Source organism: Solanum lycopersicum, chromosome 8 (genome assembly GCF_036512215.1).
Source record: "Solanum lycopersicum chromosome 8, SLM_r2.1".
NCBI lineage: Eukaryota > Viridiplantae > Streptophyta > Magnoliopsida > Solanales > Solanaceae > Solanum > Solanum lycopersicum.
In genome coordinates, this window is record NC_090807.1 from 6,844,302 (window position 1) to 6,909,001 (window position 64,700).

The 64,700-nt window shown below is 32.2% G+C and overlaps 3 protein-coding genes across 3 annotated transcripts; 2 read left to right on the plus strand and 1 right to left on the minus strand.

Annotated features, from left to right (window-relative positions):
* Positions 1-17,431: 17,431 nt before the first annotated feature.
* LOC101261051 (guanosine nucleotide diphosphate dissociation inhibitor 2) lies at positions 17,432-23,743 on the plus strand. Its single transcript, XM_004244738.4, has 13 exons — positions 17,432-17,694; positions 18,932-18,994; positions 19,075-19,158; positions 19,248-19,355; positions 19,477-19,649; positions 20,263-20,374; positions 20,467-20,547; positions 20,659-20,721; positions 20,807-20,908; positions 21,162-21,286; positions 21,971-22,181; positions 22,267-22,341; positions 23,498-23,743. Exons 1-13 carry the CDS (start codon positions 17,608-17,610, stop codon positions 23,546-23,548), a joined length of 1,335 nt encoding a protein of 444 aa, XP_004244786.1. The 5' UTR covers positions 17,432-17,607; the 3' UTR covers positions 23,549-23,743.
* A 396-nt stretch (positions 23,744-24,139) lies between these two features.
* On the minus strand, positions 24,140-29,034 carry MLO2 (MLO family protein 2). The gene is made up of 14 exons (NM_001348446.1): positions 28,769-29,034; positions 28,134-28,191; positions 27,822-28,042; positions 27,307-27,423; positions 27,128-27,188; positions 26,743-26,837; positions 26,372-26,446; positions 26,205-26,293; positions 25,808-25,857; positions 25,449-25,489; positions 25,144-25,353; positions 24,976-25,043; positions 24,649-24,709; positions 24,140-24,553 (listed from the first exon to the last, which is right to left on the minus strand). Exons 1-14 carry the CDS (start codon positions 28,895-28,897, stop codon positions 24,314-24,316), a joined length of 1,515 nt encoding a protein of 504 aa, NP_001335375.1. The 5' UTR covers positions 28,898-29,034; the 3' UTR covers positions 24,140-24,313.
* Positions 29,035-42,298: 13,264 nt separating this feature from the next.
* Positions 42,299-42,937, plus strand: LOC138337719 (uncharacterized). Its single transcript, XM_069287993.1, has one exon. It carries the CDS (start codon positions 42,299-42,301, stop codon positions 42,935-42,937), a length of 639 nt encoding a protein of 212 aa, XP_069144094.1.
* The last annotated feature ends 21,763 nt before the right edge of the window (positions 42,938-64,700 follow it).

The following is a 64,700-nucleotide window of genomic DNA, read 5'->3' on the forward strand; positions in this document are numbered from 1 at the left end:
AAAAACTCCGAATCGTGCAAACTTGGAAATATTTGAAAGATTATTTCATGGTATTTCCTACGATATCTGGAACCCCACCTAACTTATCCTGATCTTAGAGTTATGGTCGTTTGAAGTTGAGTAAAAATCCAACTTAACATTTCCACATTTTTATATTCTTTCCAAAAATGGATATTTTTGATTGTTTAACTTCTTCCTAGTGATTTTGATTAGATGTTACAGGAAATCATAGTTATTTTGTGGATATTAGATTTAACCTATAATAGACTATGTGTGCTATAATATCGGATTTGATGTAACTCCCACACTAAAAAGGGGATATAATTACCAAGGTAGAACGATATATCATATCATCAAGGTTGTGTGGATAAACTAGAGCTAGGTTATTTAAGCCAGTCTTACGGGGGCATGTCGTTTGGGACTAGAGAGTGTTACGAGAGACTACCATGTTTGAGCCTCCTTCTTAAAGTCATCTTTCTGCTAAGTTAAATCCCAATGGAGTTAGATAAAGTCAGTTATGAATGTATAAGATTAGGAAAGGAATGATCATAATACCAATCAAATAATAAAGTCGTATAAGAGTAGCTTCTTTAAAAACTACGATTTCATAACTTTATTTCATATAAAGAATTACCTTCTTAGGCATAAAAAATCACAATTTTTTTTTAAAATTGTAAGAAAAACTTTCACAATTCATAGATACTTAACTTAAAATCATCCTTAAATCATACATTCATCCTTTCATAAAATATGCACAAAATCTCATATCAATTCATGATCATTGTTCATAGTTCATAGGTAAAAGTCAATGCATAAAACATTGGTCCATATGAAATAAATTATAAACCATGTAAGTAGGTTAAAAATGCAAAATAAGATAGAACAAAATCAATTGAATCATAATAAAAAGGATCCACGATGATTTACATAAAACACTAATTGAATTGAAGATTGAAGTTCTTTTGGGACTCAATGGAAGAAAGGAATCCATTGGTGAATTCCCACGACCTTGATAATCAAAGCACAAAAGGCAATGGATATTAAGGCCTCCTTTGAAAATCTAGTTTTTCACCTGGAAGGTTAAGAGAGATTAGGGAATTTTAAGTGAATGGAAGAAATTAGGTTTAGTTTGTAAGAGTAAAAAAGTTTATACGGATGTTATAGGTCCAACAAAATAGTTTAGGTTTCGGTGGGTTGAAAATGACCAAAACACCTTCAATTTAGGAGTTACCGAAGTTACCTACGGTTTCGGCCTGTGGTCCATAGACATTCCTACGCCACATACTAATCAAGCGTCGAATAACTTACTGGGGCATAAAATTTTGGGCAATTCTTACGAGTCAGTCTTACGACCTGTCAGCTGCTTTACAGTCCGTAGACCCTACCCTTTGTCCTCAAATTTGAGTCCAAAATTTTACCAAGTCTTAATCAACTCTACGGGTACTTCTATGGCATGTAAATCATCCTATGACCTCAATCGTAGACCCAACTTTGAAAACTCAAATTTTCCTAAATATCAACTTAGTTCCTAAGAATGCTATCAATGACACATAGATGCTCTTACGAACTGTAGATGGGTCTCATGGGTTTGAAGAAATACCCAAACATATGAAAGCTTTCGTTTCCAATTTGACTTTCCAACTTTGGTGTTACAAGAATATTAATGGTTGGATTGAGTACCACAACGATACATAATACTAATGGTTGGCTCAAATTCCACGCCTAGTATGTACATATAAGTGTTTTCTTGGATACCATGCAGTACATTAACAGTTTGTTTATGAGTTCCATGAGAGACTATGTTTATTTATTATGTTATATTTGTGACATGTTAGTCCATGAGTGGCCGGGTTTGTGTTTAAATATTTAGATGGTTGTTGTATATACCATATTTACATGTTAAATGCTTTGGATGAATTGTGAGGGTCCTTATTAAATGAAAAAGGTGAGATGGACTCGATAATAAATTGTGTATGATCATGTGGACATGCTTAATTTGAAGGTTAAGGTTGGGGTTGAGTATTTCCCTATTTAAGTATTAGAGTAGGTATTCGCACGGTTTGGTGATTTATGTTCACTAATAAAAATAAATTCTAGAAACTAGATCAGAATATCTCAAACTAAGTTAATGCTTAAATTTTAGAAAGAATTCATTGTTGATAACTCATTGACCTTCTCAATTATTCTCCCCTGATTGAATGAATTTCAAAGAGAATAATGCCAAAATTATGGGAATAAAGTAAAGATATATGATAAATGAGTAAATATCACATAGTTGCATGTTAAAATAATATAAAATCAATCACTTAAATACTTAAGTAGTGGTCAATTACATTGTTCACCTTAATATCTTACCTAGTGGCATATAACAATTTATATGAAGTTTCATTAGGTTGGTCATTAATTTATTAACTATTTTCTAGCTCTCTATGATGCAACCTATGTGATAAATGAACATTGATATAGAGTTATTTGTTTTTTTTATTTAAGTAAGTCTTAAATGAGGCAAACTCATTTAAACATATTCGTGGTTCTCTTTGCTAGAAGTGGACTATCTTAAAAATTCTCTATCATGTATATACCTGTGAAATGAACAGATAAGTTGGAAAAATAATTAGTTAGTGTGTTGCCTTCCTAAGAGTGTGTTTTAACTTAATTGGGTGATCGTCCCTTACTATGTTTACAACTTCAACCTCCTGCATAACACTCTAGAGAACTTTCTATCTTCTTTTCTATATGTTGAGTATAACAAGTTAGTCATAGAAGTGTAACCTATTTCTCTACAAAACTAAACCACTTCTCTAATTGTTACTGCTTCAGTAATAAGATTTTTAAAATCAATAATTCTACTTCCTTACACCCCTAATATATTTCTCTCACTATATTTGACCCAAATAGCAGCAGCACTAGGACCAAGGTTATTCTTGGATGCATTATCTCTGTGGTATATAAACCATCCAACAGAAGAGGGATTCCTCTCACAGTAATATGTCATTAACTTGACTTTCATTCTTCCGAAAATCGTAACATATGAAGCCATTTAATATATAAGTTTTACAATAAAGGGAAGTTTAAGAAAATAAAGTTATGATTGGAATAACTTATCTCATGAATTAGCTTCTCATAGGGGAATTATCCACCATGAAGATAAGTGTTTCCTATCTTCCATATATACCATAATATCATAACATGTACTATAACTATAATAGTCCTAACATTTAGGCAGATTCATTGTCAAAAGGGACCTTCACATGAGAAAATATTGAAATTGTAAAATTTTCTTTTTTAGGGGGCCTCTATTTCACTTTTTAAGATTTCTTTTTGGTGGGAATTATTTAATTTTAGATAATCATAAATATAGGGGACAATAAATTATTTTTGAGATTATTTTTTAACTACTAATCTTGTATATGTCAATTTCATTCACCCTAAATCAGAAAAAAAATATTTAATATGCATTAAAATCTTAGTGCATTTGGATGAGCGAGGGTGGGTGGCGGGGCCCATGCCTCCTTAGAGTTCATCTTTATAACAAATAAATCATCTTCAATGTTATTCATTCAATAACAATTTTCTACCTACTCAAATATCTTTTTAATCAGCTATTTTCTTTATTTTTATATGTTATAAGTCTTCATAAGTCATCCCCTCCCCCCTCTACTCTCATACAAACCATCATTAGCTTTTATTTAAAAACACATTTTTTACTTCTTGAGATTTTCTTGCTCCAGGCTCCATTATTTATAACTACTAAATACAATTTTATATAAATCTAATATGAGTGGTAATAAGTGGGATGTAAGCACCGTTATAAGAAGTTTCAAAATTAATAAATTTAAAAGTGTTGTCACTCCTAGATTAGACTTGATCTCTGAATTATCAAAATTATCATTGAAGTTCTCTTGACATACTTTACATAAGACATGACTAATTTGAATTACTTTCTTGAATTGATTCCTATTGATTTTATAGTTTCGTATCGGAAAACCTTAAATGATCAATATTTTGTGATCATCAACACCACAAACCCTATTCATGTGATTGTAAATCAAGTTAACATGAATCAAAATGATAAGCAAAAAATTTTATAATTCGTTCATCAACTTTACTATTATGTAAAATATACTCATTAAAAAATTAATATGACTAGGCAAAAGTTTAACTGTTTCTATGCAATCACAAGTATAATTGTTGTAGAAGATCAAGTCATTCTTGTGGCTCTACAACAATTGATGGTACATACACTAGCCCAGCAACTGGTGGTAAAAGGGGAAGAAAGGTTTGTTGGCTAAGATGAGCTTGCTTAAAGGATCGTAGCATCTGTTTATTATCATTTTGATTCATAATAGATATATCAACAATTACAGGAATGAGAGTTGGAGGATTGATAATTTCTCAAGATTGATAATTTAGAAAATATTAAGGAAAATAATCCAAGTTAGTCATGTCATTCGAGAGAATTTTAATGATTATTTTCATTATTCAGAGACTCCAAGCCTGATCTAGAATCTACAACACTTTTTGCTTATTAATTTTGAAGCTTCCTACGACCGCTTATATATCACAATTGTTATCACCCATATCAGATAAAAATAAAATTACATCTAGTTACTACAAAATAAATGAAGTACAAAGCAAGAAAATATTCAAAATAAAAAATTTTCATACAAATAAAGAAGTTAATTATGTTTTGAGTGAGGGGAGCGGGAGAAGAGGGATGACTTATAAAGAACAATAACATAAAAGAACAAAAAAATAAAGGAACTCAAAAAGGTAACCTACCCACCCTCACTCATCCACACTCACTTAGAATTTAATGTATATTAATTTTTTTTTGTTGTCTTACGGTTTGATAAAATATGTTAAAAGGGGTGGTTGATACGAATTAAAATACTTTTTTTTGTTACTCAAAACTTTTGATAAATTCTTTTTATGTAGATTGAAAAAATGACTTCTCTGCTAATAAAACAAATCTTCATAACGAACGTATATTATCTTTTTCCTACCCTTCAATACATCCAACCATCTGTCCTTACCACCCTACACCTTACCTTCACCCTCTAGCATCCTGTGTCTTCCATCTCCATCACCCCACACCTTACCTTCCACCCTCTACCCTCATAGTGTTTTTCTAGAAAACATTTTCCTGCTCACCAAACACAACAAAAGGTCATGTTTTTTTCTAAATGGATTATTGACTTAATTATTATTATGTATTAGTAATCACGATGGTGATAATCAAACTTGTATATATGAATTTTGTATGACATATGGTGTAAGGTTTGAGTCTCTTACATCTTCATGGAAAATTTAGCTAAGCAAAAGGCATCAACTATAAAGAGATTCATTGATACTACAGTAAATGTGGAGAGAAAAGAGATCCTAGATGGGTTTAGGCCATGATCACGTGTCGTAATTAGAAAAAAGTTGATGTTGCTACAAAATCAAATGCTACTACAAACTTGACTCATGGATTTATCAATTCGTTGTAGCCTTGTCTTTTGGCTTCCTCCAAACCCTTACCAGTTTTGAGTTTAACTCCCTTTTCTAAGTGCGTCAATCATTGTTTTGCAGCCTACATTTCACTTGAAGATGTTCAAAATTCTGAGAAATACGCTCGCATTATGATTCATTCTCCTCGATACGGAGTTATTCATAGGTATATATTTACATGATCTTGATCCTTGCTGTTTTGATACTATATATCTCGTTCTCTGTCTATTCTGATAGTCATAAATATATATACCTGGTACATGGACTGTGATTTGGATCCAACATCCTCCTGAAACTCCATTGTCATCTTCGATCATGTCTATCTCAGTTTCCTCTGTAGGAACAAGATCTCAAATCGAAACGTTAACATTGGCATCTTCAATCAGGTATATCTTAGTTTCCTCTGTGGTAACAAGATCTAAAATTGGAACGTTAATATTGGCTTCAGAATGTTAGAAGATGCCAATACTAATGTTCTGATACATGATTGAAGATGCCAATGTTAATGTTTCGATTTTAGATCTTGTTCCTACAGAGGAAAATAAGATAGACATGATCAAAGATAACAATAGAGTCTCAAGAGGATGTTGGATCCAACAGACAGTCCATATACATGGATATATATTCATGACTATTAGAAAAAGACATATTTCGAGATATATAGTGTTAGAATAGACTGAGATTGATTTCATGTAAATATATATACCTATGAATAACTCGGTATCTAAGAGAATGAATCACAACGCGAATTGAGTTCTCAAATTTTTTATCATCTTTAAGTGAAATATAGGCAGAAAAACCATGAATGACGCACTTAGCAAAGGGGTAAACTAATACCTGGTAAGGGTTTAGAGGAAGCCAAAAAACAAGGATGCAAAGAAGTAATAAATCCATGAGTCAATCTTGTAGTAGCATTTGATCTTGTAGCAGCAACAACTTCTTTCTCAATTACGACACGTGATTGTACCCTAAACCCATCCAGGATCACTTTTGTACCAACATTCACGGTAGTATAAATGAATCTTTTCATAGTTGCTGCCATTTGCTAAGCTGAATTTTGCATCAAGGTGTATGAGAGTCAAACCTTAGGCAATCTGTCACAAAAAAAATATATATAAGTTTAATTATCATCATGATTATAGATACTATAAATAATTAAACCAATAATGCATGAATAAAACCACTTGATATTTTGTTGTGTTTAGTACGAAGGAAAATGTTTTCTAGAGAAAACTCTATGACTGCTTATAGAGGGTGGAAGGTGAGGTGTGGGTTGATCGAGATTAAAGTTACACGGGTGCTTGAGGGTTAAGGTAAGGTGTAGGGTGGTGAAAATTGATGGTCATATATGTTGGAGGGTAGGAAAAGATAATAAAGTCTGTAATGAAGCTTTGTTTTATTAGCAGAAGTCATTTTTTTCATTATTGAAAAAAAATATTTATCAAAAGTTTTGAGAAACAAAAAAATTGAATAATATTTTCATTAGTATCAACTGCACTTGATAAAATAGTTCCCTCCAACCATTTTGGATCCATCTTTTCCCCATTAAATCATAATGAAATAAAATTATTGACTCGTATTTCCTCCGAACATAGCCTACACACTAATATTTCTCTCTATTCATCCTCTCCTTTCAAGAAAAAACATGTCTTCACTATTACGATTCGAAATATCAAGTCATGATGACACCTACAATATTCCACCAAGAGGGTCAGTCAACCATATCCCAGAATGTATAAACCTTGAATTCTTATCCCTTAGGAATTTCTAAATTTGTATCCTCCCAAATCAATTGAGAACCAAATTTTTGTGGGATTTTGAAATCTATATATTTTAAATGGGGAATTTCCATAACTTGGCTAGGTTTAGGACACTTTATCCTAAACCTAATAGTTGTGAAAATTATTAACTGCTTAGCATTTGTCTTTTCTTTGTTATTTTTTAGTTGAAGCTCACAGGTGGAATTGTATTGTTTCTGAATAATCTGTGAGTTCAAAGAACTTTTTTTTAGAAGACGACTTAAACAAAGTTTTTGGCTCTTAATATCATGTAATAATTTAGTATTCTACTTTGTATTTTCATCTTAAACGTTGTTTTGAGACTTAAAATATGTTTAGATTTATGGTTAATTTTAGTGTTTAGCAAAGGAGAATAAGAGTTGATTGAACAAGAACAGTGAAAAGTGATTTCTATTGATAAATGAGAATTAATAAATACATTGCAACTTAACTAAGCTGATGTAAAGTAATGCTAAATAATAGGAAAAAATAGAAATCTGCAAATGGGATTTGGCTATTTGAACCGTCAATGTTACTATAATTGTATGAACATATCGATAATTTCTCACATCGAGTTTAAACAGGTAGCACACGAGTCTGTTTGGGTCGTTCGGGTAACCATGCATCTAGGAAAGTATAAACACAATGTGGGTTGTAAAAGTCATCATAATCTCAAGAGAAAATTTCGCAAATAGTCACTATAATGAACTTAATTAGGCTCCTTAGCTACAACTTTTATATTTACTGTAACACCCCAAAAATTTCTAAGTTCAACCCAAACCATTCTTGAATTTCATATAAGGTCGTATTGAGTGACTCTTAATTTTTATAAGATAAAGATAAAGGCATTTAATCTTTTTAATGATTTCTAAGTTTGATGTATAGTATATATAATGGTGTATCTACACGATAACACATTTAGAAATCACCAATGTAAGTATGAAGTGTAAACCTTTTCAGGGAGATATGGTTAGGCCAAGTATCTGTGGACTTATAAATAGAGATGTGTTCATGGATGAAACAAATAAAAAATGAGAACTAGAAATAGTTCAAGGGTTAATTGTGTGACTGATGTTGTCTAGGTATACATAAAAGTTTGACGGTTCAAAGATATCAAATCTAACGATTGACCAAGTATATCTAACATATGTTTACTATGGAAAGTTCAAAAGGAAACTCATTTATCCAGATGCAACCAATCCTTACTTACGAATCACATAATTTTCCATGCTTATGTTTTTACAATAATCATTCCCTATTCATATGGGGGATTGTTGGGTTTTGAAAGTGTGAACACTCTCCTGAAGGTTTGTGACTTTGCAGAATGGTTGTGACCTTCATGAAAGATTGTGTCTTTTCTAAAGGTTTGTGACCGTTTTATAGGTTACACCTTTTCCAAAATGTTTTACTTTTTTGAAAGGTTGTCTTTTTTCTAAAGAGTTGTGACCTCTGAAATGAATTCTCCCCTTCTTCTGCATACATTTTTTACAAAATAAAATCGATCGATCATGTCCGTGTGTGCGATCCAATGTTGTCATTTTATGTTCGTTAAAATTATCGAAGTTTTAGATACCGCTACTTCTTTAATAGTGAATTTTATTTATCTTGAGAGGATTAAATTTTTTAAGGACATACAAAGATGTGGACTCAGATAGTTCTTTGATTTTTCATTTCATCTTTTATTATATCTTTTTCTAATTTATATATAGGATTCAACCTAAATAAACAACATTTATAGGGGATAAATTGATTTTTTTCCTAAAATTGAGGATACATACAAAAAAGAATTGAAATTCAGTTAAGGAATAGATATTACTCGTTAGATTACAATTTGAAATAAGTGATGTCAAATTTGATTTTTTCTCCTGCTTTGTTGATATTTGCAGTACTCATGAATTATTTTTTTGTGAACTCTAAAAGAAAGAAAATAAAAATATTCTATGATTAAGTCATAAGAATGAATTTCATCATCACATTGAAATTAACATATAATGTAAAAGATTTTTTCTAATAAGTGATAGAATGCGTGCGTTCACTATCAGTCAATGGAGCAAGTCCCTTGACAGAACCTTAAGGATATTACAAAGTAAATAACAATAATAAAATAACAAAAGTAGTTTACGTGGAAACCTCCTTGCTCAAGGGAGTAAAACCACGACCCATTGCACATGATTTCAACTGTTTCACTAAGCAAACGTGAACCAAGTTACACCTAATGTGAGAAAAAGTTATTAATCTCACGACCAAGTAAACTACCTATTACTTGAATAGCCTAAACAGATATGATACGCTCAAATTTACTTATCTAAAAGACGTATAAGCGGTCGTAACAAGTAAAGAACCCAACTATGAGGTTGGGGTCGATCCCACGAGGAAAATTATTTAGACTTAACTTTAACCTACAATTACTTCTATTTAATCAAGTCCTTTCCGAAAATAGGTAATAAAAGGGGGGTTTTAAATAACAAAAGAAATTAAATGTTTCTAAGTAAGCAAGTAGCAAGTATGAATATTTGATATTTATCAATTGATGACAGTAACTAGGGCATAAGTGTTCCCACAGGTTCATAACACAGTAATTCTAGCTATAACAATCATTTCCTAGTATCTTGCACGAAAAGTGATAAGTTAAGCATCATAATCGATGTATGGCTTAGTTGTTACTTCGCACCAATCGACACTAGCCTATTAGATAGTGTATACTAAATCTACGTTTATAATTCTTTTCTTATTATCTACCTTCTTGGTCCGGCAAGTAGCAACAAGGCGAGACTTCTAAATGAAAGAATTATCAATACATGCAAGACACTATTCTAGAATTGTTATTTTAGCTAGTTTTTATCTTGTTATTTAACCATGGTTCCTACAACACTAGTTTTAGAATTAGTTACCCATGTTCATAATTACACAATTCATATTGATTAGACAAGAATTCATGTACTTACATTGATGAGATTGAAGTAAATCTAGAAAATCACTTGTATTAGGGAGAATAATGCAATAAACAATTACGGAAAAATGAAGTATTTTCCAAAACCCAATATTCAACAATTAATATTACAAATCAGAAACATAACTAAGAGTCTAACCCTAAAAACGAGGTTTTTACCAATATTTATAATAAAGAAGTCTTAACATAAAAAGGAAATCTATTTAAGGAAAATCTGCTCAAAAACTCGTCTGAGTCGACGACCAGACTGACGGACTGTTGAGGCCATGACTGACCATCGAGGCCTCTCGTTGTTCCACACTTAGAATCTTTTTTAGTTGTTTTCTTATCCAACTCACTGTTACCATTGACGGACCAGGATGACGGTCCGTTGAGTGAAGGACGATCCGTCGATGGCTTCTATTTCTCCACACTTAGAATCATTTCAAAATCGGTACTGGGGCTACTTTCTGTTAGCAATGACGGATGAGCAAGATGGTTCATCATGGAGATGATGGTCCGTCGATAGCTTTCATAGCACCACACTTGGTCAGAATTCCCCGATCTTCCTTCAGCAACATTTTTCTTCAGACGAAGGTTGCCACCTACGGACCGTCTAGAGGTCGACGGACCGTCGATAGCTCCGTAGGTCATCACTACTGCCATTTCAGCACAGTCCTTCAGCGTTTTCATTCTACATAGTTTTCCTACAAACAAAGAGATAAATACATATAAACAACTACAAAAAGGCCTTAGACACACACTAAACTTAAGAAAAAATCATTGAAAGTACCGTGAAACCACGGCACATCAACACCCTGAACTTAAATTATTTGTTTGTCCTCAAGCGACATGACTCACCACAAAACCTTTGTACAAGAGTATCCTTATTTTAACTTTCGCAATCATCTGGCTATCAATCCCGATTATTTTCGTCATGTTTATGCATGTTATCACCATTTGGCTCTTTTATGTGGATAAGAACATGACAAAGACTCACCACACACCACACCTATCCTCTTTGATCTCGCACGAAAGTACCAATTTTCCGATATTGCAACTAGTTTTCTCACTTCAAAACGACATGCTCATTTTTCACATAATGATTTCAGTTTGAATATAAGGATTATTTTTTTCAATACTCACTCTCATAACAAATTCACATGTCATTTATACTTGTTCCCATAGGCTTGCCCTTTTTTTCACTACTTTAAGTTCACCATAATCGACTCTTAGGATCATGATACGACTTTCTTAGATTGTAACTTAGGCTCAGGGTCATGTAGGGTACATTTGGATGTATTTTAGTGACTTATTGCCTTCCTTGACATAACGGCTAAGCGTCCTACCTTTTCATTATTTTACTCCGCTCTATTTCTTAATTTTTTTTATATTCTTTCGCCTTACTTTTCTCCTTTCTTTCTCCTTTTGTGTAAGTGATTTTTTTTAAATTTTCACTTTGCTTTCAAATTTTTTTGAATCACTTTTGTTTTGTTTTTTCTCTTTCTTTATTCTTTAATCCCACTTTCCGGAGCATTCCTCAACTTGCCACCCTCAACTCATGGTTTTATCATGAGTCAAGGTACACAATACCCAAGGTTGGGTCAGGGCCACGACAAGGTTGTTTTCTGCATTAGCCACCCTCAACTTATGCTTTTGGCATAAGATGAGGTGCACATGTCCAAGGAGGGACCAGGGCCAACACATTGTTCCCAGAAAAGATCAGTTGGGGTGAAAAAGAAAGGTCTATTTTAAGCTCAAATCAATTAGATCAAGAAGGGATTAATTTCATTCGATTTTCTATTATCTAGGCTAAAGATTGGATATCTTGAATTAGTGCCTATGATCCTTTCCTAATTGTTTATCACATCTTACTTTTAGCAGGACTAACCAGGAAAATTTTAGCTTTGTACCAATGGTGGACTATTCAAATTTTACTCACACTCACTTGACATCTCATTACTCTACCAGATTATCAGACACATAGTTCGAGTTTCAGATTTAGGATCATGTCGTGGCGTATCTCTATATCATGCTTAGAGCCACACATTTATCAGTTACTATGCCTAGTTACGCAACATTTTCTTTAAATTAAGATATCATTTTGTTTAGTCATCATGCTTCAGATTCCATTTCTATACTATGTACAAAAGATACCGACATGCCGGTACAACAATAAAATAACCAGTCTATTGGGAAAAAAGAACACAAGTAAGAACACCCCAAGAGATGATTGTGAGTTGAGCTAATCAGACTTTACCCTAGCACTCACTTTCCAATTATCCCACCCCAAACAAAAAGACATGCAATTGTCGCCAATGCATAAAAGTATATAAAATGGGGTGGTAGGTGAAGCAAACCTGAGGCGCAAAGCACCGACGATCAACATGCTGACGAGTCCGATTTCCCAGAACCCGCTCCCTTTGTAGTAGGGACACCATTAGTGGTGTCCTGAGCAATAACAACACCATCAGTAGTGCTCCTCTCAGCCTCAACAATTCTGGAGCTAGACTCCCCAGCAGCCACTTTTGGAACCCTCAACTGGCGGGACTCCTCAGCAATCACTGAGGCTCTCCTCGCAGCCTTCAACTCATTGCGCTCTTTCTTCCGTGCTCGAGACTCATCCTCATCTCTAACTCGATGCCTCTAGGAATGATCTCGTGGGGGAGGTGGTGGCACATCAGTGATAGAGAATAAGGAAACCAACACCGTGTCCTCAGTAAGCTCTATAGAAGGGGCCTCAAACTATGGCACCCGAGCCTCCACTATGGTATCGAAGTCTTCTCTCAGACTCTCCACAGCAGCCTAGAGAGTCGTCAAATCCACTCTAGGGGATTGACGGGCGAGAACCCGCAAATCAAATGCATTCAAGCGCTGGTGGACCTTCATGATCTGCTGCTCAGTATGTTGGGCCATCTTCCTCTCTAGCCACTCCTCCACCTCAGCAATGGACCTCTGCATCCAAGGCTTGATGTGATGCAAAAGTGTGGACATTTGGGCCTCTAATTTCTTGACCCTAGCAAGTGGGACCATAGGAGGCATAGAACTCTCGCACCATTTCTTTGCTATAACGGCCCACATTTCGAGCAGATGGCCGGCATAGTGGGAAGACTCCTAGTGAGAACCCGCCGCTCGAGTTTCAGGGTCCAGGTCATGACCTTCTTGTCGTTGGGAACCTTGGCATCAACATATACTTTATCTTAGTTTTTCAGTATCTAAAACCATCATTTGTTCCTCAGGAACTGACATCTGAATCACCATCACCCCCTTATCTTCATTTAGACGATCAAGATTGTTGTTCATAGAGTCTTTTTTAGTGGTTAACTCTATAAAAGAGCCAATCAATACATTTGTTAGGTTCCTCAACTTTCGAACAAAGTATTTAAGTTTTGCTTAATGTCAAAGAGTAATACCTTTTCTTCATCGTCTGATTTCGCCATGAAGACAAACAACCCATCAAACACGTTTGCGTCACTTAAACAAACTACCATGGATGCATCGTCAAGGCATTATGATTCTCTTGATTCACTTGAAGAGTCCCCCATACAAAAAGAAATTTCTTCACGACTTGGATAGCTCCATCTTTTCTTGCATTTTTATCAAGTACCAGGTTCCTCATTCTGTCCTTTCCACTCTAGGTCTATGATACTCTTTGTTTTCAGCTTTAGCCATCTAACAGTCTCTCGCCTTTTCGCACTTGTGATAGATGTCACTTGCAGTTGCAGTTTCAGGAAGATTTCCCCCTTTATTGAACCCTTCATGTTTTCTCACAATTTTATGAAATCTCTTGGTGAGATAGGTCATGACATCCTCTTCACTAGATGTTTCACTAGATGAAATTTTGAGGACCAGAGACTTGTCCTTTTGGCTTCTTTCTTTGAGCTGTCTTGGTTTATGTTCATATCATGGGTTTTAAGATTTCCAATGAGAGCATCCATTGTCAAGACTTTCAGATCCTTAGCCTCAGTAATAGCATCCATTTTGCTTGCCTAAGACTTGGGAAGGATTCGAAGCATTTTTCTCACCTGTTTGCTGGTGCTTATAGGTTCACCCAAACTTCGTAGCTCATTGGTTATGGAGGGGAGTTTTGTATGCATATCATGAATAGATTCTCCCTCCTTCATAGTGAAATTCTCATATTATGTGGTCAACATGTCCACCTTTGATTCCTTCACCTACTTTGTGCCCTCATGTACAGTCCTCAGGTAGTCCCAGATTTTTTTTTTGATTCGCATGCAGAAATGCGGTTGTATTCTTCAGCACCAATTCCACATATTAGCAAATTCGTTACTTTGTAGCTTTTCTCAAATTTATTTATGTTCGCTTCGTTTTATATGTCGAGTCTTTAGAACAACTTTTGTTATTTCACCATACTTCACTTCAATAGTTGGAATGAAGGGTCTATCCAACACTATGTGCCATAGTTCACTGTCTTCAACCATCAAATAATCGTGCATCCTTGTTTTCCACCAACTATAGAACTGGCCATTGAAACGTGGTGGTCGTGTTTAGGTTCAATGGTGCAGCCATTTTTTGACAGGAGTATCTCTCTTAGTGTTAACCAACTAGAGATCAACCCGCTCTAGTATCAATTGATCGAATGCACGTGTTCACTATCAGTCGACGGACCAGGTACCTTGACGAAAACCGACAAATATTACAAAGTAACAATAATAACATAACACAAGTAGTTCACGTGGAAACCTCCTTGCTCAAGGGAGTAAAACCACGGCCTGTTGCATAAGATTTTCGACTGTTTCACTAATCTTCCTGAAGAAAAAGTGAACCCACTTACACCCAATTTAAGAAAAAGTTATTAATGTCATGACCAAGTAATCTACCTATTACTTGAAGAGCCTAAATAGATACAACACTTCCCACTACGCTATTACCCCTAGATGACTTAGATTTTCCTAAGCGAATACAACACTGCGCACTTAAAACCTAACTCTAGATGATTTAGATTATTCCTGGGCAGATACAACACTGCCCACTAAATCAGTTACCTTTAACTATTTTAGAATATATTACCAAACAACTGTCTGAGTCCTTTATTGATATAGATCAAATTTACAATATATGTTCTGAAGAAGAAATCCTAATACCACTAAGCTTGAAGCTCTATCTGGTTCGAATTTGATTTTGAGGATGAATCTTCACTTTGTGATTAGACTTTGCAAGAGTTCTTGAGATCTTTTTCAAGTTGTAAAATCTAAGAATATAACTATTGGACATTAGGTTAATGAAGAATAGTCACAATATTCGAGACCGCTCCGTTGGTCGAGGTCTCTGCCTTTTCTGCCACAGTTGGAGACTGCACCAACCAAATGTACTTTTTCAGCCTAGCAGTGGAGAGTGTGTCGCACTATTGACCAGGTCCTTTTATAAGATCCCTGGGTTTTTCAAACCATCAATGAGATACTGTGCACCAACCGTTTGTACTTTTTCTAGCCTGGCAGTGAAGATAATATATCACACTATGGATCTGGTCCCTTTACAAGGTTCCTGTGTTTGTCAAATCATCAAAACTACAAATAACAATAAGGATAAAGAACCAACTTAAATTAAAAATAAAGGATGATTTTAACATTTTCAATTCCAAAATCTAATGAAAATGAATCCATTTTATTATGATTATTAAAATATCCTACGAAAGACCTTCGACGAAATTACATAAGTAAATATTCACATAATAGCAAATGAACCACTATCACATAAAACTAAAAGAAGGAGAAAAACTAAAGGCATAATAATGCATAAACTTGACCCTTAACTTGGCTTCAATACATAACTATGCCCTCCAACTTTGAGTGTGTACAAATAAACACTTAAACTTATATAAAATCGACCAAGTAGACACATGTGTCCTATATGACATAATACATGTGAGACACCACGTAGGACAAAATTGTCATGCAGGGCGAATGTGTCTATTTGTTCAATTTTATACAAATTTAAGGGGTCGTTTGGTACAAATATACATAATGCAGGGATAACTAACACATAAATTAGTAATGCAAAGAATACTAACACATGCTTTAGTAATGCAGGGTTTAGTAATGCAAGGATTAGTTCTTATCAAGTGTTTCGTTTATTGTTTCCCACGGAATCTTATGTTTAGTTTAAACTAGAAAAAGTTTCTTTCCTATTATACCCTTGAGTTATTATGAGATTTTATATTTCTTTTAACTAGTCAAATTAAATACTAAAATATCTATTAAAAATCATTATTATTTTGAGGTGGTATATGTCACTATAGACATCATTGATAGCACAATATATTTCTAATTTGGTAAAATATACCTTAAACTTAGCATAGATTGCTACTAAAATAGTTCAAATACACGAAATTTGTATATTTGTTTGTTGAAAACAAACCGTTCAAGTGATAAATCGAAGAACTACATTTTAAAAAAATAAAAAAAATCAACTCAATATAACAAATCAAACACGGAGAAAAAAATGTTAGTTTGTAAAATCATCAAATTACATTGAACGGATTTGGAGAATTTAAAAGAATATTTACAAATATCCTCATATAAATAATAATAAAAAAGAACATTAAAGAACAAAAAAAATATGAAAAAAATATTTGAGGATAGTTTAGTCATTTAGGGGTCTTATCCCCTCCCTTTTCTAGGGATAAAATAAGACCTTGTATGAGGTATAATTAATCCATGGATTAGGCTAAAAAAGTAACTAAACAATGTTTTTGTTGGACGAAAATTTAATCCATGTATTATTTAGATTAATACCTCCTAGCAAACGGATCCTAAGTGTCTACTTGTGTACACCCAAAATTAAGGATCATAGTTACCGGCTGATGCCAAATTAAAGGTCATGTTTATCTAGCTAGACTGGTTGGAGAAAATCGAAAAAGCTAACTTTTTGAAATGAAGACAGACACACGAAGAAGTCACAAGAAAAAAATTTAACTATTACAATATTCAAATTATTTGTATGATCAGACTCTTGAGTTCGGATCATTCATAATTTAAACTTCAACTATATAATAAAAAAATTAAACATTTGCGCAAAAAATATCCAATAGAATAAAATTAAAGAAGCAAGCAAGAACTCATCAATAGATAACACACGCGAGAGGTTAGAAGAAAAAACAACCGGTAAGAATATACATGAAAATTAAAAAAAAATTAACCTAAATAATTTTATATGCCAAAAAAGTTTCACCATATTATATAAAATTTAAAGTAAAAAAAAATTAAAAAAAATTGAGAATTATTTTCCTTGATCTATCATCATGCATTCTTTTTCTTTATTAGACTTTTTGAATATAATATACAAAGTTCTTACCCACTTCTCTGATATTTAGCTTGACCAATACAGAACCCTAATCATCCAATTCTACCCTCTCTTTTTTTTCAATTTCTCTGAGTTGATCCAACAATGGATGAAGAATATGATGTGATTGTGCTTGGTACAGGTCTCAAGGAATGCATCCTTAGCGGTCTTCTATCTGTTGATGGTCTTAAGGTATTCAATTTTTCACCAGATCGCTATTTGTTTTTGTTCGATCTTATTTCATTTTGTTTTCTTCTTATAATTGGATCTGATCTGATAACGCTGAAATTTTTTTGATGCGAAATTTGATTGATTTGACCTTTTCTTTTGGAATGATCGATCTTCATTTGTTTTGAGTACATTTGATGACACCATTATTGTAAAAAAGCTACCTTGGCATAACTAGTTGATGAGTTACTAAATTTGAGTTATCAGGGAAGTGTAACTTGGACGTATATACTTATTTGGGTGTGATTATGTGCAAGGTTTTTTTTTTTTCGTTTTAGAACAGATTGTGTATTTAACTGAATTGGGTCGTTGTGGGATTTAATCCTTTGAGTTTATTAATCTATAAAACCAAATGCAAGAGAGTAATCAACTTTACATGGGAATTGGTACGATAGAATTTTGATGCAAAATTTGATTGATATATATCTAATTTGACCCTCTTTTTTTTTTTCAATGATCGATCTTCATTTACCGGTGATTTCTTTGCGTACATTGGGTAACACCATCCTTCTAAAAAAGCTACCTTGGTTTAATTAGTTCATTACTAAATTTGAGTTATCAGGCGAGTGTAACTTGGAGATATACTTATTTGGATGTATGTGCATGAGCTTTTCGTCGTAGAACCTATGGTGTATTTACTAAATTGGTTCATTATGGGATTTAATATTTTGAGTTTATTTATCTACAAAAGCGTAATGCAAGAGAGTAATCAATTTTATATGGGGATGATATGATAGAATTTTGATGCAAAGTTTGATTGATATACATTTGATTTGACCGTTTTTTAAATGATGGATCTTCATTGTTAAGGTATATTAGTTGTCTTCATTTATCGGTGATTTATCTGAGTACATTTGATAACACCATCACTATAAAAGATATGTTGGCCTAGCTAGTTCATGTTCATGAGCACTAAAGTTGAGTTATCAGGCGAGCGTAACTTGGAGGTATACTTATTTGATGTGATTATGTGCACTAGCTTTCCGTCGTAAAACCTATGGCGTATAACTAAATTGGGTCATTATGGGTTTTAATGCTTTCCGTTTATGTATCGGTTCAGTTTTAGAGAAAGAAACATAAAGGGAAATAATATTTTGGGGGTAGAAAGGAAACAGATATCATTTGAAACATGGTTTACATTCTTTTTTTATATTATTTTAGTTGTCTGGTGATTGTTTTATGCTTATTTCGTGTGAAATAGGTTCTGCACATGGACAGAAATGACTACTATGGAGGAGAATCAACTTCCCTCAATCTTGTCCAGGTAATTTCCTTAAATCTTGGGCATGATTCATTTGTGCTATTTGTTTCTCCTATTTGTCTGATAGAGTTAATATGTTTCAGCTTTGGAAGAGGTTTAAAGGAAGTGATAAACCTCCAGCTGAACTGGGTTCTAGTAGAGATTACAATGTTGACATGATTCCTAAGGTTTTTCCCTTTTTTCTTTGTATATCTGTTCACAGAAACAAAACCTTCCATTGTTTGTGTTCTTCTAAATCTTTTCTTTTTGGGAGCAGTTTATTATGGCAAATGGTGCTCTTGTGCGGGTGCTAATTCATACCGATGTCACAAAATATTTATACTTTAAAGCTGTTGATGGAAGCTTTGTGTATAACAAAGGAAAGGTATGGTTGTTTTTCATGTATGTGGTCTTTACATGTTTGGTACAATTACGTCGTTTGGAGTGTTAAATTGCTTTTTGTATAGCTTTTTTCTAACCTGAAATATTGTTATACCTGATAATAGGTGCACAAGGTGCCAGCTACTGACATGGAGGCTCTTAAATCTCCTCTGATGGGCATTTTTGAGAAGCGACGTGCTCGAAAGTTTTTTATTTATGTTCAAGATTATAAAGAAAGTGATCCTAAAACGCATGAAGGGATGGATCTAACAAAAGTTACCACAAGAGAGCTTATTGCGTACACTCTTGATCTCTTGCTTCTTTTTTTTTGTAATGTTCAGTTTTACATAGACTAATTTGAAAACATTTTCATGTAAGATAGTCCCAGTCTAGTTTCCTTGTGTGCCTATATCATAGAGCATCTTGAAAAGAACACGTCAGTAATTTATTGAGAGGCGCTAGAAATGTTGCTTGTTGTCATCACATTTCTATACTGCCAAGTTAATCTTTCTTTTTTGCTGAACACTATGCTTGCCTCAAATAATTTTTGTATTAGAAAATAGAAACTTGTGTTTTACTGCTTTATCCCTCTTTATAGCAAAAAGAATCAATTTTCTTGAAGGATCACAAACTGGTGAAGTGTAATGTTTCTACTGACTATGTAAATATAAACTTTTCAGCTTTATCTGTCTCCATTAACAGTTTAAGACAATGAGGATGATCCCTACTGTTAAGCTTTTCAGAGAAGAAGGTTATATTATGAAGTGTGAATTTGTGATTTGGTAACTGTTGATTTGTGATTACTTTACATGATTGTCGGGATTAGTAGATAGTTTTTTTTTCTTTCGGTAGTTCATTATTAATTCATACAAAGTCTATTCTTGCTAATGGTTATGTGGTAATTTTTACAGAAAATATGGTCTTGATGACAACACTGTTGACTTCATTGGTCATGCATTGGCACTGCATAGGGATGATCGCTACCTAGATGAACCAGCACTGGATACTGTGAAGAGAATGAAGGTGAAATACAGTAGTTTGCTTTTGAATTTCCTGCTTATCTTGCTTAAGGTTTGTGTGGATGTGTGAAGTTTTTATTATCTATAATATGACAGCTATATGCTGAGTCTCTTGCTCGTTTCCAAGGAGGATCACCATATATTTATCCTTTGTATGGATTAGGAGAGCTCCCCCAGGTATTAGCCTTGAGTCATTTTGTCGTTTACCCTTATGCCGATGTTTTGTACTTTCCAAGTTCTGTTTCATTTAATATAAGTATCGCTGTTAACATCTGTTTGCTAATTTAGGCATTTGCTCGATTGAGTGCTGTCTATGGTGGGACCTACATGTTGAATAAACCTGAATGCAAGGTAGTATTTCCGCTCTGTACCTTTTTGCAAAAGGAAATATTTATGTAATTTTGAGTCCTCTGAAGATGCCATCTTCAAATCCCAGGTAGAGTTTGATGCAGAAGGAAAGGTCTGTGGTGTTACTTCAGAAGGGGAAACTGCAAAGTGCAAGAAAGTTGTATGTGATCCTTCCTACTTGCCCTCCAAGGTAAATGTTTTTCTACCTGTTGAGATAACTGCTCTGTTGCCAATAATTTGAATAGGCTTCTGGATCTATAATACCCGGCATGATCTTTGAGTATAAGTAAGGGTAGATCATGGATACATGATATACCTGTTTCCTAGAAATCTATATTTCACTTGTTTATAAGTGGAAGTAGTCAAACTACTTGTTATGAGGATACCTGATCTTTTTATAAGTGGCTTGATGAGTTACTAAAAGCAAAACATGATATTTGAAGGTGAGGAAGGTTAGCAAAGTTGCAAGAGCTATCGCAATTATGAGCCACCCAATTCCAAATACCAGCGAATCTCACTCTGTGCAGATTATCCTACCTCAGAAGCAGTTGGGTCGCAAATCAGATATGTAAGTATTATAGTATCTTAGAAAAACTTTTACTTATATTCTCCCGGCTGAGCTGGAAGTATAACAAATCACTTGCAAATAAAATCTACTTCATTACATGCTCATTCATTTACTAAACAGGCATATTAGTCAACTAGATTCTTTCTTGGGTACTGAAAAATATTTCATGTGAAAGCCTGGTTCAATGTGGTTACATTCATTAGAAAAGATTGTTAGCTCCACAATTTGCTAAGATATACAGACCTCCTTTGCCTCCTAAGAAATGAATGTGGACTGCATTTTCATATTTCATTTAATTAGTTAATTTTTGCAGAGTCTCGCATTTTCAAATATTTCCCCTTCCTCTCATGTCTTTCTGGTTTGTTCATGTTATTGTACACTCCACCTGTGGATTATACTGGGTATTTTTGTTGTATTATACACACTTTTCAATATGTACCTATCATCAAGATTCGTTTGTAGGCAGAAAAAGGCCATGGAGACCTTTTTCTTGTAACTCTTTACACTATTTTCTGCTTCTGTTTGTGGGCTGGTGGGTGTTGTTATGGCACTGAAGACTGGGCGATTTCCTTAAAATGCTTGATCCAGCACTAGCACTGAATTCAGATTTGTTCTTTTAAAAAAGTCATACAATTAAGAACTAAAGTTTTCTTACATACCTTATGCCAACATTTGGTTCTTCAGGTACCTGTTCTGCTGTTCTTACACTCATAATGTTGCTCCAAAGGGGAAATTCATTGCATTTGTCTCAACAGAGGCAGAAACTGATAACCCAGAGAATGAACTGAAGCCAGGCGTCAGTCTTCTAGGGCCAGTGGATGAGATCGTCTATGAAACTTATGACCGATCTGAACCTGTCAATGAGTGCACCTTGGACAATTGTTTTGTTTCAACTGTGAGTCTCTCTTAAATTTTACTTTGAAAATCATACTTCTGAAAGATAATGTAACATAAATTTATTGTATTCTGTATTTGAACAGAGCTATGATGCAACAACTCACTTTGAGTCGACTGTAGATGATGTGCTCAATTTGTACACAAAAATAACTGGAAAGGTATTGAGTTAGTATTTACCTGACTTTGGTCTTTCCATTACGTACTTTAGAGAATACTAGGACAGATCTAATTGTCATTGCAGATAGCTTCTCTTTTGCCAACACACTTTGAAAACTTCGAATTTCCAAAATATTCAATTTCTGAAAAGTGACTTAGACATTTTGCCGTGTAGTGCCTGAACTTTCATTTCGCAATGTGCTATCTCAGAAGCATGTCTTGCTATCATTTAAATGTTATTTGCAAAATATAACTTCGGTTAACCATTTTTTCTGATGTATACATTTTAATTTTTTGTGTTTTGCTGTATATTTCTCTCAAAGAGCTTTGAGATGTCACTAATTGATTTCTTTTACTCTGAGAAGGATAACATTAGTGGAAGGAGTATACGGGATGAAGAATAGAAGTCTATTTTCATGAAGTGAACTATAATTATGAAAATTCAGAAAAGGGACATATCGTCGTGACTCCTGTCCAGAGAACTCCTTTACCTTTGTGGTTATCAAAAGAAAAAAAAAACCTCTAGTCTCTGCTTCTATACTCTTCTAATCAAGAAAAGAGACCAAAATTGAATTAGTTGAGTAAGGAAAATTCAGCAGAACATTGGCATTAAATCCCGCTAATAAAGGGCTTGAGAACATAAATTAATTAGTTAAGTCACACTAAAATGTCGATTTCTTTCTTTTTCTTTTTTTCAATAATGATCTACATGTGCTTTCTTTGGTTAGTTCACAAAGGTATATTTGATGCTATTAATTTGTCATAGCTTCTATAGTTTTGTTTGTCTTCTTGCGTCTTTCTCCAATTCGTGTGGTAAAGGTGTAGATATATGTTGCGTGTACCGGTGGCCACACAGATAATATGAAGCATAGTTACTAGCATTTGAATCTACGGTACTTTTCTAGATGTACCGTTATTGTATCAAAAGGTACTTTTCCTAGGCAATCACTGTTTGGTCCGCCACTTTTTTCCTGCTGCCAGGAGTAAAGGAGGGGGGGTGGGGGAAGTTGGTTGGTAATGGAGGCCAAAGAAAAGAAGACTTGTAGCTTATTCTACTTTTCAATCGCTAGATTTCATTTAAAAGGTGCCATTATTGTAATAACTATATTGAGCTTTGAAGGAACTATGTGAGTTGACTCAATTGTTTATCTTGTTCAGGTTCTTGACCTCAATGTGGACCTAAGTGCCGCGAGTGCTGCGGAAGAATGATGAATTCCTTTACTTTTGTACTTTCACATATTTTGCTGCTGGATTACTAGATTTGTCGATGGGATTCTGAGGGTGTTGCTGTAGAAGGGGGACTAATTTATGATGGATTTTCTTTTATACTATAGATCAAATGTTGTTTTTTTCTTCCTTCAACAAACCTATGTAATGTTTAAAAATACAATCACTTTTCTTGAACTTGGAGGTGCATAGACGCCGGTTTCCCTCCTTCCCTCTCCCCTTGCTATTATTGGCGGAGGCTGAACCTAGATGTGGGATTCAGATGTCGTCGATGCTGAAACTAAATTTGGTTTTATTAATTTATTATCCAATTTCAGATTTTTCTGGAAGTAGGAGTTTAAAGGTTTAAAATTGTGTTTTGACTTTGTTGGCCTTTTGATTTTTGTGAAGATTTTGTCTGAGACAGTATGCGCACACAATACACAATTGGTTTTCTGGTTTAATCCCTCTATGTTTTTGTTCAATGTTATAGTAAATACATTCTTAATTCAGGGCGTTAAGTTCAGTGAGCTGGACTCGAAAAATATCAGTAAGTTGTGACAACATTGGTCCATAGTCAATCATAGTACTGAATTAAAAAAGAGGGGAAAAACAATGAAACATATATTAATACAGAGTTTACTTCAAACAAATTTCAAACCATTCCTTTCTTCCTGAGGCTACTATATGTACTGCATTAATCACTTTTTACAAGTTCCTTTACAGTCATAACAGCTTTGAGAGATCTGAGGACTGTTGGTTGTTGGCTTAATTTACTTTGGAGTTGAGTTGGTCGTTCGCGTGACTAATTTCTCCCCCATTGCCCTCTTCCATAGCAGATTCTTGTGTTCCTACTTGCGCTAGCTGCACAGACATAAGAGAAGTGGACTCTTTATGTTCCACTTGGTTTGAGCCATTGACAGCTCTCCTTCTAGCCTTGTTAGCCCAAACAAGTAGCCCTTCTTGTATATGCTCGTCGAATATTTCTTTCTTGAATGAACTTCCCATCTGCATTCATCATGCATCAAATGAAAGAAAGTCATAAGTAAAACAATCTATAAAACCAAAATGGCAAGTACTTTGTTGGTAGAAGAAAGATGCACCTGTGTGACAATTGCATATAGTGGTAGAGTACTATAACTGCAAAGGAATTGAACAAACACCCTGCAAAAGAACTCAATTAGATTATGTAATAGCATGTTTAGAGTTCACATATATGTGAAATCTAAACCTCTTTTCAACTATAGCATAATTTGGCGTGGACGCGTTAATGGTAAGACATATTGGACTTAAATAGATACGATATTTGAGCAGCAAGTGGACACAAGACGTGTTTGTGATCCACATGGTTACATAGTTTGGTTTGGTGTAAATACCTTATGCAAGTAAGCATTTTCCTCGTCTAGAGGAGAAAGAAGGGGGAAACTTACCCTATGACAAGTCGAGGGATAATATAACCAACTTGTCCCATGATGCAGGAGTTGAAACGATATTGAGCCTTTCAGTGAACAAAACGCAATAATGTCAATTACTAATGGAATGAAATATGAATCGAAAAGCTTAATACCAATTGTTACATCTATGTTTTTTAAGATTACCCAAATCCAGAAGAAAAATGCAATCTCAAAGGAGTTCTGGAAAAGGATGATATGAATGAGGAAAAGGACTAGTCGCGGTCTATGAAACCAGAAATGATCATCTGATGGCTTCACAACTAAATCTCCTTCTACCGCGATGTGCTTTGCAGCAACCTCTCCAGCAAGTTGAGTTATTACATGCTCTAGTTTAGTCCCCACAGCTAGCAAAAGCTGCATAATCACAATAATATAACCATTTTTCAGGATTTTCGATAGCTCAAAGGTGTAATGACAACGATTACTACTTAATAGTACTTATTACTTACACCAAAGGGAACAAATGCTATCCAAAAGTATGTGTGCCAGCCTACAAATAGAAAATGAGTGAGAAACAAAAAACAGGAACCTAAGGGCAGCCTTGCGCACAAAGCATCCCAAGTTAGCAGAGTTCAAGGGCCACACTTCAAGGGTATGATACAAGACAACCTACGTCTCTATCCTGTGACTTACAGGTCACACGGAGACAACTTAAACGTTGCTTCAAGGCTCCCCTTCAAAACATATAGAAGGAGAAAATGACAGAGGGGGAAATAATTAAAACATGAGCTCTTAAACTAGGCTCAAAACCAAATGAAGTTATGCTAAATCATGAAAAGGGGATGAAACAGTAAATGATATAGCTCACCATGAACATTAAGCAATAGGAACAAGACCACAAATACCCAAAGATACCAGCTGCATAAACAATAGTAAATGTTCAGCAAGTTGAAAATCAAAAGGAACTAAGAGCACGTTTGACTCCGACTAAAAAATAATTTATAAGCATCAAGTACCGTCTTTTTTTCAAGTGAAGAAGTTATATATATAGAGAATTAGTTACTTGTTTGGATAAAAATGTTGAACCTGTCGATAAGTTACATCAAGAAAATGATGTTGGTCGTTGAGGTAAACACACGAAAACCTCTAAGAGGAGAAATGAGGATTTTTCTTGTTAGGGATATCATCATGTTATACTGACAATATTTCAATGCTTCATTGTTTTCTTTCCATTTTGTACACTTGGTAACCATTGTGTAACTCACCTAATCCCAACAACTTTCTTGAAATCAGCTTCAAGCACGCGTGTCATATACTTGTGAAAATCGAACTTTGGATTCTTCTTGCAATGAGTCTAAGGAGGAAAATTCAGCATAAGCTGAGCTTCATGGAGAAATAAAGAGATTAAACCAGTATATTAATGTAAATGTACCATAATGAAGCCAAGCCTCAAGGTTGTATAGTCTAATTTTGTGACAGATCCAAAGAATTGCTTGACGAAGGAATGCTGAGAATCACGAGCAAAATAGAAAAATATTAGACTCGCCTAACATATTGACGATGCATAGAAGCAAAATGTGTAATAAGAAACTTGCAGAAATACACATTTGATCATGTTCCAAAGAGGTAATATACTAATGGATTCAACTTATATACACTAACGATGTAAATACTTCTCACATTATTTGTGTAACTTAATCCGTTGGATATATATACAGGCACATACATACACATCAACACATGTATATAGAAATGAAAATATGCTTTAAGGGATGATTAAGATGCAAGATTCTCTGCGCTTACCAGCCAACCTAATAAAGTTGATCTTTTACCAAATCCTAGAAACCGGCCCTTGATAAAGTCATGATCATGAACATGAGTAACTTTTGATCGAAGTACTGCAGATACAATATATCCTCATTAGGATGACAACAAGGTAGATCACTCTATGTTGAAAAGTGTTAAATTCTGATGAATACACTATCAGTTCTACTACATTTTTCAGATCATAATATATCGTGCTTGATACGAAGAATTTCTTCTTGTTGTAGGTCAACTTAACTTGCTGTCAATCACAGAACCTAAAATCTTGACTTGTGAGTACTCTGTACTTATGCAAACTTTTTGTGTCCAATTTAGTTCAAAGGGAAGTATACTAATGAGACAGAGCAGTTATTAGGCAATATACCTTCTTCAGGATTATATTCCTCTTTCTTGATAGAATCCTCCCAAGATTTCCATTGACGTATCTGTGCAGATAACCCAAGGTCATCGTGTATAAGTGAAAGACGAAGGGGGCTGAGGGAGGATGTAACTAATCCGTATGATGAATTCAGAAACCTAAAGCAAGATGACTGAAAACCTTACCTTTATACCTCCAAATAGAATTGTAAGAGCTGAGAAAGTAACATGTGAAACAGCCAGCACAAAGATAAATGTATGGAGATGATGCAATGCTGTGAGAGATAGCAATGGCGCCTTGTCCTGTTAAGTTCCAACAGGAGAAAGTATATAGAAATGACACATCAACAAGGGCATATTATAAAAAAAAAAAAAAAACATCACAAGTTCATCAGCATATGAACTTAAACTGTGTTTATGAATCTTGATTGGCAATTAAATTCCCCTTTTGTTAGCTATTTTCACAATTCGGGTGATGGAGAGAAAAGCAAATAGTGTAGTTGAAGAGAGTCTTGGCACAATGGTAAGAGTTGTCGTTATGTGATCAGAACATCCTCTTGCAGATATACAACGTAAAACTAAATGGCACATGCAATATATCCCAATGTGGCCCATTCCTTTCACACAAAACAATCCAATTTTCTTCTAACATGTAAACTACAGGAGCTTAGTCCACCGAGCTGCCTTTAATTTAGACATACCTTAGCCTCACAATAACCAGAATTAGCAGATCCAGAAAGAAGGCGCCTTCCTCCCGGAATCAAAGAGAAGAAATTAGTCTGGAAGTGGACAGAGTCATTCACATCATCATCTTTTTTACAAGGGAGCCAGTGATTAGTCAAGTGTTTAGGGATGCATATTTTAAGAATTCTCGCTTGTAACACTGTCAATAACAGTGATATGAATCCCAACAACATCAACTCTGCATAATTCATCATGTTTTTCAGAATATGGACTAATCAGACATCTTTAAAGTAAAAACAGAATTACACAAACAGAAGTTGGAATTTTACCTTCTTTGATCTTTTGTAAGGCTTCATAGAGTGGCTTTTGGTTTTTCTTGAGCAAATACTGTCATAAAAATCACAATTGTTACTCATATCATCAAAGATTGCTCTTTTAGCAGAACTTTAGAAATGTTATACTCAACAACAAATAATAATAACTCTTTGTCTAAGGAGAATTGGTTGACCAAGAAAAGAAACATGTTACATATCAGCTATGTTGGTCGAACTCTTCAAACATGTCAATGAGCGCATGTTCTGAATCATCCAAAAACAGGTGCTGCAACATTTTTTATGAGTCTGAGCAACATAGGGAGTTGATTTCTCAGATAATTACTTAACTACTAGTTTTTTATCTCAAAAAGTCACTTTTCATTTCTTGATTCAAATTTTCTTCAAAGTGACTCGATAATAAAATTTAAATACAAAAAAGCCAAAGACAAAATTCAAGAAAGTTTTGTTTTTCTGCAAGAAACTACTGAAACTAGCTATCGATCAGCGTAAATCTAGTCAATTTATGATAGTCTTATTTATTAAACTTGGATGATTTAAGAAAATATACATGACACATATCAGAAAGTATAATAGTAAATTACTATAAAAACCAACATATAACAAAAATCAAGAAAATTTTTATAATTCACCTTGCCACCATAGTGAATAATTCTTTCAACAAGAAGAGATATAGCAACTATGACAGTGCATACTAAGGCAACAATCCATGTTGGTGTAAATTCTAAACTTGTTCCTTCATCTCCTCCACCTCCTGACATCTTTTGACTACAAATAAATATCCAAGAAAACCTCTATATATATAAGATTTAAGATGAAAAACACTATGTTGATTCTACTAGGTTTGTGGATTGGAAGTTACCCAGAAAGAAGAAGAAAGAAAATGACAAAGATTGTCCCTTATGTTTTGATAGTTGGTTCAAAATAGTCCCTTAAAGTATTACTTAATCAATTTTGATTCTTTGAAGTGTCAAAAATGAGCAATTTTTTTTTTTGTTAGATATTTATCAAATTCTAAATGTCAAATTTAATGAAAGTACAATTTTTAATATTTATGTTATTTTAAAGTATACTTCAATAGTTTTTATGCAACTTTTTGATGTGCAAATTCTCTTAGATTGATTTATTTTGTTGCCTGACATTTATTTTTTTTGGATAAAGGGTCAAAAGTATTGACAGTAAAAGAAATTTTTTAATTTGCCCTTTTTTTTCTATTCACATTGTTTAAGAATATTATATAATTTGCCCTTTTTTTTCTTTCTTCTTTTTTTTTTTTTTTTGTATTGAGGTTTTGAAATGTTGAAGGAAATTTCTATTGTTTTTTTTATCTCTGTTGTTCTTGTTCCAATTAAATCTAATAATCATAGTTTGATATATTTGAAAGAGATTAAAATTATTCAATTAATAATTCAAGTGCTATTTTGAACTTACAACAAAATATGAAGGACTATGGGTGTGTTTGGTACGTAGGAAAAGAAAATGTTTTCCTGGAAAATAAGTAGATTTTAGAATTATTTTCTCATATTTAGTTGGTGAGTAGAAAATATTTTTTGAAAATGATTTTTATTGTTTGATTTATGCATGAAAAATATTTTGAGGAATATCTTTTATTTTTACTAGAATACAAAAAGATTTATGAAATTGAAAATATTTTTTTGTGGTAGAAGCAAAATTAATTTTTTGGGGGAGGGATGGTGTTGGGGGCGGGGGGAAGCTGGTCAGAGATCGAATGAAAAAATAAAATTTTGAAATTGAAAATATTTTTAAAAAATTGATGTTTTTTCTAAAAAAATGCAATTTGAAATTGAAAGAGAGCTTTGAAAAATATTTTCCTTAATTTTTGAAAGAAAGTCATTTTCCTTAATTTTGAACAAAATGAATTAATTTGAAAAATATTTTTCAAAATTTACCCCAACCAAATATAAAAAAAATTAAAAAACATTTTTTAAAAAATATTTTTCATTATACCAAACACACTATATTTTTTCATTTTCTCAAAAAGAATGAAATGGTCATCAGAAGAATTCTTTATTGGGCCCTCCCCCATGTTCTTGACCTCTTATGCATTTGATAGTTGACTAGTAACAATCGAGCTAACGATAAATATTTTTTTATCTTAATTAAAGATTTTGAGTTCGATTTTTTTTAGGTAAAAAGTTATTTTTCATCAAATATTATTTATCTTTTAATATAAAAATTTTTGATAAAAATCTAAAAATTTATTAAATTTTGATACTATAGATATCAGACACCAGATAAAACAAATAAAAAAAAGATTTAACAAAAATTTTAACTTCTCTGTTGTCCACATGCATATGACAAGAATTTTTTCCCTCAAGTTGAAAAATTTGAAGTTTTAACATAAATCAGTTTAACAAATTTGTTTTACCAATAAATGGGAACTGCCTATAAATTCTAGAGGGAGTGGGAATTTAAATAGTTGGCAACAAATTAATTATTCCATAACTCCTAATTAACGTGACATTTTTTTTAGTTAATTTTTAAAAAATGTTATTTTTGTATATTTAGTAATAATTTTAAAACTACTTTTATTCTATACGGAAAATGATATATAATAAAAAAAATATTACAACTTATTGTAGCCCATAATTTTTTACAAAAATCTTTTTATTTCCAAATTGAACTTAAAAATTTTATGATCAAATATTAATTTACAAATTAAAAGAAAAAATAGAAAAAGGATCATCCTCATAGTCAAGTGGGTTAGTATAGCAAAGTCAAAGTCTTCCAAAAGTAAATAAAAAGAGTCGAATTAGCCAAAGTTTCTTCCCAGGTGTTTTCCACAATTAGTTGGTAAATACTTTTTAATTTAATGTCTCTTTTTTCTTTTTTGATTAATTTTGACAAATTAATAAAGGATAATTTTTTCTTTTTATTATAATATTAATTTATTAACATTAGGTTGATGATTTTAAAAAATATAATAAGTAAATATATTTGAGATAATATTTATTAACAGATATAAAATGACAAAATTTAGTATACCAATCAATATATTTCTTAATAGATACATTAAACTAAAATTTAACAAATAAAACGAGATAAATAATTGATATAAAATTGAATATCATAATGTGGAAATCTTCAATGCTTGTTTGTCTCATGACAGCTTGCAAGAAGTGATTTGATACCTTCAATATCGGTAAGCACATATATTTTTTGTGTTCTAAATTTGTATGATATCATTTAATTATGCACAAAAGTTTAAAAAAGAATGTATAAAAATTTCTTTTATATGATATGATCTTTTATTCGTAAAAAATGAGAGTCAATTTTTTAACATGTTATATATGCTAAATTTGGTGAAAGTTGTGAAAATAAATATCAAACCATAAATGTTAAGAAAATCTTATCAAATCTTATTACAATTTACAACACAAAAGATTATGATGGACCAAATATAACAAATATTGAATTTAAAAAAAAAAACATATACCAAACATTAGAAATACAGTAAAACTAACAAAAAGGGCAAAAACTATACCTCTAGATGTGATCTCACACATAATCCCCCCACCCACCCACCCACAAAAAAAACGCATATTTTTAGAATTTATTCGAAGAATACCTACGAATTAACAAATCATTTTTTGTCATTTTTCATAATACTCCACCATATACTCACTAGATATTATTTTATTTAGTAAAAACAAATATACAATTTTATTGTATACTTGGATTTTTTAAAAAAAACAGAAGGTGGAGAAAACAAAAAGGGTGACTACTGTATAATTATTCAGAAGAATATATTCACATCGTAAATTATGTAATAAAGTTTAGAAAATGTCACTCTATTCTACTTTGTTGGTTTTCACAAATGCAACCGTGTTTTCTTAAGTTCACATTAATGATTAAACTATTAATATTGACAGAGTTATTATTTAAAGTTTATAAGTTTTAAATTTTAATTTTTTTAAGTGATTAAATTTTAAATTAAAATTATATACATATTCAATTTTTATTATAGATTCAGAATTTTAATTAGAATTATATTCGATTAAACTTATAATCATCATACTGAATTGATCCAAAAGTAATTGATGTAGCTTATATTTAGGATAAGGTGCAAATCCATGAACAAATTGATTATGTAGTACATGTTTTTAATTATTCTGTTATGGTGAAGCTCGAATATGACAGCTAATGAATTAATTAAGTGTTAATATATTGTTTTATGTCAAACTAATTTAAACTCTCTTTTTTTCTTTTTACAAATAAGTTAGACTTTTTAGTTTTTTAAAAAATATTTTTCAAATCCATTAATAATCACGTTTGTGGATTTCCTAAGATACCTAACATCTTCTTCGAAATATCAATTTGGTTTATTCATCTTAAGTTCATAAAAATTCAATACCAACAAAACAAATGAATTAATAAAAGAAAAAAAAAGAAGAGAAAAGGTTGGATAAAAAGGACACTTTATTCTGCTTTATAAAAAGTTGATTGAACTCCAATGAAAAGGGAAGTTGATCTATCAAATTATTACACGTATCTTTTTCTATTCAAATTTTTTTATTGAATATTTAATTAAATTTAAATTACACATTACGAATTTTATTAATAAGAGACTTTTAACTAAATTTTTTTATACACAACTCTCGAACTCAAAATTTCTATTTAAGAGTAGCGTAATTATACCACTGCCTCACAATTCATTTGGTCTATATGCATCTCTCTTTCATTTTTAAACTACACAAAAGAACATCAATAGTAGAATGGAAAAGATCAAAAGAAAAATATGAGTTGTTATTTTTGTAGAGATTTTCCCCCATGATTCTAGAATAGATAATTATAATTGATTAATAACTTATTCACAGAAAATACGATTAGAAACCTTAAATAAATTTCTCAGAGAAACTTCAATTTGAGGAAAATACTTTCTTATTTGGTAAATGAATTTATTAAAAAGAATTATTTTATATTATTTTCAAAATCTCTCACTTTCTTATTAAAAACTTAGTAAGACAAAAAAAAGTCATAAGTTTGTATAACAGCAGAGGACTAACCTAAAATTATGATCCCCCCCCCCCCCCCGAATGATATAAGGTTGTCAAAACAAAAAAATATACATTAAATGATCAGTTGGTATTCCCCAACTCATGACTTTAAACTGTGGAATTAAGCACCAAACCAGTAGATGAACATAATTTTATATTGATTGATTGCTAAGTCGTCATTAAATAGGATTAACAATAAATATATCACTATACTAATACTTTTTTTAAAAAAAAAAAAATTACTTATATCCATCTTATTTCAAGCCTCGCCTTTGAATTTTATCAAATCTATATTCCAATAAGGGCTTTGAAGTAGGAGATATTTGTAGACATTAAAATTTGAACAACTTTCACATATAGCAAATAAAAAATTCATATTTTTATGCTATAGCAAAGTTTGTATAATTGTGTTCTATAGCAAACATAGAAACTGTATAATTCGCTATACATATACCGTTGAAGCAAATTGTATAAAACGAAGTGTATAAAACAAGAAAGAGAAAGACACTTGGGCAGAGAAGTGTATAAAAACGGAGTGTATAAAACGAATTGTATTATTATAAGTGTATAGAACGATTATATACAATTTGAATTTGTATAAAATGAGAAAAAGAGAAAGACAAAAGAGACTTGACAAGGAATATACAATTGAATCGAATTGTATAAAACGAGAAAGAGAGAAATTAGATACAATTTGAAAATTGCATAAAACGAGAAAGAGAGAAAGGCAAAAGAAACAGGGCAGGGGAGTATTTTTATTGTATAATTATAAGTGTATAGGACAAAAATATATATACTTGCATGTGTATTTACAATTTTCTCACGTTTTATACAAACAGAAACACAATTTATACATTTCGCTTCTGTTTGTATAAGTGAGAAAGGCGAGGGTGGCGAGCGAGATTTGGGAGAGTGGCGAGCGAGATCTGGAAGAGGGGAGAGAGGAGAACAAAAATATATGTATTTATATAATTTTCTCTGCTTTATACAATTAGAAACAATTTTTATACACTTGTGTTTGCTTAAAAAGTGAGGAAGCGAGCGAGAGATTGGAGGAGAGTGGCGAGCGAGATATTTGGGAGAGAGGCGTCTGACAATCTTTTGTAAACGTTTGCTATGGAGCACAATTAAATCAAACCCTAGCTACTCTATTTATTTTAGGTTATTAGTTTGCTATTATATACAATTTTCCCTTAAAATTTTGTGAATCTCTACAAGACATGTTTCACTCGAGTTGAAACTCTACAAGATGTATTCAGCTCCAATTAAAATTTTTGGAGACTACTAAACCGTAAACCCTAATTCATGTCTATATTCCATCACAAATTCATGGAGTATTCATAAAGAGATCGAAATCTCAAATATCCATCCCTAATATTCTGAAAATTTATGTAATATTAATAAAAAGATCAAATTCAAATCATTATAATTCGAAAAATATATCATTAACGACCCTTGAATCACGAATAAAATTATATTTTTTTCACATTTAATTTGCTATTGTAATTATATTTTTTTCATATTTAATTTGCTATTGTATTTTACATTCTATCATTTTAAAACTAGAGTTGTCAATATGGGCTAGTTCACCCCATCCGAGCTAATCCAACAAACTTTGACATTTATGGGTCAGGCCGGGCTAATTCATTTCTTATATGAGCTAGAAAATGATCGGCCCAATCCACAATTACGTGGGCTACAGGCTTGCTGGGTCAGCCTACTTTTTTAAAAATTATATTTTTGTATAATTATTAAATTAAATTATAAATTAAAATTTAAAAATATTATCATAAATATCGACAAAACAATATTACATGATGTTAATATTACTACTTGTTTATCATATCCACAAATAAAATTATCTTTATACTCCCTTCGTCCGATATTATTTGTTACGATTTCTATTTTTAGAGTCAAACTAAAAAGCTTTAACTAACATTTTAAGATATATTTTTTCATCATATTAATATGCAAAAAATTGCATTTTATAGTACTTTTCATGTAGTTTTAGAATATCTAATATTTTTATTTAAAATATCAAATTAATGTGATCTAATTTAACTTTGAAAATTAGTCAAATTGACTTTTGAAAAACGCAACGTGACAAACAATAACGGACGAAGGAGTAATATTTATTAAGTTTTTTTCAAGTAAAAGTATAAATATCTAAATAGGAATATTAACCTGTTTTGAGTTTGGAATCTCTTTTATTTCAAATTTTAATGTTATATTATTTTTAAATTAATTTTTATTGGCCCACGGTCCGATCCTATCGATATTTTTCAAGCCCAATAAATCAACAGACTTATTCAGCTCGAGTTAAAAAATCCTTTTCTTAAATGAGATACAAAAATGGGCAACTTTCACATATAGCAAACAAAAAATTCATATTTGTATGTTATAGCAAGCTTTGCATAATTGCGCTCCATAGCAAACATAAAACTGTATAATTTGCTATACATATATAATTGTATAATTCGCTGGCCTAAATTGTATAATTCGCTAGCCTAAATTGTATAATTCGTTGGCCTAAATTGTATAATTCGCTGGCCTATTTCACTGCAATTGTATAATTTGTTTTGCATATAGTTGAATCGAATTAAAATGTATGTATATTGCATAATTATAAGTGTATAGCAAGAAGATATCTGTTTTTCTCGCTTTATACAAAAACAGAAACACAATATATACACTTCTGTTGTATAAAGCTAGAGAAAATTGTATTTCACTGCAATTGTATAATTCGCAATTGTATAATTCGTTGGCCTTTTTCTCTGCAATATTTGAAGTAAAAATGTTTGTAAATTGTATAATTAAGTGTATAACAGGAAGATATACATTTTTGCATGTGTATATACAATTTTCTCTCGCTTTATACAAAACAGAAACAGAATTATACACTTCTGTGTATAAAGCGAGAGAGGCGAGCGAGAATGGAGAGTGACGAGCGAGATTTTTGGGAGAGAGACGCTGGCAAATTTTAGCTAATGTTTGCTATGGAGCATAATTGAATCAAACCCTAGCTATTCCATTTTTTAGGTTATTAGTTTGCTATTATATACAATTTTCCCTACAAAAATCTTGGCTCAGGCTTTTTAAATTATGTGTTAGACCAGGCCAACCTAACATACTTAACCCATATTAACGGCTCTATTTAAAACTATTTGTGACCCTTTCATTAGGTAAACTCAAAATGAATAAGTGAATATCAAAAAGTAAATATAGAATTTAATTAGTTAGTTTTGATACATTATTTCAGAACACCTAATTAATGTCAAGTGAATTTTCTAACCACGAGAATTAAAACTAAAGAGAATATACGATTCAATTTGGACTTAACTTGGTATTATAGAAAGCTCAGTTGATCTTGACTCGATCATAGTAGGGGTCGACGTTCAACTCTTCGTTTATTTATATCAAATTTTAATTTAAAAAAGGTGTGTACGAAATACAGAATCAAACTAATACAATTTGATTAAATTAAATTTAAGTCAATTTTTTTAAATCTATCTTTCAATGCAAATAAAATAAGCCAAATTAAAATATAAATCACTAAAAATACTATCATTGCATTACTCCATTTTTCATACGGATTACAAATTAAATGCTTGTCATTATTGTAGTCCATATTTCATAACACAATAACGACAACTGCAAATTCATACTAGCACTACAATGAGTATTCAAGCAAAATGATTTTTTCTTTTTTGACAGAAATTAATAAGATATTTCAAAAGGGAAAATACTCAAGTGCCCCCTCAACCTATGCCCGAAATCCCAGAGACACACTTATACTATACTAAGGTCCTATTACCCCCCTGAACTTATTTTATATGTAATTTTCGATCCCTTTTTAGCCTACGTGGCACTAGTTCGAAAAAAAAAGTCAAGCATCGTTGGACCCACAAGATAGTGCCACGTAAGCTAAAAAGGGGTAAAAAATTATTAATAAAATAAGTTAAGGAGGGTAATAGGACCTTAGTGTAGTATAAGTGTGTCTCTGAAATTTCGGGCATAAGTTAAAGAGATACTTGAGCATTATCCTTTCAAAAAATAATAATACAACTCAGTTATTATTATTTCTTAACAATCAACATCATTGAAAAAATATTGAAGAAAAAGTTAGTTGTTAATATTTAAAGATGTCAAACATATCATCTTATTCAACTCAGTAATTAGTGGTAATTAATAAAAGTCACGGAAAATTTCATATATGACAAATATATTTAATGAAATAACTCTATATACTTATAATTTATGTAATTACATTTCATGAGTATAGTTTAACTTTTCATGAATCATTTAATTTGTATATCATGTTTTTTAATATATAATTTATACAATATTTCTTTTTAATAAAGGGATACATCATAAATGAGCGCTAAATAAGGTAACATAAAATTTGCATAATCCCATGATTGAAGCTAATCCATTTAAATCTAATTTATCTTCGGGACTTGATAAAATTTTGCAATAAACCCTAAATTGACACCAAAATCTTGTGATAAATCGAGAGAAAACGAAGTTCGATTATTAGAAACTTGAACATGCAATGACATATCTTTTGTAATCCTCTTAAATGAAATTCCATCTTCTATTCTGCTTTTCAAATAGTTGAGAATCTAATGATGGAGTTTACAGAAAAATAAAAAAATACATTACAAATACAAACAAAAAAATGAAAAAAATAAGAGAAAAGATTTAGACGGTTATCTATAAGATTGAAAAATCGACTAGGAGGGAGATGAGGAATTTCAAATTTCAAATAGAAAATGTAAGAGTGATTTTAAGAAAGAAAGTGAGAATGTGAAGAGGAGAGACGAAATTTAGTTTGTATCCGAATGCAAATAAAGATTTTCTTGGTTAGCTATACAAAGAAACGTGAGACCCATAATAAATGACAAAAAAAATGAAAACTATAACCACTCATAGTAATTAAGTTAAGGGCAACTTTCACATATAACAAATAAAAAATTCATATTTGTATGCTATAGTAAACTTTGCATAATTGCGCTCCATAGCAAACATAAAACTGTTATAATTTGCTATACATATACAATTGTATAATTCATTGGCCTAAATTGTATAATTCGCTGGCCTATTTCGCTGCAATTGTATAATTTGTTTTACATAGAGTTGAATAGAATTAAAACGTATGTATATTGCATAATTATAAGTGTATAGCAAGAAGATATATGTTTTTCTCGCTTTATACAAAAACAGAAACACAATATATACACTTTTGTTGTATGAAGCTTAGAGAAAATTATTTTTCACTACAATTGTATAATTCGCAATTATATAATTCGTTGGTCTTTTTCTCTGCAATATTTGAAGTAAAATGTTTGTAAATTGTATAATTAAGTGTATAAACAGGAAGATATACATTTTTGCATGTGTATATACAATTTTCTCTCGCTTTATACAAAACAGAAACAGAATTATACACTTCTGTGTATAAAGCGAGAGAGGCGAGCGAGAATGGAGAGTGGCGAGCGAGATTTTTGGGAGAGAGACGCTGGCAAATTTTAGCTAATGTTTGCTATGAAACACAATTAAATCAAACCCTAGCTATTCCATTTAATTTAGGTTATTAGTTTGCTATTATATATACAATTTTTCCTTAAGTTAAACTATACTCTTTCTGACTTTCCCAAAGGTTACAATAAAGTGTAATTGTAATGGGCTGAAAAAAATAAGATTGGATGGGGTAATTACATACGGGCTTTGGGGTTTGGTTTAGAAAAATTTTAAGCCAAATATGAGTTAAAAGCAGAGGATACTACATAAATGAGACACAAAATATAAATAATGGGAAAATTAGACTTAAGTCATCTACAATCACTTAAAGTTGTCCTTATATTTTATTTAACATCTCAATTAACGCTGGTATCTATTGAACACCTCTACTATTTCGAATTGACATCTATTTGACATCTTTTTAATAATCAGCCAAAAATATTAAGTGTGTGAGAAACACTTGTGATGATATGATACAATGACGAATCAAATTATGACTTGTGTCATTAGATCCAAAAACTATTTCAAAAAAAATATATTAAATAATAAAAGATAAAATAAAACTTTTGTACCCCAAACAATCCACCCACCCACACCAAATCTTTTCCATGCAACCTATCGGACTTTTGGCCTCCGACATCTTCTTACTTCTTTTCTTCTTCTTCTTCTTTATAATGAATTAACAATGACGGAATTTTTATATTCATTTTCTAAAAGAACTTTAGTAATTTCATTGTTACCCAACCCACCCAAATTCTTCCCCTGCTACCTATCGGAACAATCATTTTTTTTCTTCTTCATAATAAATCAACAATGACGAATTTAGATTCAATGGTGATAGAGGAGGCAAAACGACTATCGAAATAAAAAAAAACAAAATGGGTACATCAATGGCAGAGATATATTAGTGATGTGGAAAAGGAAATAGTGGCGAAGAGACAAGGAAGAAGAACATTATGGGAAAGAGATAAATTGTAAATTTATAAATTTGCTTACTTTCATTAATAAAAAATATGACAAGATTCAATTTCTAGATTTGAAAAAAATATATCTAAGTGGAGGTGATAGTAGAGGCGGTGGACAGTGGTGGTTGCTCAAAAGAAGAGAAAGAAATAGATGTGTTGATAATGCTACTAACAGATCTGAAAATATAAGATGATAATAATGAGAAATTAAAAGAACAAAAAAATGAGGAAGAAAAAGAGAGATGTATATGGCTGCCACGGCAGATGCTACAATGGATAAGAGAGAGAACTTTTTAATTGAAAAATGTTAAATTTGATGCTTTCAGGCGCTTCTTGTTAGTGATTGACACCCAAATACCATATAAGCAAAAAATGTTTAAGTGGTATCAATTCAAAGTAGTAGAGATGTTCAATAGATAATAGTGTTAGTTGAGGTGCTTAAGTGAATTATGCGGACAACTTTAAGGGGCCGCTAATGACTTATGCAAAATAATTACTCCCTCTGTTCCATTTTATGTGACACCAATTTTTTTGTCACCCCCCACTCCCCACCCCCCCCAAAAAAAAAGTTACATGTCCTTATATGATAAATATTTAAAGATACAATTCCTCTTTTACTCTTGTTGGTCTCTCACTTAATCCTTAAGATAATACTCCAATACATTTATGAGGAGAGAGAAAGTGAGTCTAGTTTTTAATATGACTATTATTTAAAGGACAATTTGGTAGACATTTCAAATTCTTTTATAATTTCTCAAACTCTGTCCCGGTCAAATGTTGCCACATAAAATGGGATGGTGGGAGTATAATTTCATAGTCAAACAAACTAATTTAGTAAGTACTCATTGATCCAAAATAAACTACGGTAAATATCCCCTTTAGTTTAGGATAAATTACCTATATAAACATTATTTTTTCTTTATTATTTCCATTATTCTCTATTAGTTGTAAATTTTTCCAAAATCTCTTATTTTAACCCCCAAACGCTGGATACATAAATTCTAACTCTTAAAATCAACATTTATCCCTTTCTTATTTCACTCCACAAATCTCTCTTTATCTTTAGTCACAAAATCATGATAATTATTTTCTTATTCATATTTGAAATTCAAAATCAGTCTCTTTTTGTAGTCTAATGATATTTATGAGTCTTTACCTATTTTTATAAATACTTCAATATTAATAATTAAATAAAAATAAGTCAACTTCAAACACTAAATCATAAATTCGAAAGAAAAAATAATTAATAGTAGTAGTTATAATTTGGTAATAATTAATATAATATTTGTAAATTATCCATAATTTGAGTTGGTTATGAACTCATCTACTGATCCTTCATTAAAACTGATTATCATTCTTGTATTATTATTTAATCTTTTCATTGTCTCAGAATAATATTAATTTCAACTTAACCAAAATTTCATACAATCTATATTTTCCTCTTTTTATTTTATTTTATTTTGTGTGTGTGTTTTTCATAATTAAATTTCATTAATAGATTGTGTTTGTTCATAAATCTAATTGATGACTTAATTCTTATTTAACGTGATACATTTATAGATAATCTTTATTTCCGCTTACATACATCCTTCTTCCACAACCTTATTGTATTTGATACATTATATAAGTTATACATATCTTTCAAGGCAAACAATACTATACTTATCAATTTAAACGAGATACATAAATAGTAATGTATCATGCACTAATTTTTTAGATATGATAAGTAAACTTGAATTTATACTAAATGTGAATTACATAGCAACCACCACACGATAATGTATCAATCTCAAATCTAACCGCTTTATGAGCATATCAGATAGTGGTGTAACAGTTCAAAATATGGAAGAATCTTCTTTGGTAGTGGAGGTTAAGAAAAAGCAAGAAAGTGATCCAATTCGCTTGAACTTAAGAATGCAGTCCACAATCAGAGAGTGAAGGTTTTCTCCTAAGGGGGAGATAGTGTACTTCGCAACCAAGGTAGATTATGTGTTCTGATGTGGGCGAGTTGAGAAATAATATTCTTGTAGAAGCTCATTAATCTAGGTATTCTATTTATCCAGGTGCCACTAAGATGTACCGCGATCCGAATGGAAGTCTATTGGTGGAATGACATGTAGAAGGATATAGCAGACTTTGTGAGTAAGTGCTCCAATTAGCAGCAAGTCAAGGTAGAACATCAGAAACCAGGAGGTATGACTCAAGAGATCGACATTCCTACTTGGAAGTGGGAAGTGATCAATATGGATTTCATCACAGGGTTACCGTGTACTCGCAGACAACATGACTCCACTTGGATGATAGTTGATAGGATGACTATGTCTTCTCACTTTTTGGGGGTCAAGACTACATATTCGGTAGAGGACTATGCCAAGATTTACATTAATGAAATTGTGAGGTTGCATGGGGTTCCTTTGTCCATCATGTCAGACAGAGGTCCTCAGTCCTCTCATTTTGGAAATCATTTCAGAAGGGTCTTGGTACTTAAGTTAACCTTAGTACAACATTTCATCCACAGACGGATGGGAAGGTAGAGCATACCATTCAGACCTTAGAGGGTATGTTGAGATCTTGTGTGATTGACTTCAAAGGTAGTTGGGATGATTATCTTCCTCTTATTGAGTTTGCCTACAACAATAACTACCATTCCAGCATTCAGATGGCCCCTTATGAGGCTTTATATGGACGTAGATGTAGATCTCCTGTTGGTTGGTTTGAAGTAGGTGAAACATCTTTGATAGGGCCAAACTCAGTCCTTTATGTTATGGAAAAAGTGCAACTCATTAGAGATAGACTTAAGGCAGCCCAAAGTCGTCAGAAATCTTATGCAAATGTAAGGAGAAGAGAGCTAGAGTTCCAAGTTGATGATTGGTTTTTTCTGAAGGTCTCACCTATGAAAGGGGTAATGAGATTTGACAAGAAAGGGAAGCTCAGTCCTAGATATGTAGGCCCTTACAAGATCATGAAAAGGGTTGGAAAGGTGGTATATAAGTTAGAGTTGTCAGTAGAATTAGCAACTGTGCATCCAGTCTTCCACATCTCACCCTTGAAGAAGTGTGTGGGTGATCCAGCCTCTGTAGTTCCATTAGAGACTATGGTGGTGAAAGATAGTCTTTCTTATAAGGATATACCAGTTGAGATTCTTGACCGTCAGGTTAGAAGGTTGAGAAACAAAGAAGTCGCTTCACTCAAGGTTTTGTGGAGTAGTCGGTTCGTAGAGGGAACTACTTGGGAAACAGAAGCAGCCATGAAAGCCAAGTATCCTCACCTCTTTCCTTCTGATTCCACTCCAGCTTGAGGTAATAGTTCCTCTTCAACTTTTCAGTCATTCATGCGTAAATTCATTGTTAGAATCATGTTCCCTCAATTTGTACTTGCATTTTCAGCGTATTTGCATGTTATCGGAACTCAATTCAGTCAGAAACTCAGTTTTCAATGTTTAGTCATTGGGTTTGCAGCTCTCTCCCTCTATTTTAGCTAGTTTCGTCTTCATTCGAGGATGAATGTTTCCAAGGGGGAGATAATTTAACACCCCGTAGCCAAAACAGACCAAAAATCAACTTTACAGAAAAGAAAATCTGCAGGTGCAACCTACGATGGCATCAACGGACCGTAGCCTGACCCATGGTTCGTCCTGCACAACTGTCGATGGGATCAGAAACTCCCAAAAGTTTCAGCCCAGAAAAATTGGATAAGTCTTGGACGACGGACGAACTTATGGTCTGTAGGTTAGACGATGGTAGTTAGTCCGTGATCGTCGATCAAGACTCCCTTCACCCACGCTCTGACAAGAGCTAGGGATGACCAGGACGGTCTGTAGGTGGACCTATGGTCAGTAGGTCTGACCGTAGGTGGAAAATTTGCAGACAGTTAAGGGGAAATGTAGTTGGGTCAACTTCAAATGCTCATAACTATTATAAGACAATGAATTAGGTGCTCCATGACATACCCACAGATAGATAATTGAATTATTTTTCCATAGCCACCAATCTTGCTAAAATCAGACCTCGGAGTAAAATGTTATGCCCATTTTAGTAAAGTCCTGTCGAACAGGCCCAGTCGACGGACCCAACGACGGGGCGTCGGTCAGACGGAGGACCGTCAGTCCTAGTCGTCATTTCGTTTGACAACAACTTTTCCAGGGTTCTTTTGGACCTTTCCCACTTTGTTTAAATCCTAAGTTACATCATTTTGACCCCAAATCATCATATTTTAGTCAATTTAAGCCTAGAAACATAAGCAAAATATATCTAAGTCAAATCATTAAATCAAAACATAAAAAAGTAGAAACAAGAAAGAAGAAAAAACTCAAAAACCCTAGTTCAAGAACGCAGCAAGCTCCAACATGTTCCAGCCTCGAAACTTAAGTATTTTTCCGTGGATTTTATCACTAGGTATGTGGAATTTCACTAGTGGGTTCCTTTCACCCATTAGATCCCTAGTTTTCAGTCAGATTCTTGATTCTATTATCATGATTAAACCTAGGGTTTCTAGAACTTTGATAGTACTTCATGAACCTTTAAATATATGTTCCAAATTGTATTATCATGTTATTATTTAGTTTATTGCATGAATTTCAGAACCCTAGTTTTGTATTTCTTTAGTTCTTGAATTGTACATGCTAGGTCAGATATTTCAGACAATTCAGATATACATGCCTCAGTTATAAATGCATAATTGCAAAATTAATTGTTGCACTCTCAGTTTGCATGTTCAGTTTTGAGCTATCCAGTATTTATAGAAACTCAGACATAATCAGTAAATTTAGAGAATTCATTGTAGTAGCATAGTACCAAGTTGGACTAGGGTTCAACGTACCCAAATAGTCTCAGAACTACTAGCCAAGTAGGTTGTTAGTCCCCTCTGTGGGAAATTAGTTTAGTGATCACGCTAGCATGCCTTTATACCTCTGGTAGGGTATATTGGGTCCTCTCGATGGGGCATATATATCGGACTCCACATTTAGCTCATATGATTTTATTATCGGTTATTAGTATCTCCAATAGATTAGTCAGACTCTCTGCATTGACCATTTATCAGTATACTTAGTATTCAGTTGCAGCATGTTATAAATTGGTCATTGCATCCAGTTAGCTCAGAATTCAGTTTATCATGTTAGATTATAATACTTGCTATTATGCTTGTTCAGGTATGTTGTATTTCAGCTTTACTCTATCCTACATGCTCAGTACCTTTCAAGTACTGACGCATACATGTGCTAAATCTTCTCGTGATGTAGGTTTATGTTCTCAGCATCCAGATCATGCATAGATCGATTTCCAATCTCCAGTTCAGCATATTCAGTGGTGAGTCGTCATTCTTCGAGGACAACAGTCATGAGTTTCATTTCATTCTTTAGTCATTTAGTTTAAGTTTTTGCTAGATTTAGCGGGAGGCTTTTCCCAGTATTTCTAGTCCAGTTTAGAGGCTTATTTCAGACATAGTTAGATTCAGCTTAGTATTGTGTTAATATTTTCATGGTATTAAACTCATTAGTTTTCATATATATCAGTTTTAGCATATAGGTATTTCCCATCTTTTCATTATAAGTTATGATTTATCTTCCACATCAGTTTATTATCTTTAGTATGCTCATGATCATGCCAGCAGGGTTAGCTTGGGATCACTTGTGGTTCTGAGTTCTGTGTCCGCGTTTGGGGTAGCTCGGGGCGTGACACAAAGCCTGGGCTTATCCAAATAAGCTGATGCATTATCATGATTTCCATTAATAATTGGGTAGTAAACGAATAATCTTATGTTTGAGTAATGATACAATGAATATCTGCTAACTCAGTCTCATACTATAACAGGTACACACTCCAAGCACATCTCAAACAATGTTTAGAAGGTCTACGGATATTATCCCTACTCTTTTTGCTAACACCATTAAGTAAATAATGGAGAAACACAAAAAGGGGAACCAATTTCTCTATAATACTCTGGTATGTACCATACTTTTTTAATGCATGAATTTTTTTAGTTAGTGTCAAACATAAGCACTAGTGAACCTGGTCGATCTTACCAAATCTTTTAAAAATCACCAAGAGCTCTCTTTGACAATAAGTATAATTCAATCCAAAACCACACTAATGATGAAAACCTTAGTCTTTAAGTCACTCATGCTTTAATTCATGGGGAACCTTGCTTTACCTCTCACTTGTGAACCAGGTTAACAAACTCCAAATTAGTATTCCATCCACTCCAAGTGTATAACCAACCTATCTTTGAGGGGAACGATTCTCATATGAAAACTCTTATCAATGCTTGCCTTAATTATTGATGAGCACATCTCTATTGCACCAAAATGTGGTGAATCTCTAACTTATTGATGATACTCCTTCGTCATCAAGAAAAAGGCCATCGAGTAGTGAAAATGCTATGGAGCAAAACTAAAAAAAACGAATAGTTCAAAAAAAAAGAGGAGTGCTCCAAAGATCAATGGTTATTGGTCCTAATGCTTGAGAATACTCACCTGGTCTTCTTCAATCTGATTATGCTTAATTGATGATGGACCTCATGTTTCTCTTGATGAAATTTCACATTCTAAGAAAACTGATCAGAACGAAGGAGCTGGTGCACAATGGACATACTGAAAAAATATTGATGGTAGTAAATATTCTTTTCCTCCTCACTTTCATAATCTTCATCCCAATCTCAATATTTTTAGACTCTTTGATGTGATTATGTTTGTCTGATACTCATGATATCATATGCTTTTGATTTAGGGCTCCAAGTGCTTAAACTGGTACATATTTGTTATTATGTTTCTCATTGAAGATCTTGATTGGTATGAGTTTAAAGATGACTAGTATCCTCATATTAACTTTGCTAACAAAAGTGTACTTGAAAGTGTTGTCTAAGTGGCCATGAGTTAAAAATAATATTGCACTCATTGAATGTTATTCAAGTTCTTTGGTTATTGGTTTTCAATAATGCCAAAAGGGGGAAGTTGTTGATGTGGGTTAGGGACATATTATTTGTAGTTTGTCATCATAAAAAAGGGGAAAACTGCTGGGAAATGAGAGCATGATGTTTGTAGTTTTGATGATTGACAAAGAGTCTTGATGTTTTGTAGTTGTATGATAAAACATTGTTTATCATCATCAAAAAGGGGGGAAATGTTGGGAATTAGGATAACATATAAAGTAGTTTTGATGATTGATAAAGTGAAGGCTTGATTCAATAATTGTTGTCGTATGTGTATTCTATCAGGTGAACCAGGTTCAGACGTGACAACAGACGACATGTTCAATTATGGGGGATTGCGGCAATGAAGGAAAAATGTAGAAATAAAGAACAAAAAGAAGGATTTCAAGTAAAATTAGGAAAGAAGTAAACACAGACAAGTTCAAGAAGGAAAATGATCTGTAATTCCTATCCTTTTTGAACTTGATGAAGGAAAATCATACTCTATAAACGTTTCAAGAAGTTGAAGGAAAAACATGTCTTTTTAATAACACAAATTGAGAGAATTTTTTCCAGCAAAGCAAGAACGATAGTCTTTGCATATTCACGAAATTTATAATCTTGATTGCACTAGTTATTAGAGTAAAATGCAGAGCTTCGCCACAACAACGTAAGGACCAGGTTCACGAGTTTTTTTTTCTACTTTAAACTATTGAATCGTTAAGTTTGATCAATTGATGTCCAAGGTTATTAGTCTTTGTTGATTTTTTCTAGGTTTATTATTGAGTTGTAATAATTCATAAATTGTGTTAAAAAAAAGTGGGTTTGAATTCTTGGGGGTAGAGTCTTGAGAGAATTGTAACAAGAAGTGGGTTTGACTTCTTGGGGTAAAATTGAGAGAGAGTTTGTGAGAATTGTAAACAAGAAGTGAGTTTGACTTCTTGGGTGGTTAGAGTTAAGAAGAGTTAAGAGTTTTTGTAAACAAGAGGTGAGTTTGACTTCTTGGTGAGTTGAAAGTTTTTTATTGTAGTTAATCAAAAAGGGTAGAAGTTTAGATTTAGATTCATTGATTAAATGTATTGGAATATCTTATGTGATTGTGAAATCGGAGGATATGTTTCCTTAGATAAATAAATCAGAATATATATTTGTAATTATATGTAAAGATTAATTTCCTTAGTTATCGAGCTGGTACAACTTGTATATCATATTGAGATGTATTATCAGTAAAGCAATTTACTGAGGTTATCTTATTTTATATGGTATCAGAAGCATATTAAAAGATTCTGAGATTTTTTTCCAGCCATGGGAACTGAAGAACGCATTGATGAACTAGCGAGTTTGCCTCAACCAAAAGTCGCAGACACTTCTCCCTATTCTTTGCATCCATCAGACCACACAGGTTTGATTTTTGTTACCAATCATCTTAGTTAAAATAGAGAAAACTATTTCACTTGGAGACAAAAATTTTTGAACGCACTTCACTCTAAAAACAAGGATGGATTTGTTAATGGAACCATTGGGAGACCGAATGAAACCTCTCAGGATTTACAATCATGGATACAATACAATGCCTTTTTATTTTCATGGATTACAAAGGCAATTGCCAATGAATTGCAGGGTAGTGCCGCACACGTTGAAACTGCTAGAGAAATTTTGGTAGATCTGGAAGAACGGTTTACCCAAGAAATTGCACCAAGAGTATGAATTGAAGCGTGCCATCGCTCTCTTGCAACAAGAGAGAGCTTCTATTTCATCCTATCAAGGTAAACTTAAGTCTTTTTAGGGTGAGTTGCAATGTCTCATGCCAACTCCGTCTTGCAGATATGGATGTATTTGTGGTGCAGCAAAGAAGATGCAATCCATGTAGGAGGAGGAATATGTTTTGATTTTCTAATGGGACTTGACGACACATATTCATCTGTACATTCTCAAATACTAAGTGTCGACCCATTGCTAAACTTAGGAAGAGACTATGCTATCACGACAAAAGAAGAAAAGCAGAGATCTATTACTACAAATCACATATCCACAATTGAAGCAACTACCTTGCTGACAAAAGTCGTTGAATCACGATAAAGAAAAGTTAAAAATTGGGTTCGACATCAATTTCAACCTTGCGTACATTGTGGGAGAACTAATCACACCAAAGATTATTGCTATAGAGTGATTACTATTCTCCAGATTGGCGTAAACCTGGCAAGAAAAACAACAAGAAAACAAATAATGATCAAATGCAGTTTTGTGGGCATCAGGAAAAATCAAAAGGAACGAAACACACTCGCAGGTACGACTCTTGCTGATATGGCTCTTGCTGCAACTATTGAAGAGGCTATGTCACCTTTTCCACGTTTAACACATTCTCAACATCAATGACTATTGTTATTGCTGGGCAACAATGGAGCATCTACAGGCAACTCGTCTGCAAGTATGACAACCTTTAATTTTTCAGGTATGACAAAAAAGGAGTGGATAGTTGATACGGGTGATACGAACCATATAACTCATGATATAAAGTCTTTGTCAAATAATATAGTTCGCACAACTTTACCACCAGTGAAAATCCCCAATAGTGATATGGTAAAGTTCATGCCTTGGGCCAAGTTGGCATTGGAAAAAGATTAATATTTGAAAATGTTCTAGGAGTTCCTGATTTTTTCATTAATTTACTTCCAGTTAGAAAATTGAAAAATGACTAACAATGTCCAGTAACCTTTTATCCGGACTCTTTTGTGATTCAGGACTTACCTTCGAGGACACTGATTGGAGTGGGTAGAGAGCAAAATGGTCTTTATTACTTTATGTCGATGAAAGAGGGAAAACATTGATGGTGAAGAAGTCTGTTAGTGCATGTTTATGGCATCAAAGATTGGGCATTTACCAATCAATCGTATTTCTCTAGTTCCTAGTTTATCTATTAGTGTGGATAATGCACAAGTACCCCCTTAACCTATGCCCGAAATCTTAGAGATACACTTATACTATACTAAGGTCCTATTACTCCCTGAACTTATTTTATTAATAATTTTCTACTCCTTTTCGGCCTACATGACACTATTTTGTGGGCCCTACGCTGGTTGACTTTTTTCCAATATAGTTACATATAGGACGAAAAGGGGTAGAAAATTACTTATAAAATAAGTTCAGGGGTAATATGATCTTTGTATAGTATAAGTGTGTCTTTGGGATTTCGGGCATATGTTGAGGGGGTACTTGTGCATTTTTCCTATTAGTTTTGATGAAAAGAAGACTATGTTTTGTGATGCAAGGTAAATAAACACGATTATCTTTTCCTGCTAGTATGAATAAGACAAAACATGTTTTTGATTTAATACATTGTGATATTTGGGGACATACAAGATGCAATCTCTTTCTGCGTCTCATTATTTCCTTACCATAGTTGATGATTTCAGTCGAGGTACTGGGTTTTTCTCATAAAGAATAAATCAGAAACTAAATATTGTCTGTTGCAATTTTTAAATTGGGTAAACACACAATTTAACTTGCGAGTCAAAATCCTACGAACAGACAATGGGATAGAGTTTAATCATGAGGATTTAGTGTCACATTATTTTGATTATGGCGTGTAGCTTCAAAGTAATTGTACAGATACTCCACAAAAAAATGGAGTAGTTGAGAGAAAACATAGACATCTACTTGAAGTGGATCGTTCATTGGGATTTCAAGCTCACATGCCTATCATGTTTTGGGGAGAATGTGTCCTTACTGCGGCATATTTAATTAACCGAATGCCTCTTTCTAGTCTTCAAAATGCAACCCCATATGAGAAACTACTTGGTAAAGTTCCCACATATGAGCATTTGAGAAATTTTGGATGTCTTTGCAATGGATATCTGAATAGAAAGCCTCGAGATAAATTTTCTCCACGAGCAAAACGTGGCATTTTTGTTGGATATCCCAGTGGTCAAAAGGGATATATAATTTATGATCTCGAAGATAAAAGGGTTTATGTCTCACATGATGTACGATTTTTTGAAGACATTTATCCTTTTGAAGGCTCTCAAGAAGAAAAGGGAATGTCGCGTATTGACTTAAGTCAACTGATTATATTTGATGGTTCATTTGGACAAGAAACAAATTGCATGACATTGTGACACAAGTTAGAATTGTACAGTCATTGGGAATTCAAAAGTTGTACGTACAAGCACTTCTCCCCTACTAGTAACTTCACAAAGACCTTATGCATCTTCTTCTCATGATTCTTCTGCTATCAATCATTCTACTGCATCTAATAGAATTGAGTCTATGTCCCTGCATTCGGTAAACGCTCACGACAAGTCTCACGTAAATTGTCAGGGTATGATTCTGTTTTGCCCCCTTCTTTTGCTAAGTTAAATGAGCATCCACTCTCTAACACTCCATCAGTCCACTCAATGGTACATCCTCTATCTCAATCTATTTCATATTCTAAACTATAATCAGTGACAATACTTTTTTTATGGCCATCTTATCTGTTGGTGAGCGAAAATCCTTTACCGAAGCAATTAAGAACGCACATTGGAAAGAAGCTATGACAAAGGAAATTTCAGCTTTGGAAGCCAACCATACTTGGACTTTAAAAATTTTACCTCCAGGTAAATGGGCCATAGATTCGAAATTGGTCTATAAAGTCAAGTACAAACCTGATGGCAGTATTGAACGCTACAAGGTGCGCTGTAGCGAAAGGATACACTGAAATTGAAGGGGTTGATTTTCATGAAACACTTGCACCTGTTGCAAAAATTTTCGCTGTTCGTTGTCTGTTAGCGGTTGCTGTGGTTCAAAATTGGGAACTTCAGACGTCAAAAATGCTTTTCTACATGGAGACTTGTATCAAAGAAGTTTACATGAAGATTCCACAAGGCTATGCCAAATAGGGAGACAAAAAAGTGTGTCGATTACAAAAATCATTGTATGGTCTTCATCAAGCATCTCGATATTGGTATAATAAATTCACTACTTTTTTACTTTCTATTGGTTACCAACATTCAAATGCAGACTATTCCTTGTTTACATTGTCCCACCCTAGAGGTTCCTTTGTAGCCGTTCTTATATATGTGGATGCTCTCATCATCACGGGAAATGATTCTAATTGCATATCCAAGCTCAAAGAGCATTTAAATGCAAAATTTCATATCAAGGATCTTGGAAAACTCACATATTTTCTTGGTATTGAAGTGGCAAGGTCACCAGCAGACATTGTACTAAGTCAACGTAAGTATGTACTTTATATTTTGGGCAGAAAGTAAACTTACATGTTCCAAGCCAACTAATTTCCCCATGGAACAACAACATAAACTTTCTCTTGATTCTGGAGAAATTTGTCATGATTCAGGGAAATACCACCGTCTTGTAGGACGCTTGCTTTACCTCACCATCACTTGTCCAGATATTAGCTACGTTGTTCATGTACTTAGCAAGTTTTTGCATGCGCCAAGGCAACCTCATCTGGAAGCTGCTTATAGAGTCTTAAACTATCTCAAAAGAAATTTAGGTTAAGGGATTTTATTCCCTTCGGATGATTCCTTATCTATAAAAGCTTGTTGTGATGCGGATTAGGAGGGGTGTCCAATGATAGGGCGATCAACTACAAAATACATTGCGTTTCTGTGTAAATAACCCATTTCTTGGAGCTCTAAGAAACAAACGGTGGTGTCTCATTCCTCTGCTGAAGTTGATATAGAGCTATGTCCACAACTACTAGTGAGATTGTTTGGTTGCTTCGTTTTTTACAAGATCTTCAAGTAAAAAAAGCAACACCTTTTTTTTTTTTCTGTTGTGATAACCAAGCTGCCATCCATATTGCTGTCAATCCTGTTTTTCATGAACGTACCAAACACATAAAGATAGATTGTCACTTCATTCGACAATATGTACAATCAAAGTTAATTAAGACACATCATATCTCTTCACATAACCAATTAGCTGATATACTTACAAAGGCTCTTGGTCATGACCTGTTTCATAAGTTGTTGGGCAAGTCCAACATTTTCACAATTCATGCTCCAACTTGAGGGGGAGTATAGGAAGATCTTATGTGATTGTGAAATCAGAGGATATGTTTCCTTAGATAGATAAATCAGAATATATATTTGTAATTATATGTAAAGATTTGTTTCCTTAGTTATAGAGTTGGTACAACTTGTATATAATATTGAGATATATTATCAATAAAGCAATTTATTGAGGTTATCTCATTTTACAAACTGAGTTGTAAGTCTTGAATTAATATAAAACTTCAGTGTATTCTTTTCCCTTCCTTGAGTTAGGAAGGTTTCCACGATAAAATATTTGTTTTATTGTGTTGCGACAAAAGTACAAGACCCTGGTTTTTGTATCATTTGATTCTGAAGTTTGTTATTACATTAATTGCTGGTCTAATGATGATTACCTTTGGCAGTGATGACTTTGATGAGTATTATGATTTTGGTCGTGATGATAATAATTGGTAACTTATGTCTTTATTGCCGAAATGGGAAAGATGACAAAATGACTTTTGTTTCAAAACATATGTGGTGGTGGCTATATTTGTTTTGTTGTATGTTTTTGTTTGCAAGTATTTGCTAGGTACAACTTGTGGAGTAATTAGTAGTAAAGTTTAGACAAACATAGAGGGACTAATAATTTGGCATGATCATTTCAGAATTGAAACCTTGTACTTCTCTGTATTGAAACCTTGTGTATTAGACATGTTTTCGTTGTAGGAATGTTATATCAAAGAACTCTTTGTTTTAATTTTGAAGGAAGTATGATTTGACTGTGGAGAAGATGCTACATGTATTGAATGATTTTAATGAAGGTATTTATATTTTTTTAAAATTTTTTTTAAATAATGAGGGGCAGGCCACAGATCTAGCTCAAGCTCAGCGATGAGGTTTGTGCCACATAACTTTAACTCTGCAATGAGGGATGTGACATGGATCAGAAATTCTGGGTTGAGGGTCGCGGAATGGAGGCAATGTTCAATGATTCATTCACAATAAATAGATAAAATAATTATTGAAAGAGTCGTGGATTCATTCATAGTATATAGATAAAATAAAAAGGAAAATTTTCAAAACAATAGTATTTTAATTTTTAGTGGGATTCGTTAGCGACAATTTCATTATATATTAAAAATGTCATTATTTTAGTTTTTTAAGGGATTAGTTATCTATTTATTATTATTTTGAAAAGAATAGAAATAACTAATAGCATAACAGAGAAAATCATGGAACAAAAAAAAGATTTTAATTTGATAAAATACAATTAATTAATAACATAAATGAGAAAATCAAGGAAAATGATATTTCAAATAAGGTAATTTTTTTAATTTAAACTAACAAACCATAATAACTAATCATAATTTTAGTATAACTTTAAGTAGACCTATTTTTTTCCCACTACTCTTAAGCCTTTTTATTTTTTATTTTTGGGATTAAAATATGCAAAATTTCTTTCCTATTATATGTGTTTGGTTCCATAATCGACATGATATTTTTTCTCCCTTATTTCTAAAATTTACAATATTAATTTTTAACACTTCATTGATAAAATTCAATGTATGTTGAATTGAAGTCGATTTATTTAAGATTTATTCGGGAAGTGAAGAAGATTTTAGAATTAAAAAATAAAATATAAATAGGAAATTTGTTGGCAAATAAAGTGAGCACAAAAAAACTAAAACTCGTGCGCGCACATTTAAAATTGATATAAAGTAAATAAAGAAATACAAAAATTTGTTAGCATAGAAAGCGATAATGAAATATAAAGTGATATTGAAATACAAAGTGCGCACAAAAAAATGAAAAACTTGTTGGCATCAAAAGTGACATTGAAATACAAAATGACATTGAAATACAAAATGATATTGAAATACAAAGTCAACACAAAAAATAAAAAACTTTTTGGCATAGAAAGTGAGAATGAAATAAAAAGTGAGATTAAAATACAAAATGTTATTAATGTACAGAGTGAGCACAAAACAATATAATTTTTTTTGGCATATAGTTAGAATGAATAAATATTGTATGAAGCCTAATTTTGAATAGTATACAAAATTTTGTAAAACTATTTATCGACTGTCATATAATATAATACAAAATTAAACACGATAGATACACATGAATATGTATATTTTGAAGAGTGAAAAAGATTGCATCATGAAACAAGTTTAACAAACGGCAAACATGATCTGAGTTTTACAAGTTTAACAAGGCATCATGAAACAAGTTTAATAAACATGATCTGAGTTTAACAAGGCCTACTAGAAGAAGGATTGGATTTCGAAATTAAGTGCAGTTATATAATTTATTAGGAAGCTGACTTAAATAGGAAAACTACTTCCTAATCGGTTAAAGGGGAAGCAACATGCATATGAATGTACGTGTTAACTTACCTATTCATTACAAGCACATATTGTCATTGTCAAAAAGGGGGAAATTGTGAAAAGACGTTGATTTTAGCTATGACAAAGTTACATAGACACAGGCAGTAACATGTCACAGTTGCGTCGATTAGTCATGTAGACAAGTTGTGTAGCGTCAAAGACACATGCAATAACATGTCGCAGGCGTAACACATCTTTGATGAATCCAAGTTGAATCAGAAAGCGTGTTTGTAGACGTTACTACTTAATCCAAGTTGGGTTCAACTAGGTTTAAGTAAATAAAGAAAAACCATTTCCTACTTGGTTAAGAAAATAGTTTGAGGCGGTCAAGACAAAGAAGGAAAACAATTTCCTACTTTTTTTTAAATTAAATAGTTTGAGGCGGCATAGTTTAAAAGGAAAGAAGCGTAAGTTTTTGCTGTGGCATAAACAAAAAGAAGTCCAAGTTGAGTTCAACAAGGTTTTGTAGAGGCAAAGACGAAGTTGAATCAAACAAGGAGTTGTTGAAGTTTTGATCTATAAATAGGGAGCTATTTTCATCAGAAAGATTTGCGCACTTACATAGAGAGAAAATCAAAACACGATCAACAGGTTTGAGAGTAACTTGGGAGTGTTTCAATTTGTGAGGAAAAGGTTCTAAGATTGTAATTAAGAGTTTTGATTACAATCGAGTGAGTGTGTAGAATTTGTCTAACAAGTTTGAGAAACTTGACGGTCGGTAGAAGATTTAAACCTGGGTTTTTTTGTTTGGGTACCTAGGAATTAGAGTTTATAATTTCTTAGCTAGAAATTAGAGTTTATAATTCATTAGGTTACATAGGCTTGTAATCTTTTGTTGAGACTCAAAGTTTAATAAAGTGGAGTTAAATCTTGCAGAGGTGTAGGTCGTGGTTTTTACCCTTTATGAATTGGGATTTTCCGCGATAAAATATTGTGTTATTATTTTATTTGCTTCACAAAAAGTAACTGATGTAATTTGCAAAGGAATGTACAGAATATACTTGTTCTTTAGGTGAATTCGGGGGTCAAAATTACAAGAAAACATATAAACAATTTGAAATGAATACCACCTATAAAATAGATACAAGTTATACCAAAAAACTAAAATTTTAACAAGAACCGCATGAATTCTGTAATGAATACAAAATGTAATAGACCATAAAAACAATAATGAATACAATATGATAATTTACATACAAAATGCAACATGTCATAAAGTTTTTCTTCATCATTTTGATCTTCAACAATTTCATCAACTTCTTCAGCAACCATAATTCTTCTTTTCTTTTTTGAACTGTTGAATTCATTAGTCAGGTGGGTAAGATCATGTTAAAATTCAGATTCTCCCTCTTTACAATCGGATCTACACCATAGTCGATGATTTTTACAAAAGAAAATAAATATAAATCTTAGTATATAAACGAAATTAACTTTGCCAATAAAAAGAATCTCTTGAATTAAACTAGAGATTTTGTCAAATAATTTGGAAGAACATTGAAGAAAGAGGTGTTAGAAAACATGAAAGGTGGGGAAGATAATGTGAAATATGGAGAAAAACGGTTAATGGGTAGTGGATTAATTATTTTTTATCTTTTGAAAAGTCTACTGGTTTTAGAATTTGGTCTAATGTAGGAGTGTTTTGATAATAAGAGAAAATTTAATAGTAAAATCTGCATACAAAATATTTTTAAAAATATTGTCATTCTGACATTGTAAATAAATATTTTAAAGTGTTGTTGTTTTAACTAATTATGTTATGTATTATAAATTGATTGCTAATTTTCTCTAAAATAAATGGCCAAACCAACATTTAGGTTAGCCCTCAATATAATTTATTTATCGCAAGAGCCCACAACATTTTAATCCATTTGAAAATTCATTTATCCCTTTTGATATTTTCCCTTTAAAATAAGGTTGTTTGGATTCCAAATTTCGATAATTAATTAACAACTTCAATATAAAAGACATACATTAAAAGCAAATCTTCATAGAAAATAAATTTGAGGGTATCAATTAAAGTATATATAGTTTGTTTATAATAAAAATAAATTAGTATTTCTAGTGCCAAGAGTTTTTGAATTTGAAGGGTTTTTTGTAATGGTTCCACTTTCCCTGTTCCCTCCTTTGCTCTGTCCACAAAAATCAAAATCCTAACAGAAATGCTGAATGTTCACAAAAAGTTGAAAGCATCCTCAATTGCACCACCACCATCGCCATCTCCTATGTGGGTTGATCTTCCGGAAGAACTCGCGATTGACATTCTGCAGCGTCTGGGAACGATAGAGAGAGTAGAGAGTGTACAGACGATTTGTAGTACGTGGTGAAAGATTTTCCATAGAGAGAGTAGAGAGTGTACAGACGATTTGTAGTACGTGGTGAAAGATTTTCCATGATCCCTACATGTGGCGTGTACAAAATTACAAAAAAACATGTTTAAGGGCAATAGGACTTTAGTTAAGTTAAGGTGTGTTTTTGAGATTTTGGTCATAGTCTAGGGGTACTTGTTCGTTGTCCCGTTTTCGTTCATAATGTATACATGCAGAACAATTGCTTCCATAAAATATAGGAAAACCAGGGTAAACAAAAGCAATTCAAGCAATGCTAACGCCAACAGTTCCAATTTCATAAAGCATTCTCAAAGACCAATATGTGAAACACTAATTTCTTTTATATGAAATAAGTTAGGAGGCAGGAACTTCAATATCTTGATAGGTGAAAGAGTCCTGAAAATGACTGCAGTTCCTCTTATAGTTATGAATTTGATGTTCAAACTTGTAATTATTCGTCTTTTGATTACGATTTACAGATGCTGATTGTGTTGTGGCAAACATTGCATTTCGTAGTTTGCACGTTATTGATCTCCCTATCATCCTTTTGGATGAGTAACATGTGAAGTGACTAGTGTTGTACACAAATTGCAATCATATCGGCCAATATATTCCCCTTCCTCTAGCATTTGAGGTGACTTGTACACAACTTATGCTTTGTATTTCTTTTTTCGGTGCCTCGTTGCAAAAAAATAGTTGAGACGAGCATAAGCCACAAGTAGACCGGAATTTGTGAGTGATTTTTGGTTTTGTTTGATGGATAGAACTCCTCTTTCCGAGTGTGTCAGGAAATAAGATTTTTGAAAACAAATACTGATTTGAACTAAAAGTTGAACAATTTAGCGAAATTTTGAAAACAAATACTGATATTTTTTTGCTACTGAAAAATCTCTATAAATACGGTTGTGCATCACTCAAATTTAATCAGCTGATTCCATATTATAACAGATGTTCTTCACTGCAAACCGGACAGTTACAAACATCAAACATTATTATAAGTGGGAAGCTCCTAACCTCAAAGTTGAATTACCATTTTACCCTTCACTTAAATATTTTTTTTATTTTTTAAAATGTAAAAGTATTTTTAATAATTAGATAATAAGCTTTAAGTAATAAAGATATAATGATAGATAAATAGTCATTCAAACAAATGAAGTCCAAACATTTCAAAACATCTCTTATTTAATTTTAAGTTAAAGAATTTGAAGAGATCCATTGATAAAATTATATACATGATTTTTCCAACCATATATTTTATTTTGATGTCTATTCGTGACAATAGCATGTGAGTTGATTTATCTCACAAAATTCTTCTTCAAAATTTTCATGTTTCTTTTGATCAATAAATTTTAGAACTAATATTACATGTTTTGTTTCATTCTTTTCATCGAAAATTCATGTTTTTAACGCAACAGGTGATAAATAATTCTAGAGAGTTTTTCATTTAGACAAAAAGTCTGCTCAACATTCATGAGGTAAAACAAACCTACTTGTGTGAGAAAAATATGTATGTTGTTTCGTTAATTTATTGACGGTAAATTTTTGGAGAATATAGATATCTGAATTAGAATTAATCATATCAGTGCATTCGATGCATTCTTCAAGAAGGTTAAAGGTGTCATGGACATTAATTTGTTGTTGGTAAGTATTATTTTTCATTTCAATGTTGCATATTTTTACTTAGTTCATTGTTTGTTATGTATTCAATTTTTCGGTTGAAAGATGGTAAATTAAATTGACTACTTTTTTTTTGAATAATGGCAATGAAAAAGAAAATAAATTTTCATTTACATGTCTGATGTACAAATCTTCTTCTAAAGAATATGTTTGTTATACAAGTTGATTATCATTTAGTGAACACTCTAGGTTATTGGATAAGAGAATTGAATAATTCATGTAATTAGTTTTTTCTCATAATTAAATCTACAAAAATTAGTACGCATTATATTCAATGTGTTTTTTTTTAGAATTTATAAATGATTTACTACTTGTATGAAAATAAAATCATGGTGTGATTTCATATTTGTAAATAAATACCACTAATAAGGAAAGAAAAGGAAGCATTGAAAAAGAAAAATGGTATTGCTAAATATTTTTATATTTTGCAACTTTATGTTTATATTGATTAAATTTAGAACTTATTATTTCATTTATTCTATCTAGGAAAAAAGTATTTGGATAAAAAATCTCATAGATTCAAAGACTTGTCAATTAATCTAAACTCATATAAAAAATAAGAAAAATCAAGACATATAAAGTTCACACATGCCATTCAGTGAACTTGAAGAAACATTAAAATTCGTCATTTTAAGGAACATATATTCCTTTTAATTTTTAAACATAAAACAACATTATTAATAATCTTTATACTTTTTTTAAAAATTGTGTATTGATTGATATAGGTACACGAGCGGAGGGCGAGCACAAAAATTATTATTATTTTTATTATAAGTAAGAAGATCTTAACTTTAAAATAGAATTATGATTCTACCCTTTTACTAATTTAAATATTATTAAAGAAATAATTAATAAAATATTACTTAAATAATACTTTTATGGTATTAATCCATTATGTTTCTAGGTAGGATTAATTAAAGAAATGTTTAATTCAATTTTTTATTCTAAAATAGAGTTTGGTTGATGAAGTGTTTCATAGCAACAAAAGCGAGTAAATTATATCCGAAATATCCTTTAACATTAAAGAACAAAAATGTCTTTTGAAGTACCATACATCTTAACATGACACATTTTTAGATTTTAGTAAGAAACTTTACATATTCCCAACTTTAACCAATCTAATTCTGATAAACGTTATGTATATCATCAATTTTTAAATGACTTTTACAATTTCAAACATGTAATTATAAATACCAAAAAATTATCTTCAAACTCACTTTATATTAATGCATACACTTAGTTATTAAGATGTATAATTGTTGACGAATGATTATTGGTGGATGTAATTACATTGACACATTGTTCAACACAATTACTTTATCTTGATACAAACGCTTTGTTATTCTAATGTATATTTATTGATGGATAATTGTTGATGAATGTAATTGATAAAAGAGATATATCTGTTTATGCTTTTGTTAGGTATTGAGGAAGTTCCTCTATTCTTATAAACTAGAACTATTTCTCTCTTTAATTTTTGTTATTAAAAGTTTTAGAATTTATTAGCTATTTTATTGTTTTTAGTCTACTCTTTTTCATTTTATTTTCGAATTCATTAGCTAATTTGGTTTTACTCTTTCTCTTTTGATTGCTTAATTTTATGAATAACTAGTTATACATATTGTAACTGTAATTAAATAATTTACAAATATTTATACTAAGTAGCGTGCAATACAAATATATTTTGTATTCTGAAATTAATTTTTTTAAGTATGCATAAATTTTGTAGTAATTACAAGAGACAAACGTGCAATGCACGTTTTCAAAATCTAGTAAGTTATAAATGTCAAGTAATAGGGGACCAAAGTTATCTATAAGAGAAGAAAACTGAAGCATGTGGAGAGGATTTGGATAGCTTAGGACCTCCCATGCCATTGTAACATAATCCGGATACGTATGATTCCTTGAACTGCGGCAACAATGTCAAACTTTTCTAGCACAATTGCATGCTTGAGCAAATATTTTATAAATGGCAGAACACATCCATTAAAATTAAGGATCTTGATGGTCTTTAGATATGGAAATGATCCATTAAAATTATGTGGCTCAAGCCTCCTCGTCTCTTCATCCCAATCTGTGTACCATGACAGCAAGTACTGTAGGAAAGAATCCACTAGATTAACCAATAATAAAGTAAAAAGATGATGACTTTTCAACACAAGTACCTATATTGAAAGATTAATGATGAATAGCTGTTTAACAAGCATAAAAGTCTAATAGAAACTTACTTCCAATTCAACATCTTACCAATCAATGACCAATGTCTCAAGATCCAGTGAGCTCAGTAGAAAGCAGCAAATTCCAGTTAAGTCTAACTAATTAAATTCCACACCAAGTTCTAAGAATTTCAGGCTTGATGGTGGAAACTCCCACCCTTTCAACTCCAAGATGGACAAGCACTTACAACGGAAATAGACAAACCAAAATATATTAAAAAAGGAAACATGATCGTATTGTAAATAAAGAGTCCCTAAAAAGAATCTGATTTTCAAACAATGAAGAGTATGAACATACCTCAATGCACCTGGATCCCAACGTACGATTCTCGACCTGAGTACTACTGTGAAGAAGCTCCTTAAAAAGACTAGTTTCCTTCTCCAAGTACTGTTCTTTCCCCAAAACAAAATCAAAATCTAAACAAAGCATCGCAGTAACAAGTGATGCCACATTTATGATGCGTATTTCACTGCACCATTCCACGATTTCCAATATGTTAATGTAGGGGGCTAATAATCGAGCCCTAGATCATGGTTCTCATTTTTATACTCACATATAATCAATTCTCTCAACTTCATAAAGCTTATTTCCAAACAATGTACGCCCGAATACTAATCCAATTCTAAGTACTCCAAGTTAGGGTAACCAGATAATACCTTTTCCACGACAACATCTATGAATTCCATGTTAAACGTTGAAAGAGAAACGAGACTACTCCAGTTAAAATAGCCAAAAGGGTTCAATTGGAAGTGAACTAAAACCAAACTCTTCAAACGATGCATTTTTATATGCAAATTGAGGAAAATCATACCTTTGGCTATCTCTAATAAATTTAAGTCAAAAATTTTAAACATTAGGAAGTTTAGTTGCAAAATGTACCCACAAATCGACATCTTTAGAAAAACGTTGCACATACTTAAGGCCCCGCACGTTGGGTTTTTGAATTTTCTCCCAAGACCTCCAATGATAAAGTTCTATGTGGATAGAAACTAGATAATCAAGAGTGTCATTTTCATTGTCCCTATCCGGAAAGTTGAAATTGAGTTGTATTGGAACGGATTACCAAAGAAACCGCCATCATTCAAATAATACGCTGGTTCTCACAACTTCTTTATTGTTTGGAAACATAGATAGGATGTGAAGTAGGATTGAATCGGGCAAATTGCTGAGTTGCTCTCCTCCCGCCATGATTTTCCTTTGCATTAGTAAACATTAATCGACTTATGACATATAAAATATTAACTTCTATACCATGTTTTAATATGCAAAGAAACAATCTACGTAAATTACCTAAATAAAGATAATAATTAAAGACCAATTTCATTAAAATAAAAAATAATTAAGAATCCTTAAATCGCCGTGTTCTTACCTATAAATTTCATCATTTAACGTAGTAGATTCTACCTTTTCTAGAAAAAGGGAACTATAGTAAAACATGTTTTGGGTTTAAAAAGGTGTGAATGGACAATGAAGAGTTGCAACATTTATGAAGTGTTGTGACTTTGATGAAAGGTTGCGATTTTTGTGAAAAGTTATGACTTTTATGAAAAGTTGCGACTTTTATAAAAAGTTCTGACTTTTATGGATAGTTGTGAATTTTATGAAAGGTGACGACCTTTATGAAATATTATGACTTTTCCAAAGGTTTGTGACCTTTCCATTAAGGCACAATAAGAATCTTTTCGCATTACCCTATGTTTTCTATAAATTGAAGGATTTCCTCTCATTTAAAAAATAGAATTTATGGACTTCTTCTTCTACTTCTATATCTAGTATTCTAAGTGTACTTTACTGCCGTTCAGTGGCTCACTGACTCCAGCATTTTGGGTATCAATACACTGGTGATTGAGATCGTTCTGCCCTGGAAGGACATATTTCAAATCAAACTTTAGATACTAGAGGTGAATAATTTCCTTAAGGGGATACTGTGCATTCACTAGGCTTGATATTCTTTCTGTTTTTCCAGATTCTCATATGTCTTACAAATTTTAGATTTGTGAATCAATTTCATTTCTTCTATTCTTTTGTTCTTCTCTGGTTCATTAAGCTTTGGTAACATTGTGTTTTTGCAAAGTTTGTTGGAATCAGTAAGATTCTTTAGACACATATTAATAACAATTCTTCCTTAAAAAAATATTTCGTATATTTTTTCTGATCTCTTTCTTATTCTAGTTTCACTACTAGTTTTAATTTTCTAGTTGTGAAAATGTTCTTAAACTTTGTTGTGTTGCAAAGTTCTTAAAAGTTTTGTTCTAAGTATGTTAGGAATAAAAGATGAATAACAATCTTAAGGAAATTATTGTACTGTTAGTATTTCTTGTATTCTACTGATTGAGAGAATTTATCATTGAAAATGAAATAAATGTATTACTTTTCAATAATTTGTTGCTTTGTTTAGCAAGGTCGAAGTGAGAAGTACCTGGAAAAATTGGTGGTATTCCGATTAAAGATTACACCCGGTAACCTTCTTATTGTTTATCTAAGGAGGAATATAGTTTCTAAAGGTTAACAATTTTGATATTTATCATGTGTGTATTCGGAAAAAGTTCCTCAAATTGTATTTTTCTTTGAATGATTTTTTTATGGCAAATAGTGTTGCCTTTAAAAATGACTAGTTTGTAGAATGAGATATGCATATTTTTGTTTGATAAATAGTATGTTAAAATGTTATAGTTGTAAGACTATTTGAAAAGAAAAAACATTTCTATGTGATGGTCTAAGAATATGAGTTATTCTTTTTGTAGAAAAAAAATATTTTTGTATCCATGTGAAATATATTAGTTTCTACTCTGGATAAATTGGACTATGCAATTTGGTTTGAAGAATATGAAAACTTCACATAATAAGTCAATGTTGTACTTTTTATTTTCTATAAACTTCAATGTTATATACAAATAAATTGTACAATTTTTTTTGTCCTTATTGTTAGTATTTAGAATACTAAGTGGTGTCTCTATTTGTGATAGAGGAAAAATATCAGTGACTTAGAGTTTGTGATTTTGTGCCTCTATGGAACAAATATTGACATTGTGTAAACATTGTCAAAGAGAATTGAAGTACTATAATTCTTTCGTAGAATAATGTTTCCAAAAGAAGTTCCATATTAGAATATGTGGAAAAACTATTTTCAAATACTTGAAAAATATTTTTGAGATCACATTTAAAATGTGGGGGTTCATTTCTTATGATTAGACTTGGTGTATAATTTAACTTTGGAGCAAAAGATATGAAATTCAATGATACTTTGTATTATGTTAGACCCACAAAATTCTTGGAGTATATTTGGTATTGTTGTTGTTGAGTTTCTCTATTACTAGTATATGGTACGACTAGTATGAAACTACCAAATTATATGTATACTTGTTCAAAATGATTGTGTTTTAAGGGCATAATGGTCCTTTCACGCATTAATTAAAATAAATCATATTTGTATTAATTTAATTTAAATCCTATTTTCCTAAGTCTTGAATTTAGTCTCCTAATCCTAATAACACACACTCTCCCTCTCTCACGTCCTCCATATCTCTCTCTCACATTAGTTTCTGCCAAAAATAATTTCAAGAACT

Coding starts and splice junctions, on each gene's coding strand:
- LOC101261051 (XM_004244738.4), top strand. CDS start 17,608: ATGGATGAAGAATATGATGTGATTGTGCTTGGTACAGGTCTCAAGGAA. Junction 20,722..20,806: donor TGAATAAACCTGAATGCAAG/GTAGTATTTCCG, acceptor TTCAAATCCCAG/GTAGAGTTTGATGCAGAAGG. Junction 20,909..21,161: donor CTTCCTACTTGCCCTCCAAG/GTAAATGTTTTT, acceptor TGATATTTGAAG/GTGAGGAAGGTTAGCAAAGT.
- LOC138337719 (XM_069287993.1), top strand. CDS start 42,299: ATGGCCCCTTATGAGGCTTTATATGGACGTAGATGTAGATCTCCTGTT.
- MLO2 (NM_001348446.1), bottom strand. CDS start 28,897: ATGTCAGGAGGTGGAGGAGATGAAGGAACAAGTTTAGAATTTACACCA. Junction 25,858..26,204: donor AAGAAAGTTGTTGGGATTAG/GTGAGTTACACA, acceptor TTGTTTATGCAG/CTGGTATCTTTGGGTATTTG. Junction 24,554..24,648: donor TATATGCAATTGTCACACAG/GTGCATCTTTCT, acceptor TGATGAATGCAG/ATGGGAAGTTCATTCAAGAA.